Here is a 72,089-nt window from a genome sequence, read left to right as displayed (position 1 = left end):
CATCCAATAGCTTGGTTGTCAATTCAGTTTCATATAATCCCAAGGATTAACAGCCATGTCTTCGGGACGGGATATCGATCCAAACAGCGAACAACGCGTCCTTCCAAACAGATCCCACGATCCTACCGCTTACGTAAATAATTGCCGTTCCAGTTTGCGTTTATTTGCACCGTCGCATTTGCGCACTTAAGCCTGATTGCGTCGCGGTTGACGCGGCCTGTTACAGCATCCAGACGTTCTCCATGTTAAGGGGGCCGTCCCCTGGATGTTTTAAGAAACGACACTGGTAACCTTGTTGCGAAACAATGTTGCAGATGCACCGTGCATTGTGCGTGACGTGATCGTGATAACGACTGTCACCAGTTTTGGGATCCCGGATAATACATACATAGGCGCAGAGGGTCACCAGGGTTCTCAAAAGTCCTCTACAATATGTATACCGTTTTCTTACTGGATAGTTGTTTGTCTTATGATCATTGTATAATACCATACGACGGAAATGCCTTGATAGATCAGTACTTGTTGCAAAGACATTTCCAATATGTGTTTACAACACTTTTCACTTTCGAAACACATTCGTTTGTCACATTCAAACATCCTAACCTCACATTTCACGATATTCCTTGCACATCAACAGATTAACCAACAATATCTGTGAAATCCGTCGTTTCAAACGCGGCCGGTACACCAAGCAGTACTCCTTGCGATTTCAGTGGCGAGCAAACAACGTTATAAATATTTACAACAACCTTGTCGATCACGATCTTGTCCCCCGTTGAACAGGTCCGTTCGTTCTCTGCGTGCAGCAACGCGCGTCGACTTTCAATCACCGGAGGGAGGATAGAGAATCGATTCCGGCGAGCATTAATCGGCCGTTAATTAATCATGAGACCGTTTAAAGAAAAGCGTACTAATGAAAACGTCAATAACGTCCGATGGAACGATCCGCCGCGAATTCGCGGGAAGCGACACTGTTCGATATTCGAGTGACGTTTCGATCGATCGATCCGCCGGGCATCGCTTCTTGCCCCGGAACCCCGTGCTCTTTTTCATGGCGTTTGATTTGCGCTCTGGGCATTATTCGTCATTGCGGACACCTCGCTCGATCACGCCCCGACGCAAAGAAACATGCTTTTCTGCGTTTCATGAGCCGTACCACCGCTGCGTGCCATGCATTCTCGTATCGAATCACGCGGTTTCGATACTCATTTCCGCTCGTCCATGCGACCATTCTGTCCGCCGCGCGCACTTCTTCTGCCGCGATACTCCGTTTACCGTTCCCCCTCCCTCCTCCACACCTCGTTCCCAACGTCGTTCGACCCGTATAAATGAATTGAAAGCGTGGATCTCGTTGCTGTTTCCGTCGTTGCAACATTCGCATTCTTCTCCGAATCTCTCTCTCTCTCTCTCTCTGCGACTGTACGCTTTTTGTGCGATCCCAGTTGCATATCTATGTCTATCGCTGAACGATCACTGCGATGACTATGAATTCATTCAAAGGTAGAACGTTCGTTGAGAATTGAGATCGGAGAAGACACGATACAAACGAATGGTGATCAAGCAATAATAATTATTCAGAAGAACTATTTAAGTTTCACGAAAAGTAATACTGTTGGTTCAATATTGCATGAAAATAAACAATTCCATCGGATATATACTTTATTGACAATGAATATTAACCACCTATGGCGGAAGCAAAATGTCGTAATCGGGACTGCACTTACCGATTCAATGTAGCACAATTTTCATAGAAATTTGCCGCCTATATACCACTGAAATTGTTTGAAAAACACGGAGGCACAAACTTCTTGTGCAGCACAATCACTCACGATTCGAACGTTACTACCAACATCGATATATCGATACGCTTTCGATTCTCGCTATTTCGTTGCGATACTAGAATACGCGTCCAACGATTTAATTCAAATATCATGATTTTAAGGAAAATGAATTTGAATGTTTTGATCGATATAATTATATATAACAATAATTATAGTCATATCATAATAGCACAAGACGTGACACTTATTTTGAAACTTTAAGGAACTTTACAATTGTAAAGACACAATTGTACAAGTGGGCGATATATTGTGAATATTAAAATCATAATTATTAATTAACGCTTGAATAAAATAAAAATTTGTCATATACGACACTACAGTCACAATGTTGAACCACTAAGAATTGATAATTGCACAGAAAGTACGTTGTATTTGTAAGAAATACTGAACATAGACAAAATTGAAGAATGAAATACGAACATTAAAATCATACCATTTGGCTCTCGTTTCGTATGGCTCTACTGTACATACAATGGGACGTAAGAAACTAGATCACTTGGATATCCTCTGTTATTTGAAGACACTTCCCACATTTTAACATACTGTGTAATCGCGAAGAATGTGATGCAGAGTTGCCTTGCTCCTCTTAACCATTCATACATATTAAACTTTCAATTTCTCTTTCAGCCGTGTTCACGCCATCTTGGGCTCCAAGAACCGCGGTAAATTGTGCAACGACGCGATGATGCATCGAGCGCGCGTCTGACCATGCATGTCCATACGCACGGGCCTCGATCTTCGATCGTTTCGTTTGCTGATCGAAGACTGCACAACTTTCGCAAGCTGGTTCATTACGGCCCGGAGAAAGAATTTACTTATAGGACCTCGCTCGATTTATCAGAGATAATAAATTTTTGCTACCCTGTTGGGCCAGAATTAGTGATGATCATAGTGACAGCAAAGAGAGAGAAGGAATAAAAAGTAAATTTGTATGGTTTCACTGCCTTCCAATAGGGATCACGATATTGTAAGAGAATTATACAGTAATACAGTTCTTTTCGAATACCTTACTCTATTCTATCATTTTGAACGCCTCTGTCTGTACTTCAGGATCAAGAATATATTTAAATGAAGGAACAGATACTATTTTATCAACTTTCCCCGTAACCTTGATGGAACGATGCTATGGCAGAGGAGGCAGGCGGTGTGAATTGCAGCTGCAGCTGCAGTACGAGCGTACTCAGCCTTGGATTAACTCACGCGCGGCTACGGCTACGCTTATTTCTGCGTTACAAAGTGAAGTGCAACGATAAGATGCGAGCGAAACTCGCGGATAACTACACGACATTCGGGTCACGGATCACGATAAATGTTTCACGCGGATAGAATACAAAAAAAAAAAGGAAAATCAAAGAGAATCTTCAAAATTGCGTTACATTGAAATCATATTATCGCTCGAAAAGTCTCGGTGCTTTCGAACATATCGATAAACGTAATCTGAATGAAATCTTATATGAAAAGCCACTACATTTTACCAAATCTATTTGTTTCCAACAAACTCAAAAACAAACACTTTCTTACCGATCATCGCCCTCGAACATCCTCCGCCATTTTCGTTAAGCATACCAAGAAGTACTTGCATATTAACGTATTATTATTTTAAACAAAACAATATATTATTCACTAACATACCCAGTACCAGACGTAAGTTTCGCCACGTTTCGTGCCACGATCCAGTGCGAGCAACCAGTTTCCCGCCTATTACCACACGGGATAGAAGTCACGAAACTACAAATTGAGAAGCTTTCGAAGTAATAGTCCTCCGCCGCCATACCACCAATCACCGCGATCACCGGGTAAAGAAACCGAGAACCAGCACCGGTAAGATGTGAACTGTCACGTTAAAACGACCGTCGAGCCTACAAATTCCCCGTTCCTACCCAGAGGCGAGGGCTCAGCGCGCGCATCCACGTACATACGAAAGAAACGGAACGAACATACGTACAACCAACGAGAGGACGGTCGAAAGCAACTTATCACGTGGCGTCGAAACCGAAACGATAAACCCGTGGCGGTATACACTGTGTTTCTTTTTTTTTTCTCAATAACCAGACGCATTACAGCTCGGCGAAACAAAGTAGCCGCGCCGTGAAATGACTCACGGTGCCTCGGGTATGCAACAAGCCTTGGGTATAGGTATGTGTATCTGTAAAAATGCGATGGAATGTATAAATCTGTCTTGGAACGTTTATTCGTCGCGAAGCGTTAATTTCTACGGGTTAACCGCGACCGTCTGCCCTTAAACGGCGAACCGGCCCGTTTCCACTGTCGGTGGTTGCATTCTTAAATGTTACGAATAATCGGGTCTGGGGAGGGGTGTTGCGCAATTTACGAGGCTAGGAATGGAATACATCGCATTGCCTACAGGCCGTGGACTAACGAAGTCTCGGAGCTTGGTGCCTCGTGAATCAGTAATCGTAAAAACGAAGACTACCGAGATGTGGGTGAGGGTTACAGCTTCTTGCATTGGTTTACATCGATTTCCGACTGGGAAACGAACTGGTCAACCTCAGGCGATACTTTGGATCTATGGATGGAAATTCGATAGAATCGACACTAAAGAGATCAATGGTTTAATTGATCGATTACTTCGTTACCGTAAACACGTGTCTGGATTGAAACGAAGCGTTTGTTGCAGACTCGAGGACCAACCAGTGTCGGATTAAGGGGGGCGAAGGGGTAGTCCCAGGTCCCAGTTTCAAGGGAGGCCCCGATCTAAACCTTCCGTTTGTGTTGAAAAATAATTGAATGAAATTTTGTTTACTGTTTCCCTATTTAAGTAATTAACAATTGTACTAAATGTAAAAATAAATCGGATCAATGTTGTTAAAATATAACAAAGCATTATTCGTTAAATTTTTTAAGATTTATGAATTTTATTGTATGTTGCATCACAAAAATGTTGTGCCCCCCACCCCCCTCCACCCTTTGTAATAAAGGGGGCCCTCAAAGGTTTAATAGCCCTGGGCCATAAGAAATCTTAATTCAGGCCTGGGACCCACACGCATACACACAAGTACTTGATGTGGTACCTAATGAAATCTGGGTTAAATATCGCTCCTCTTTTTTCGATCATCCACTTTGCCGATTCCCCAACACAGAATCTCTATTTCTTCGTACCGCTGAGTGTATTACACGATCGAAGATGCAATCTGCGGGTCCGTGAAGTATATCCAAAGCCCTTTCGATACCACCGCTCGAGACAGCAATGTAAACAATAAGAATCTGACAAATTGCTCACTAATACTCGTAAAGGATCGCCAAGCTGGTAATAAATTACCCAGCAATATTTATCCACGGCTATTGAATTATTCGTTAATAATTCATTACCCTGTTAACAAAGTGTCAGGGGCGTAAGGATGGATTGACGCCGTGCCCCCCCCCCAAGAGGGTTCTCTCGCGAAGAGGAAAAATCGCTTACGAGTGAAATGGCCCCGGCTTCCAATGCCCCGTTCAGCCTTCAAGTTAGCGATGCCTGGCGGTTGCCGGTTGGGATACGATTTTTCTCCCCGGATTCATTGATTGGCAGCCGCGTACCAAGAATCTTAATTACCTTTTCTTCGAGCGCCGCGCGGCAAATGTTTCATTAGCGGGTCGACTCGACGTCGTGTAACTCGTTCCGTCGGTGTGCACATTTTTCGTGAAAACACGCGATGCCCCGCGAAACGGCGAGATGAGAATTTCCGCGCGTACAGTTACCCTTTCGTTTCCGTATGTTGGACGTACGGAGGGGAGGGGGGCCCCGTTCTCGTGTCCAGGCGACGGTTTACGAGCGGTCAACAGGCCCCGAGGCTTTTCTCCCGTGAACTCGAAGTGGGTCACTCGGATCGTTCAGGGTGACTGGAGACAGCTGGGAACGAAGAGCCTGGAGAAAGGGGGTGGTAGTGTGCTCCGCCAGGAATCTCTGTTGTTTCAACGGAACCGATAGCTAATCATTTTTAATTCAACGTTATTGGTCATTTCAATCGAAGTGCAGTGATCCCTCGATGAATACGACCCAACCAACGGCGTTATTCCCACCACTGGGATGCTCCGAAATTGACTCGAATATGTCGTACTCATTGTGACATTACTGTAGCCTCATGTCGTTGATGGACCAGTTTTAAAAAATCTAATTTTGTTGTGTATGTCTAACTTTATATGCTGAAACTTCAAAACCAGCGTCACTTTATCTTAATAATGTTTTCTTTATCCGTAAGAATCGTATTTGTGTCGTGTAGAACGTCATTTCTTATGGTTTTGGGGGTTCGCGAAAATTAACACGTCTTAATGGCTGCTAATCATAATAACATGTTTCGATAAGTGCGACGAACTCGGTTCCGCTTTGGAGCATTCGTAGCAAGGAGGAAGGATCTCAGCCCTTCATCAATTAGTTTTTTGCACAAAGCCTTTCTGCTTAGCTTCTGTTTACTCTGTTTTAATTGGTTCCAGAAGGGAACTCCCCTAGTGTTGGGAATAACGCCGTGGTTCGTGTCGCATTCGTCGAGGTATCACTGTAATTCTACCTGCCTTTACATATACAGCAGGAGCATAAAATCAGGAACAGATTGAAAATTACGAAAGAAAGGAGAAATACGAATCAGGGAAGAGATAAGTACCGGGAACACGTTAATTTCGTGTAATTCGTGGAGCGTTTCCTGAACGATAAAAGTTGCACGCGCACGTGTAGCGATCCGCCGATAATACCAACGGCCATTGTTCGATCCCCGTGTTTCATTTCTTTTTTTCTTCTTTCTTTCGTTTTTTTTTTCTGCCCCCTTTCCTTCCGCTGAACGGAGATAATTCGAGGCATGCCGGGTTTATGAGTGTATCGCGAGACAAGCGAGGAATGCCTCTAAATACCGGTTATAGGCCGGGCCCAATGGTTACACGCGGGGAACTATTATTTCTCGCGCGCCGGTAGATGCTGGATTTGCTTGCCGGTTTTAGCCGTTCATTTGTATCTGTTGCAACGCGCCGCGGCACACCGGCGCAAGGGGTGTTGGGAATATACAGGGTGTAAGAAAAATGATGGAGGACCCGGAAATGGGAGACTCGTGAGGTGATTTGAAACAAGTTTTTCCTTAGCAAAAATGTTATCCGAGGCTTTGTTAAGGAGATATTAACGAAAAACCCCGACCAATCAGAGCGCGAGTCTGCCGGCCGAGCTCCCGCAGTAGCATTGGTTACGCGCTGCGATTGGTTGTCAACGCTACCGCAGTAGCTCGGCTAGCAGAGTCGCGGTCTGATTGGTCAGGGTTTTTCGTTAATATCTCCTTAACAAAGCCTCAAATAACATTTTTGCTAAGGAAAAACTTGTTTCAAATCACCTCACGAGTCTCCCATTTCCGGGTCCTCCAACATTTTCGTTACACCCTGTATACCTACAAGATCTTTCTGGGATCGAGAGCCGTGCTTCCAGCATCGGCGGGATCGCACGCGAGCCGCGTATTACACGCGTTCCCGCGGATCGTTCGATTTAGCACGCGTGATCAACGTGGATCGCGTGGCTCGACCCTTTTGGCCCTGTAATTGCTTTTGGAAGGAAGCACGACCAGGCTTTTCTCTTGGTAAACCGACTACGTTCCGGCCTCGCTTGATTATTCCCCTCCCCAACTCGATGTTTCCTGTCAAATTTCTTGCCCCTTGACTTATGGTGTCGGAGACTAAATAGTATACGGGGTGTTAATAAAAATGTGGCACATTTTCAAAGGGCGGATTCTTCACGCCAAAGTAACAAGGAAAGGCACGGACTTGCACCCCGGGGGGGCACAGCAATTGACATACTTATCCTACGTCAATAATTCAATTGTAACGTTCCTAGATCACTCGACGCTCTGTTCTTTCACATAAAACAGACATTTGACGAAACTTCCACATCGAACACTTGATCCCTTGGTTGACAGATATGTATATCCGTGATAGTCAACGACAAAACGGATCGGGACACGACAGATCTGTCGTAGAACGGCGATCTGTTGACCATCGACACATTCGCAATGTGTTTCCGCGTGCCCGGCGTGTCTAGTGGCCAGAACACCGTGCAATCGCCCGCCGATCGACGAACTATATACAGTTCGTATGTGTCCGGTCAGGTTGTAGCGCAAGATCCTGGTTTCGCGAGTAAGAGATCGCGAAACTCCGCGTGCGTACACACGGGCGCGCGCGCATTAAATCACGCGTATCCGTGTCAAACGCGTCGTTAAGGATTATAATCCCCGCCGTGTTGCCATGAAACACGGAAAAGTGGTCGGCGGAACAGAACGGACGATTGTACCGTTTTTCAAGTAGCGTAAAAATAAGGTCCCATTAGTGGACGCCATTCCTAACCTATAACTTGGATCGACGCATTCAGCCATTTTTGAGGGGTGCCTCTCTGGAACTAATCAAAACAGAGTAAATAGAAGCTAAGCACAGACTTGGCTTCGGGTAAAGAAGAAATTTATAAGTTGAAAACCTTTCTGCCTTGCCATGAATGCTCCGAAGCGGACACGAGCACGTCGCTCTCATGGAGACATTACTGTACTGTGCAAGATAATAATTCGAATAGGAAATGTTCAAATTACACGCGTTGGACCACATTGGAAAATTCTATCGATATTTCTTAAAGCATCGATACGTTTACTGATAATTCTTTGGGGGTGGGGAATCTCAACCCTTAAGACACGCGATCCTCCAGCCAATCATGCAAGGATCCCGTGGAAAAACTATTCATCTTCCCTACCCGCAGCTCGATAGGTACAAACCATGCCAGACCCGTGGTCCCGAGAGTCCTCTACAGCGTTCCAGGCGAATTCCTGAAAACATCCAGTCGCCGACTTCGGGGGTAATGATACATTCCGCACTGAAACGGAATTATGCAAATGACGGACCAGGTAGTGCTGACACATCCGGGTGGTGTTCCATACCGGGCTGATACAGCACGGGTTCGGACCCGCGAGCAGCAGACTTTCAGCCATGCGTTAGCACCTCTTATCGGCCGTATCCTGCACGCTTATGATAGATAACTCGCGTAATAGTTGTAATGAGGCATCTTTATTCTGTTAGCGAGCAGCGGTAATAAACGTTCGGGAAGCATGGCTCGACAATTACGGGCCACCCCGAGGAACGTTTCCCTCACGCCACGGACCACTGCCAGCAATGCGTAATTGTACAGTGGGCGATCAAATTATTACAAACAGATGGTGAAATTACAAATTTTATGTTTTCGGTGTTATTATGACTTCAATAATAATGACGTATCCCCTGTTGTTTTTTTAACATATAGATACACAATCGATTATGTGTTACTTCTGTTGATTGTTGGTTTCCTTGATTATTATTTATTCTGACACTGTGAAATTATATTGCGTCAAGAAAAATATTAAATGTATGACGAGAAGAATTCAAGCAGTTATAGATACGAAGAGAAGCGTTACGAAATATTGATATATGTAGGTATATAGTCGATAAGAAAGTATGTAAGTTTGTAGGTATACGAAATATTGATATATGTAGGTATATCTAAAATAACTCATTACCTATTAGTTATATCAAAAAACGTTTGAATAAATCATATAGCATTTTAAGGGATAAATATTTTTACGTCTTATCTTTTTTTATATATCAAGGTAACCTTCGGTTCTTCAATTGGTAAAATAACTCTTGTCGACTTTTGCTTTTTTCTGTTCCATGGAGAGCATAATTAAATATTCTGTTGTCCTTAAAAATCTTAACAATCGATCAATTTTCGGTCAGTACAGGTTCCACCAAGTTTCGAGTCTCGCTTCCGACTACCACAATATGTTATTATCGTAAACATTGAAAATAAAACATTTGACAAAGGTCGTTTTTGTTAGGCACAATTTTTGTTGTCTTTTTTCATTCGATCTTCAAACACGTTTCATTCGGCGAGAAACGATCCGGAATTCCGATCTTTGGCGAACGAAACGCTCAGGGAGTGTGCTTTTTAATATTGTTATCATAACTTCCAATTCCACGATCGAAATACACGATTCCATCCAGGCGGCACATTAAATACGGCCGTTCTGTCTCGATCACCACCGTTGAACTAATATCCATAAAATTACGTATCAACGTCGTTAATAGAGCGCTGAGCAAATCCGCAATTAATTCTCAAACGTTTCCGATGACGGCCTCGAATTCACCAGACGGTGCCGGGTTTCAGTTTACGTAGCGTGGACTTGTATTGTAAGTCGTCCGTGATACTTAATTGACAATAATTCCCGTATCATTAAGAGATCGCGTTATCTGCACACGAGTTTCGCGAGGCAGTTAACGCTCGCCATTAAGGATCTAACCTTCCGAGGGTCTATTAGGGTTTGGGGCCCAGCCCAAGCGTCCTCACTGCGCCACGGTTGGCGCGGCGTGAGGCGTTTGTCGCAGTTATTCGAGCCCGTGGCGCAATAACGGGGCGCACGATAGTAAATCCTGATTACTATTACTGATACGACCGCAAAAAGCCGGCCGCCGCCGCCTGACACGCACACACACGGCTAGCGCGTTACCCTACACACCTACACACACACATACAGATGCCAGCCAGCGTCGCCGTGTGTGCTTTAAACGCCGCGGCGCGATAGGGAAGCCTTTTAACGAATGTTGGAAAGTTCACTGAACCCATTATCGCCCGCACCGTGCCTTTATGGATGCCGAGAATCCGAACAATTGCGGTCTGACAATCAGTCGGCCGGGTTAACCTATTCAGGGGCAAATTATTAAGACTCTTTTTCGGCTGCATGTATTTAAAATATATTTATAAATGTTAATGACAATCAATCGGTAGCCGTTCCGTTTGTTACGAAATTGCCGAGTATATTAAGTTCAGGTTTGTACTAGCGGTCACGGTACGGTCAGATCACCTCAAATCAGACAGCGGTCTTTATCGGTCAAATCCTGATCCTGATCTGACTGTGCTTTTGACCGCTGTAATGTGTTTATTCGCAATAATATTTATTGTATCTTTGGAATCATGCTTGAATGAAAGATAAACTACACGTACACATACATACATATTACATCTATATTACTATGTACAGTGGGATGCAATAGATCATCAGCAAAACCCGCGAATAACGCCCCCTCTCCCCCTCAGCAGACGCTCGTAGATCTGTCGCGGCGGTTGATCTTATTACGTTTTCGTGGCCACATCTAAGAAATCCAGCCGGTCATAAAGCAATAACACACCTTCCATCCACACACAGACGTCGGCCAGTTTTGCGTACTCGCCAAGACGATGCGTTTCCGCGTGAACAATCGTATTCTCGCTTTGAATGAACCACTCGATCGTAAATAATCGACGCATCGAGTGTCTGGACAACAGAAACACACGTGATCTTTCGAATACTTTCATCTCGAGGATCTGGGAAAGGGGGTATTCCGAGTTTCGAGTACTACTATTCGAACGTCTCTGCTATTCTCTGGCAGAAATATTATTCCTCGGTGGAAGAGTGGAGGGGGTAGTGGGGGAATGCGTTATTACTAACGTTGGTAGATCCGTGAAATACAAGCGGGCAATAATATAATGTCGTAAAAGGATTTTCAATCACCGTGTTTTAACTCTACCCGTCATTTTGCAAGCGTCAGCCAAGGTAAACGGCGAACAGATCGTAAATGACGGGGAGACCAGATAAGGTCTCCGATCGTGAATCGTTCGAGCGTCAGTTCCACAGAAAACTTAATCACGAACGGAAGAACTGGTTGCCACGAGATTTCGATGAGCGAACCGTGTTCGGAATGATTTTTCACCTGTCGGGAGGGGTGGGGGGACGTATATACGAATAATAAAAAATCATTTGCGCCGCGCATACGGTACTAATTGTACGGTGGCGTTTGCAAGCCTTATAATTATAAAACGAAATATACATATGTAATCAACCAGCCCGTCAAGAGTAATAATTTTGCACAAGAGTGGCCTGCGTGTTTATACGGTCCACCTTGCAAAGTAACCATTCACCGAATCATTATACGCTTGATAAATCAGCGTGAATAATTACAAGCGTAAGGGAATATCCCCTTTAACGTCTTCATTAAGTCGAGAGGGTACGGAATCGCTGTTAATTATGTTATTCGTTCGGCGTGTGTTCAAGAGCCAGGTTTCAGATCCCTACATATTATAGGTAATTTCACACGTTTTTGTTTCGCTTGAATTAAAACACGTCATTGCCCGTGTAAAAATATGGGTAGGTTCAAGTCATAATTTGACTGATTTCGAAATTCTTTGGAAGAATCAGACCCTCAAAGTGGGCAATTTTCACCAATTGGTGTAACACGAAAATTAACCTTCGCAAAAGAACTTTTATCTTTGCAATTATTAAAGACACGAAGGTTCATGTTTCTTTCACTTTACACGTAAAAGGATCGTTCATTTTAACTAATTTTCTGTTTTATATGTAAACTTATTTTCTGCAATACAAAAATATTAAATATATGGGGGAGCAAAATCCAATTTTCTTCTAGAACAGTTCAAAACCCACTTTTTTTCCGTCCAGAGGGGGGGTTCAAGGCCTCCTGCCCCTCCCCTGGCTACTCCCATAGGTGATACCTTTACAAAATTAATAGTTCTACGAGGACACAATGCATCTAGAAACGGGACAACCCCGGCTCACCCGGAACGGTTGGCGAACTCTGTCCACACAGTGGCCAGACGAAAGGAGAACCCGGAGCGAGACCAATTACAGCCTCCAAGTGTTTCGAACCGATGAAAAATCGCGACGGTTCAGCCGATAGGCCGCGATCCCGACCAGGTTCCGCGGTGAACAGGGAAATCAATTCTCCAGATCAGCGGCGCGAGATAACACAGCGCTCGAAGACCGCCATTAAGTCTTAATTAAGAGGGCCGCTGTGTTCCAACTCGGGGGATGAGAATAATGCCCACGGGCGCCGCCGTCACGTTCGAACCCCAAGGACGCATATATGTACCTATATATATGTACGTTTCAATTACTATTAACGCGGATGGGATTCGAGAAAGGATCACCGACCGAAGGGACAAGAGAGATCATCCAGCGGGGACCATCCATCCCTGAACTGGATCCCTTGCTGGGCGGAGCCGATTATCCTGGACCGATCCTGAGACGTCGTCGTCGATTTCCCAGCGTGGAACCACGGCCGTTGTGTGTCCACTGCTCGCCTCGGGGTACCTTGGGAGGGGGCGGGAGGTCCGTGGTTGATTCGAAACAGCCCGGAGATAACCGAGACGATGCGCCAATGCAAATTGATCGGGTTGCGATTGGGTCCATTCAAGGGGTCGACGATCGCGGCACGCTTTGATGTCGTCGATCGGCCGAGGCGTTGGAGGACGACTATTGTCGTTCGTTGTATCGTCGGGATTTCGAGGATGTTGTCTACCAAGGTAGAAAATCGAGGGAACAGGTGGAATTTTAGCAGTTTCATTATCCACGATAAATGTGAAAACCATCCAGACATTTTTTTAGTTTTATTGAAAGTTGTGGTTATTGGTGATTTTATTTTTGAACGGGAATATGTGAAGAATCAATTTTCGTCACATATTCCCCTTTAATGTTAAAAAACACATAATGTTCGTCCTAATAATGTTATTACGACCTTTAATTACCTACACGAATTTAATCCAATAAATATAGCTAAATGTCATATTTTGTCCCGTCCATAAAGATAGTTCATTCGTGTACACGAGTAATGTTACAAAAATGACATATAAAATTAATTTGATTAAATTCTATTTGTCTCAAAATTTCATAATCATAAAAAAAGTTTTGATTATTATTCTTACTGCGTGAGTGGCCAGACGTTCTGTAAACCAGGGGCGTATCGACTAGGCTTTACCCTATGGGAAAGACGAGGATACTGTGGTACCAGGTGTGGTTCCAGGTCTGTTCGTTTATGTAAGTCGCCGAAGAAAACTGCAAAATCGTACACGAGTCCCGTGTATGTTGGCGAGCGCGCGCACGTCTCTCCTCCATTAATTCAATGTCTATGTCCCGCGGTACGGCACCGGGTCGGTATAATTACCGTAAAAATCGCCGAACATAACGTTAAAAGGTCATAACGGACGGGTTGTCTCTCTGCTTTCACCGATTCCCCAACCCCTCGAACAGGCATCATTGGAGATTCTTACATAATACTGGAGAATCTCATTGGTAGCTCGACACGTTGTACATACAATGAGCGTGTACCGGTATTTCATAAATTTGTCTCATCCCGCGGACCATTCGAGCACTCGATACTTTCACGTGAGAACGTTGTGTAAAAAACACGAGGATAATCGGGTAAAACGCGTCAGCGATGGAACCAAAAAATACCATGTTCATATGTCAGAAAATATACTGTAATTGCAGCATCGTATAATAAACAATTTAAAGAAAGAGAAATATTTTAGTCAATCTTAATAGTGTAACAATTTATTAGACCGCAATAATTTTACAATCCATTCAGAGAAATTAACACGTTGACTGCCACAGTGAAAAAAGTCGTACGTAGCCAGACGCACTTTATTTTGGTTTTTAAGTCATAAATTGGCGAAAATATATGCGTTTATTTAATACAGGCTGTTTGTCGGTTTTTTAATAATACTGCGATATCAATTTTACGTGAAAATTTCGTAACGGTGTTTAAATAATCTAGCCTCTTTGCAATGTTTTAACCACGAGTTATCTCGTAGTTGGCAGTCAACCTGTTAAGTCGCAAAATTCTGTAACTACGTGAATATTTACTAGAAGTATCTAATTACGATGCATTTATGTAACTGATAAGATACTCTCTAAAATACACTGTTTGAAATACGACAATATCTAGTGAAAAAGGTCTTACAGTTTTTGAGAAAATGTAACTTCATCGGTTTTTACGAGTACAAATGGTGCAATCAATTTTCCCGCAGCCAACCCCTTCTCTTTTATCCACCGGAAGCCCTTGCGCAGATCTACTTTCGACCGCAGAATTATCGAAACCACGGGAAAACGAAGTGACGAGTGAAAAACGGCACCATTCTCTCCGCCTCACGTTTCCATGGTTTTTACGAACTAACACGTCTCGCGGTGATCGTGAAACGCGATAAAATTTGTACAATCTGTCCAGTAAGAGTGGGATCGAGAAAATTTTTTACTTCGATGCGGCTATCATAAAAATTCCTGTGAATTCTGGATAGACGAAGGATCAAGCTACTTAAATTCACTAGAATTTTTATAACAGCTGCGTCCAGGTAAACAGTTACACTATCCGATATTTCTATAAAGTCACCATACTATTTTATGAATTCTTTCCGTTGAATTATATATTTTTTTTTAAATAAATGTTATATATATTTTTATGAAATCGATGTGTACGCTTTCTTTAATTAATCCCAACATGCCATCAAACTTAAATTTTTCTTTCATTGATATCGAATAATTATAAAAATTCAGTGTAGGACAGAAACGCGTAAGAAATCGATGAATTTCGCTCTGACACGAAATCCGAGGGCAACGTGAAGATTCGCGTGGACAAACCGAACAAAAGACCGTGGCTTCCTCATACTAACAGGATTCCACTAACGGTGCTTGGCGACGTTTAATGAAAGTCCCTGAAAACGTCCACCGATAATTATCGCCGCGTCTCGGAAGACATTTAACGGCCGGGTCACGATTATTATGCAATCTGTGCCGTAAGAGACTGTACACACGTACAAGGCCCAATAAAAGCTTAAAGAAGGTTTAACAAGGTCCTTATTTTATGGTGAACTTCGAACGAGTCAGTGACGGAAGGAATAATTTCTTGCTTAATTTCCGTGGCTATAAAATTTGTAAAAAAAAAAGAATAATCGCGAATTTCCATAAACATCCGCCGGTTTATTCGTGAGTTAAGGTAGTCGTGCCAAATTTGAAAGGCTCGATAACTAAATAAAACTCATCCAACTCAATAAGCGCCAGGGGGACTACAAAACGCACACAAGATTTTTCATTTACCAGTATAACAGTAGAAATCGTTCCCTTGTTAACAACTACGCGGGCTTCAGTCCCAATTTTCGAGCACTAATCCAGATTTTATTGTATATCGGTCTCGAGGGCTCCGGCGATCGAGATTCGGATCGAGAATAGATAGATAAATACCGTCGCAACACGCAGAAACTCTCCGAGTCATTACACACAGAGACGAAGCGGGAAAAGTGGCGGGCAGGGGGTGTTTCGCGGCGATCCAACCGGTACTGGACGCTTCTCCTCCGTGCAAATCTGCATTTTGATCCGGGCGATACTATCGTGGCTAACATTACTGGAAACTGGTGCCTCATTAATTCTAGCCAACGGGGGCCCTATCCCCTCTTGTCGTTGAAACGCTCGCAGGCGGCCAGTCTACGCAGCCCTGGATCGTCCGGTATCTATTAACCGGTCTTCCTGACGTATATCGCAAGGGGCTCTCTCTCTCTCTTTCTCTGTGTTCCGCAAACGCACGGGCTCGTCCTGCCACGGGGTCGAACAGGAGAACACGTACCTCCGCGTTCCACGATGGAACCGAGTCAACCTTCTATCGGTGAATGGGGAAGGGGAGAGGGAAGTGGGCCCTACCGGCCCACCTCTATCGGCCACGTTCGCTCAGATTGTTACGTGCCAATTACTTTTCGTATCTCGTCCGGCCTATCTGCTCTTTCCAATTCGATCTTTCCTGGACGGTTTAATCCACACGCTCGATATCCGCATTTTCTGCTCGCGAACTCACGAGGACCCCAACTGTACTGTACTTCGATTTTATCGGTATTTTGTAGGATAATAGAGAATACATATTTCTAATGATATGCGTAAAATATTAACCGTGGTTAACCAGTTTTGAAAGTGTAATTAATTAAAGTTAGATAACTTGTTATAGAGGGTATGTCAATGAGAACTAGTGGGTGAAATGAGATTAGTAAGAAGATGGTAACGAGCATTGCGTCGAATTATTCGTGACTTAAACGAAGCAGTGACGATTATATATGCAAAAACAAGTGAATAATAAGGGATTAAATTTCACGAGGAAAGCGAGTTTGAAGATCCATTTGACGCGCGTGCATTCCTGGTTACTGTAAGTAGAAACAGTCAGCGGAGATCAGACAACACAGAGAAGTCCTGTTTAATTGCACATGTATATACAACGATGTTAACATTACATTCTCATACAAACGAAATTGCATAAATATACGAACATATAATTCTTCGATTATTATGAAACAATGAGTGCTTTTTTACCGTAGTCTATTATAATTTCCACAAACATTCGGCTTGATTCAGGCTTTTCCTGAAAAAATTTTATTCCACGTTCAATCCACGTGGAACATACACGTAACAGCAAATCAATGAAATACACATTCGGCCAACCGAAACGATAAAAAAAAAACACCGCAGTGACACACAAAATTTCCAGACGATACTTTTCAATTAATATTCCCATCACTGTTCAAGAAGTCAAGCATAGCCGTTCTTGCAAATGGCTCCCAAAACGGTCGGTGTTTCTTACGTACCGCCCTGTGTATCTCTTTTACGAGCAATTAACGGTTTCGAGCACGTCGCTCGTCGCTTCCTGAATATTCGGGCTTTTTGTCACTTCAACCTTTACATTCATTTCTCATTAATCGTCTCCCTCTGTACATTTGCTCCTTTTGCGATTCGCGACGTGTTTGCATTTCCGTTAGCTTCCTCGATTCCACGGCCTCCCGTACGATACAAGGAACGAAGCATTTTAAATCACGATCTTTCGTTGTTTCAATGCAGATCGATCGACCATTTGGTTCTATAAAACAGAAAGACTTCCCTCCCTTCCCACCCCCACCCCTCCACTAAACCGTTCACATGCGTTGATCCACCATGATCGAAACCTTCGAATTCTCCACACACTTTCGTCCTCGGCACTTATCATATGGGCACACCCTTTAAAACGAAACAACTTTTTTAAAATTGATCCAAATGACTTGAGTTCTTTTGTGAAGTTGGGGACATTAGGTTAAAATTGAACGAGTTGCAATTGGTCGAAATTGCGAAGAAACTAGTAAAGGTCGTTTTTTACTATAATGAAAATTTAATAAATACATATCGAAGATTTATGTCAGTTATATACATACGGGAACCTTTCATTAAAATCGGTTGGAACAGAAACGAGCGACAGCCATCAAAAGATTAAGAATTGTTAGATGTTGTAGGTCGAAAGTCAGGAAAAACTGATTTTCATTTTTAATCGTTTATATCTCATAACAACGTTAACCGATTTTTATGAAATTTTCAACATCTGTACAACTAACCTAAATCTTCGACATGTATTCATTAAATTTTCATTACAGCCTCAGATTAAAAACGTGTAAAAAACGACCTTTACTATTTTCTTCGCAATTCCGACCAATTGCAACTCGTGCAATTTTTTTCTGATTACACATCACTTAGTAAACTAATGTCCCCAACTTCACAAAAGAACTCAAGTAATTTGGACCAATTTTAAAAAACTTGTACCGTTTTAAAGGGTGTACCCATACTTTTGTCCGGTAGTATACATATACACAGAGAGGCAAGCGGTGGATTTGCTCGCTCGCACGGTCTTAAACGGCACCAGTGTTCTCCACAAAACAAGTGGTCTAGCCAGTCGAGCAAATTACCCACACTTATTCCCCCCCTCCCTCCCACTCCTCTGGCACATACGCAGAGGAACAGTCGGGGACGTCTTCATTCGACATCGACAGTAGATTGCGGTTGCAGTTGCCCGGCGTACTGCAACCGACACGGCCGTACCTGTCCCGTTGCTCAAGCCAGCCAAGGATTTTTCCGGCCTCACGCACGATCGGGCCCCGTTGATAATTATCGACACACCGACATCCATTCCCTCTCGGACTCACCGTACCTGTCCTTCCATGGAGATCCTGGTCCCGACGTCGAAGCCCCCTTTCTGTCGGACGGTGAACCCCTCCCCGTATTTTCCGCCAGTCGATCGTTGACCAAGAACGGAATAAATTTATGCGCGCGCGCGCGCGCGCGATTGAACATGTGAATAAGAATTTTTTTAAGAAAGAATAGGGCAACCTTTATGCAACAGGAATGACAGTTTGAACATTAGTGTTGTGAATAATTTAACAGCAGAACTTTAAACGCGTTTCTTTTTTTGATACAATAAATCCTCGATGAGTGCTCGAAGGCTCCTCGACACTGACATAAAAAAGTCCCCAGGTGGTAACGCTGACTTTTTAAGGGGGATGTTATTTTTAGGGGACTGCCTATTAAGGGAAATCCTATTTTTCCAGTGAAATTAATCGATTTTTTGTTCGACAGAATTTTTTAGCGTAATGTTTTAAGAAGATCTCCACAAATTTCATGTCGAAATGGGGAAACTTTCGGAATTGTGAACTCTGAACCGACTCGATCGCTAGTATGAAGTTTGTTACGGGCTAAAACTTAAGATTCATTAAAATACTCCTCTTTCTTTAACTGTTGATCATATGACGTTGCAATTATAGTACGTCTTTCTGTATATGGTTAGGTACATTTTCAGTCCATGGCCGATAGTGCCAGCTTTGCGGGATATAACGAGTGGCGATATTAGAAACATGGATGGTATTAGGTATTTGCAATTTTGTTGAAATACATTTTTTTCATTTTGTACCAGTTTGATTTTCTTCGATTTTCTGCAGGTTGCGTATCCATTTGTTGCTTATACTCGTATAACATGTCACCGTGTCGTATCATTGTATCGTAAGCACCATATTGTATCACCATACAATACATTTTCATACGGAACGATGCAACGCTTGCCCGTCTACATTGATACACAATACTGATACGACACACGAAGATACGCAACAAGTGGACACGCACCTTTCGCTTTTTCTTTTGACATTTGACTTAAAATGAATACAGCAACGTGGTATGTGGCAGCCATTCAGAGTGATACACTGCAAAAAAAAACGCATGCAATAACTTTTGTTAATATTGTTACGAGCACTGTGGGACCACGGAGTAGAATGTATTAAGGCCTATTCGTCTCACAGTGTAACAACGAAGACGGCTTGCCGACCGCTGACAGTTATCGATTGAATGAATCAATTGTCTAGCGAGCTGACAGGTGAGGGGGCGTTGCCCGGCAGATTTAATTATATATAGAGTTCTATTTAATTATAGTCCATTTGTCCTTGCATAAAGTTGTACGTTAATATAGTTCTGTACAAACTGAAAAGAAAAATCAACCCAGAGACAAGCCAAGGACATAATATGAAAGACAACTGCATGAAAATTTTACTGTGTTTGGAATGTGAACTGTGTCCATTAATTCGTAGTTCTAAAAATCACTGAAAAACGACGTCTTCAAAATATTTTCATGGAGAATGTTTCTAGTCGCTAGGATAGACGAAGGATATTTTTCAGAAATAAATTGCATAATTGAGTCTTCGCGCGGAAATGTAGAAACGAAGTGAATTCAATTAACGTTTGTGTATTCCATTTCCTGAAAAGATTCAGTTCCCAAGTCTTCGACAACCAACACCGAAATGTGGTTGATTTGTGTGAAACTTAATTAGGAGAAATCCGTGTTATCTAGAATCGGGCGAATTGTAAGTTCCAATTATTCTCACGTCGGTTGATGATTTAATTTGTACGCTTCGATTTCTTCCTGCATTCTTGTGTCACACGTGAACGCCGACGAAACGTAACTGAAGAAAATGTAGGTATCTCGCTTTATTAATAAGCGAGGTGTTCATAAAATCCCCATTATGGGATCAGAGAAATACAAATGATGATAACAGATTTATTTTACATAAATTATGTAATGAAATAGCCCTTAAATTAAATAGGACACGTGAGCATAAATATTTACTTATTGCATTACTTATAATTATACATAACACATGATTTTAATTGTAGTAGATTTTAATGGCTATTGCATCTATCTTTCAATCTTCTATTTTATTCATGAATTTATTTTTTATGCGTGCGTAAATGTTAAGCAAAGGATTATATTTTTACGAAGATTTACCAAAAATGGTAGACATAGGAAAATATCTCACCAGGTTCTTCTTCCTGTTGGTTCGAACAATCGATACCCTCAGCCGCAGTTAACACTCGCGATCCCAACAATATCAAACGGTCCCCGTGAATACGAAAGTGTTTCGCTTCTGCGTGGAAAAATCACAGAGAAGAAACAGTGGCAGCGGCGTTTTGTCTTCGGGAACTTCAAAGGGAAATGGCGAAACAAGGTGAAAGCTATTGTCGGGATCGTTAAACGCAGCCTGGTATTGTAACGCGTCATCGAGCAGTTGAAGGGAACAAGGATCGGTCCTGGGAAATGATGTAGTGCCTCTGAGAAACTGTATAGTTCAGCCTATTGTACTACTGGCACCAAGGAAGACGGGCCCAGAAGTTCAGATGCGCTTTCTTAACACGCCATGTCTTGAAATTGGTACAATCCGATGAATTGTATAAGAAATCCACTTTATGTAACTGCACATCCCTCGTTACTAAATCTCACAATTATTGTGAAACGTGCGAATTGTTATTGCTACCGTTTGTGTCTTTTTAAAATTTTTACTCGTTACTTAATCATTTACGGGGACAGCCTGGTGTAAACAGCGAAAAATGAATGAATTTTTGGAAATTTATTGCGAAGAAAGTATTAAACCAATCTCTTTGAAAGTTTGGGAATACTTTATTGTATAATAAAATTAAACTTCTATCCTAGAAGAGACGACAAGAAAGTACTGACTAAATGCAACAAACGTAAAAAGTTTGTTTGTAACAATTACTTCGCTATTTATTGCACAAAGTGCAAAGATAGTGACATCTTGTTCATCCGATTAGTTCCTTTTTTAACAATTAATCTCGTCAGATACCAAAATACCTACAATTACTTTAGAGGACTTTTATTATATTTCATTATCTTTTATGTTTAAATCTTTTGTCAAGTTGTTCTCTTATGAATTTTACTAACGACAAAAGTAAGTGAACAAAACCTTAATACTAAATTGGGGTATCTTGAAATCCCATGCGACCATTTGTGTGATTTTCTGCGTGAAACTACTTAAGGGTTAATGCAAGATGGATGCAGATCCGGATCTGCATTCCTATTGCACGAAACACTAATGGATGCAAGTCCAAAATTTCCAATAAATCTCTCATTTATTATTAAATCTGCATCAAACATGTTTCTTACGAATATTCCTCCCCAAATAGCATATGCCACCTCAAAGACGCCCATTTTAGGTCTAAGGCGCCTTTAAACCATCTTTAAGGCGTCAGGTGCTACCTAGGACCAGTCATGCCTAAAAAAAGCAAGGTCCTCAATTACCCTCGTTCTAGGAAAATCGGAAAAATCCGAAAACCCAGGAAATCATTCGTCCGTTCTTAAACCGCGCGTATGAATTATTCCGTGAACGTCGACGCTGCCGCACGATACGCAATTAAGCCGCCGCCGCCTCCATCCCCGATGAATTGCAGATCCGGTCGTTGGCTCGCCAATTACATTCGAATGCTTTCAACAGGCAACAGCGGCTGGATCCACGCGGGTGTACAGGACGGATCCAGTCGCAAAACCGTCGAATCACCGTCCCCTGGCGATCCGAGCCACGAACGGAATTTCAATCTCCCGGCAAATGGAACACATCGCGGTCCCCGTGGCGTAAAGGTCGCCAACCGTGGCATGCACGCCCCGCCGAAGAAGAGGGGGGACGACGGCTTGACGATGCCCATGGATCGGTCGTTACCCAGACTAAGTGGTCCGCCGTTACGGTGATCAGGGTAAGTGCTCCATATTCCACCGGTGCAGTTTCTCCGAAACGGTCAGATAACACGCGAACGAGAAACCAGGGGACACCACCGCGATTTACGGCCCCCGTGGACCCCGACGTTGCCTCTGTCCCCTCGTGTGTCCGTATTTTAGGTGTCGCGGCACGGACAGGATTTATTTTCGAACCAGGCATGGACGATCATTCAAGTATACATTGGGTTTCTATCCGGTCTTGTCCTCATTTTACAGCTAGGCAGTTATTCCGTTCAGATAATTCTGGTAAGTAGTACCATTAGGAAAGCGTTGGGAAGATAAAGAGACATTTTCAGTATCCCTGACGAAACTGCTTTAATCGATGAACTATAGGGGAAGGTTGTCGAATTTGAGATACTATGATATTTGCTGTTCGAGGCTGATAATATTTGTAATGTGTCAGAGGTAGCAGAGAAATATGTCACTGCTTTTGTCTTTACGATAATGTAATTCATTTTGATCTCCTCGAATAATGACTTAATTGTGCGCTTTATGAAAATTTTGAGGCGTGGTACTGAAATGGCATCGAGGGGCAGTTCTTATAAGGTACGTGCTTTTTTGTGGGTGGAAGCATTTCTGAAATTTCAAGGTCACCTTGACCCAAAATAATTTTTAATACGTACTTACTATCTGGAAGCTATAAGTGCTCGAACTGCTGCCCCTCAACTTTAATACAGCGATTATTTTCTAAATATCTTGTTAACTACTAGGTTCACGACGTATTAAGCTCAACACATTTTTACTCCGAAGTTGATACTCTATCAATCTATGGTACAAAAAATATGTAATTCCGTTGAAAAAAATCAAGGTGACCTTGAAATCTCTGAAATGCCTCCACCCACAAAAAAAGCACGTACCTTATAAGATGTGCCCCTCGATGCCATTTAAGTTCCACGCCTCAAAATTTTCATAAATCGCACAATTAAGTCATTATTCGAGGTGATCAAGTTAATTGAGACACTCTGTATAATATCCAGGGCAAAATGAATTACATTAAACCGATTAGCCGACCAGGATGTTCCCCTTGTTAGCAATCACCTGAGCTCCAGTCTCAATTTTCGGGTACTAATCCAAGTTTCACTGTAAACTAACAGTGTATCAACTTCTCCCTCTCCCTCCATCTCTCTCTTCCTCTTCACCAATTACGCAAGGACAGACAAAGCACTCGCGACTCCTCTAGCGTTTCACCAAACTGTTCCACGCGGAATCCTCTATGCGCTGGGAAATTTTCGAAACTTCTCTTCACGCGGAAGCTCGGTGAACAATGAATCTGTTCGCATAATTGGTAAGCGCAAGTGGTTTCGCAACAGATCAATTCCATCCCCTCCCCAACCTTCCCCTTCCCCCAACCTAACCACCCGTTCGTTCCTGGCCGAGTCAGTAAGTCAGTCAGTCAGTCGAGCTCTCTCTCTTTCGCCTCGGCATAGGAATAGAGCCGCGACGTGCTAATGAGCCGCCGTCGTTACGCAACACGCTCGTTAGATCCTGTGTGCACCCGAGGATCCGCCCCGATGATCGTTGCGGCCGCAGCTCGTCCTCGTGTGTGCGTCGCCGAGAATCCCAGGCGAGGGCGTGACCGGCGAACGCTTACGACATTCCACAGGAGGATTTCTCTGCGCACGCAATTGCCCTGTGACGACGCTCGTTCGTTTAGAAATTGGCATTATCAACGACAAAATTAAACTCCGTTCTATGTAAGAATAACCTCATGCTTGGACGAATTTTCGACCGATCTACGCAACCCCCATTATTGCCGAACGATTCGGACGCATGCGATTACTTTTAAGCTTATTAACCTTTTTAAGCGTCCTATGTGCGAAATGAGGTTATTCTTACGTGGAACAGAATTTAGTCTGTCCCTTTATCTCTGTCCTTGCTGGGACTCGTTTGGGGGTGGACTTATCCTAGAAGTATTATTTTGTTATAAAAATAGGAATTTCCACGTTTTAATCGATTAAAAATTACGAAGTACTTTTCTATCCTTTATTCGTTATTCGAAACTCTGTATCTAGATAATGCGGGTTCATCTCCGATTTTAAGGAAGATATATTTTATTAATGAATATTTATTAACGAACGTTTATTGACAAAGTAATATAACTGGACAACTACTTTCACATTCATTAGTTTTTATACCGATTACTCGTTCCATTTGATATGAGTATATACTCGAGTATGTGTCGATACTAAAAATACTCGGTATCGAAACGGAAGTATCGATTATTTACTTCTACTTACTTGGATCGGTTCATCCCTATCTACGAAACTCTGTACAATGTTCTCCAGTTGCATGTGAAAAACGTGGTCCCACTCCAAGCAGCATTCGAAATACAGATTTACAATCTTCAACAGTTTATATTTCGATTATAATAGACGGTGGCCGGTCTACGAATATTATTTCGAGCACGTCCCGCTCGGTGGTCACGAGATATCGGAAACGTGACTCTCGATACCGATCGGTTCCCCTGCTTCTCTTTGCCACGACCCTCGTCGCCTTCTCGAGACGATCGTCTCGGAAGTAATCAAGAGGGGCCCCTTATTACATTCTGGTTGATTAACCCGACACTTGATTATCCCCACGACGATGGGTTAATTAAGTTGTCCGTTTCATCGGGGTTTTCAAGTGCCATGGAACAGGTGTCGAACGAACGCAATCGATTTCTCATCCCGACCGGTGGTACGTACCTCTGCCACGTTCTATTGTTTCGAGACATTTCAACGCCTAGCTTTCAGCAAACATTTGTCACCTTTCGATAAATCATACTCTAAAGGAAGCCTGCAAATGACTAACGCCGTTGTTCGTCCCGTCACGTTTCTTTCGGGCTGTTGTTAATTAAACAGATACTTCTCGCGGATAGTAAATGACTCTCCCTCCCTCCATCTCTTGCAATCAATGTTCTGTTGCTCTAAGAACCGTCTGACCACCATATTTGAGCTATTTTCGTACATATTTATACTGTCGGTACAATATTACAGATTACATTGACTCGAGAATAAAGAAACGCCGTGCAAGATGACAGTTTCGTATGCACGATTTTAAAAATTATCGCTTTAACGATAAACCAACAAGCTATCGCGATGTGAGATTCGAAAGGTGAAAATCTACGAATTTTTATGCCTTAAAATGTCAATAGCAAAACGTGGTTTTCAGAATTACCACCATCCTCCTCAAAAAAAAGTTTTAAGTTTGCTCTAGTATAAAAATCTCCGCGTTTATCGCTGTTTACTGAATACTTTCAATCTACGCTATATCACAAATTTATCCTAAATTAATACAAATGATTAATCAAATTACTTTAAATAATACAACGTACCTTCATCGGACGTTTCCATCATGAATCTCAAATTTGAGGCTGATAGTAGTAAATTCAGAATTTTAATTAATAGTACTTATCAGTAGTATTTTAAATAAGATCTCTTAAGAGGTGCTCGCGTAATCTATTACAAGGTATTGTTTAGGACACCAATTGCTACTTGTCGATCAAACAGAATTGTTAGGTAATACCAACAGTAAAAATTCAGTTGTTCCTTATTATCTAAATATTATAGAAATATATTAAATACTTCTTTTTTATAAAATTAAATTGTGTGTTTAGCTAATAAAAAAAAAGTTACTACAAAAATTAATATAAAAATTAATAACACTAAACCTATTCGGTTAATTAGCATTAATCGAAACACTGTGTGGCGGTCGGAAAATCCTTCGACCCCGTTCTCACGGCGTCCGACACGGCGGGCGGCTCGTTACGGATTCCAGTACGCGCCGCCGCGTTTTCCAGCTCGCGCTGGAGACCGGTCGATCCGGTCACCGGCCTTGCGGTGTTCTGTCAGGCAATTAATTCGCTGCGATTTTTTTCGAGACGGGGTGTCCGGAACTTGTTCGACATTTTCATACGCGCCGCGGCGAGAATACAGGATATTAAAGAAAAAATTTTCGTGACACTTTCATCTATTCTAGATGGGAAACTACGATGAAGAAGTCCAAGAACGACGAAATTTCGTTCGAGACTTTGTTTCCGTGTTGCTAGGGTAGATGTCCCAATTATTGTCACCTTATAATCCGGTAGCACACACATGGGGATCTTTTATCATTTGATATATTTCTTGTCAAAGAGTTCCAAATTATTAGAAAATTACTACTTATATAGAACATTATTATTTAAGATAACTAAACTGGCTCTTGTTATATGCAATTTTTAAATCTTGACTAAGCTTTACTGTATATACTTGATTAGAATATTTACTATGTATGTTTACTTTTGTAACTACATAGATCCATAGGCTTGAGTCAAGCCTAGGGTCCTTCCAAAAAGTACAATACACATAAGGGTACACTGAGCTTCAAAGAGTTAATATACTCTTGCTCTAGGCTCCAAAAAACTAATACAGTGATTCCTCGACGAACTGGAGGAATCCCCGTTTGGAATCAATCAAAACAGAATAAACAGAAGTTAAATAGACGCTCGACTTCGGGTAAAAAACAAGTTTACGAATGGCTGAAAACCTTTTCCGCCTTGCCATGAATGCTCCAAAGCGAACCCAAGTACGTCGCACTCATCGAGACATTACTGTAACTCGTAAACAAACCCTCGAACGCAATTCTACTTCTTGATTCCTCCTTTTGGTTCGTCATGGTAGAATTCACCCTAGGGAAAGTGTCCCGTATTTTCATCGACATCCTTCTAGATAACACATGACGCCTTGGAGACGGCTTAAAGACGCCTCAGACCTAAAATAGCCGTAATATGGGCGTCCTCAAGGCGTCGTGTGCTATCTGGGCTGTGTATGCCCGGCAGGCGGCACGTTTCTCTCGTTATACAGATCGACACACACCTCGAAATCCTAACTGTACAACCCGTGATCATCACCGCCCATGGGGATCGACGGCATATCAGCCGCTCCCGTGTGGAACGCAGGGACGTGCTCGATTATTTCCCCCGGGACCGTGCGAGAAGGTCGCGGTCACGCCGTTCGCGAGGTCCACCTCGAATCGGTCGCTTTGATTCACGACGTTCCTGAGAACATTGCTGGGGACTGCTTCGCAGGTGTCCACAGTTGTTACGAGGAATCCATGAAGGTACTGAAAATCTAGGAATGGTTTCGTATCACCGAGAGTCTGGGATTGTGGCATAAATTGTTCCATAATTTGATAAATATTCACAATAAAAGAGCCACCTCCGATTTCGACGATTTTTTAATATGTTGTAAACGTCGTCACTCTGAGTAGTATTGTGAAAGTTTTAGTTAGGGGTCACCGTTTGTAAAAAAGTTATTATAAACAAAAAAAGTTTAGTTCCCCTAACGGAAGCCGAGTAGTACATCGTCGAAAGGCGAACGAACCTATTACTCTAACCCGCCACGCCAGCCCGTGCATACAAAGTCACGATATCCGTAATTAATCCTCAATCATCCAACATCACGGACCGTCTGGAAAATCCATTAAAAAGAGGGACCTTTAAATCAGTCCGGTCGCGGATCACGGGGTGCAATCGCATGCGGCGGCGAGCTTTGAAAAATCAACAATACCGAGCAAAGTGGCGTTGCATCCTGTCTTAGTTGCGGTTCAGACGATTTTACCGGGAGCGCCCGTAAACAGGAAGGACGCAAAAAAAATGCTTAATTATCGATCGAGCGGCAAACCCCTGGCGGGCATGTGACGCTTTTTTGTAGCCATCCCGGCGATATCAGGGCATGATGTAAGGATACAAGGTGACCTTTTACGACCCTCTAAATTGCATCGTCAACCAATAGGATAGTTTCATTAAGAAAACCTAAATTTAAAATATAAAGTAGCGCGCACGACAGAAGATTAAGTACGTTCTGTTAATATAAGGGTGTCGCAAAATAGGTGTAAGTGCTTGAAAGGGCTGATTCCTGGGGTGATTTGAAACAACTTTTTCCTTAACGAAAAAGTTCTCCGAGGCTTTGTTAACGAGATATTAACGAAAAACTCGGACCAATCAGAGCGCGAGTCGGCTGACTGAGCTCCCGCGGTAGTGTTGGCTACGCGTTGCGCTTGTACTAGGAACAAGTAAATCGGCATACATCGAAGGAAACTGAGTAGAATAGCAAATGAAAAAGACATGACAAATGAAATCAAACTTTTCATTTTCATTCGATAATTTTTCTTTTCCTAATCTACGCAATTTGCTTCGATGCATGCCGATTTGCTTGTTCCTAGTACAAGCGCAATCTCAGCCGGCAGACTGACGCTCTGATTGGTCGGGGGTTTTCGTTAATATCTCGTTAACAAAACCTCGGAGAACTTTTTCGCTAAGGAAAAACTTTTTTCAAATCACCCCGGTTCAAGGACTTACATCTATTTTGGGACACCCTGTACACTACAACTTCACTGGCACAATGACAGTAACTGCGAAACACTGTCATAGCTCTTTGACTGCTTATCAGGTAAGCCTAAATTCTGGATAAAATAATAGACCAATAAACATACTATCTTAACGCATAATTATCTTCTTTATATCTTTAAAGGGTAATTGGCAACGCCAAATGTAAAAAATGTTCATTTGTCTCCGCTCTTATCTAAATAAGTTAGTTAAGACAATCACCACTATCATACACATCTTGTCTATTATTTGGCACAAATTGCTCGCATATAAGAAGTTACAGTAGTGATCAAAATTCGGCAATCTTCCTCTACGATGTGCACTAGGAAGACGCAAGAACCAAGTCCTGACAAATAAGATTAATCGGCATCAAATACGGAGCGGGCCGGTTGTTGCACTCTAGCAATTAAAGCCCGTTAATAAAACACCAAGGCAAATCGTTTCGCGCTCGCCGGAATGTGAAAGTAGATAAGTCTCGGCGCGGTTCTCGCTGGTTGTGGCGGAAAGTACCGCCGTTCGATCTCATTATCGAATTCAGTCTTAATTGAGATTAGTTTCGTTAACGTGTTTCGCGGCCGGGGACTAGTTCCGCGAACCGATACCGAGGCGGGGGCCCCCCACGTAAATGTCATTATCACGATCCCAGAGCCATGCTAGAACGGTGGTCCAATTAGGTTGGTCGAAACCGGAAACCGGCTATTCGGTCCAGCAGGAGCTCCATGTCGTGAGCATTGTGAATATCTGAAACGGTGCGTTGCATTTTAGTGTTCGATCCGCTTATTATCCGAATCAGCTACGTGGTTGCGCGAATAGTCCACTTACGATCGGTGTTAATTGTGCAAAATGATCCGTTAACGGTGCAACCGGCAAGAGTGGGATGATTTAACAACGATGAATAGGTTGAGTCTAGAGCGAATGTTATTCGTATAATAATGGTTTTTTACCATTTCACTGTGAACGACACGTCACGAAGATGAATAATAATCCGATAACTATCGTCGTTGCAACGATTTCAATAACAAAAGGAACTTGTTATTTTGTCGTTGGATTAGTCCATTCTGACCACCTAAAAATCATAGGTATTGTTGTATAGTCTCATTTTCTTTAGTTTCAGATACAAGTAAACAAAAACTAGGATTTCTGATTTTCTAGATCAAAATTTGTTGGCAAAGTGAGTACGATATTTTAAAAACGTTTGTTTTTGAATAAAGGGTCAACACTTAGAATAAAAGAAATCGATTCCAGCTAAGAAGTTTTATACAAAAACGTCTGCAAAAAAGAAAGCTTTTTGGATATCAAAAAAATTTCTATGTATACGTTGGTAGCATATTTTATCTAGAAAATGAGAAATTCAGGATGGACTAACCCTATAATGTCGATTGAATGTACCCTCACGAGCAAACTCGGCTTCCGCTAGGGGAAAAAGTGACGTAAGAAAGAGGCTTCCCAGCACTTGGGAAAATTTATTTCAAGTACTGAAATGTTAATTTGGCATAAATTTCAATAATTCGGAACCCTGGAGAGTTTCCGAAATTTTGCACTAGACGGTGACAGTGAAATAAAAATTCAGACACTTCTCCATTACGAGTCGTCTGCGGATAAGGGTTAAAAAACATCGGCTTAGAAAGGAGTCGTAAACACAATGAAAAGAAGAAAGAAAAAAAAAAGAAACGAAGTATCATCGTAGCCACGGGCGTTTCCACGAGCGGAGTCAGACTCGCGACTGTGTAATTTCAATTCGTTTAAATACACCGTAAAAAGCCTCGATTTATTTCTACGGTGCAGGCGTGACTCCTGTGAAAGGGATATATTCCTCGGTGAAGGTGAAAGTTCGAGGATCGTCCGCCGTGTCGTATAAATCATTCGACCGGGCCACGGAAATAAAACTACAGAAACCCTTCGTCTTACTTGCAACCCCCCCTTCCCCTACGTGCACCATACACCGCGTTCGAGATTTATCGACAATGACCCCCCGATGCCTTTCTCCCAACAGCCTCGAGAACAACTCGAAGATCCCTCTTTCGTAATTTCCCGACCTGCTGACTAAAATTAGCACAGCTCTGAACCACTGACACGAATGTAGAATAAATTGTTTTGATTTGAGGCTTTCTTTTCGAAATAATCAAATTTGAAAATCTGCTGGACACGCGTGCAATTGGACTTGGCCTAGCGTGGCTGTCCATTGCATTCCGTTTCTACTTAATACATACCATGCCTAAAGCACGTTTCAGATTAATTTTCAAAGTCGATATTCTCGAAAATAAAGCCTCGAATGAAACAAATTTATTCCATATTTTCGACTTATTTTCTCATGTAGAATCACCCCCTCACCGGTTGTACCAGAAATACTAGGACACCCTGTATATGTATACTAGACTGCTAACTTCCTTGTATAAAGTGTCCTTAAAAAGCATCTACAAAAATTTTAATCTTCGTTGCTTAACCTTTATTAACTAATCTTTTGTGAAATGCCATTTTAACGATATTTACACATTGCTTCTGGGCATCTGCAAAATAAGATACTTTTGTACATGCTTTTTGGGTACATTTTATATAAACGATATATATAGAGAACTTAGCAGTCTAGTTTATACATAGAAATCTGTCGTCGAAAAATAATGTTTCTCCAGAAACCGATAGACTCTATTCTCTAGAAAAAAAAGTTCATTGTTATTTTAACCACAATGCACAAGGATTAAAAATTTTGGGGTATCTATAATTATGTCCACGCAATGTAGGCATCCATGTCTCTCGTACACTAAATTCTGACGTAATTGTTCCGCACAATTATTCCTTTAATGCTTCCAGAATACGGACACGTGCACCGACAACCGAGCTAGACGCTAACTTGTTCTCTCAGATGTACAAGATGTGTTACAAAACGAGCGCAACAAACCTAATTATCTTTTTCCAATTCGAGAACATATTACAAGCGTGGCCGTCTCTGGAGAATTTACCCTGTTCATCGGAAAACTTAGGGCCCCCGCGGGGGCAGCCCCAGAGGCCGCCGAGCTAAATCGCGCCCTGTAATCTGGTCGGTTGTTGGAACGCCGGTGACCTTGAAGTGACCTTCCATTGAATCGAATGACCCCGGGCAACCTCGCCGGGCCCAGCGGGGGACCTGGAACGTTCCCCCGTTTCGCGGGCTGAGAGGCCCGCGGACGAGTCCACACCATTACCCCGCCAGCGGTGGCGGGGAGGGGTGGGAGGTGGAGGGAGGCATTGAAAGACGACGGATTTAATGAGCAGTTTCGTGTTTCGGTTGGGCGCGATACGCGGATCGATTCGTCCACGGTAATTGGTAGGTATAATTGGCACCGGTCGATGGGCTGGCCAAGTTTCCAAGGGTCGTCTTAGTCGCATTTAGTCTTAGTGAAAAATCAACCGGTTACAGGGATTATCGGCTTATCAAGATCATTCCGATCGGTATCGATTTCCTTCTTTGTGGAAATCACTACGGGGTCCCATGTTAGGCGCACGTCTTATATTCAGTGTCGTTACCCCCACCTATCGAGTACACGTTTATATCAACTGGGACCTGACATAGAGGGCGAAGCCTATAGGTACCTCATCAATATGGCGTCGACAAGCCACCGGTTTAGTTTCCTTTAAGGGGGGCAATATCAGTTTTGTATCGATTATATCAATAAATATGTTAACTTCAATACAGAGCATGTGCGATTGGACAGGTGACAATCCTATTAACTATAATTGCCATGCGTACTGCGGTGGCGTTCACAGCTTACGCTTTTCCCCGCTAGGTATCGCATGGCGAATATCAGATCTAAATACAGCAACGAAAGTTAACGTGAAATATAAAAAACAAAATTAAGACAAACCTTTGATCCGCATGAATCGAGGCGTAGGTGGTGCACAATTCGTCCAGTCCCAGAAACCCTTTCGTGACCTTCTTCTAGTGACGTGCGCCGTTCAACGTTCGTAAATACGCACCACGCCCAACCACCAACCGCTGGAGGAGACAGGAAGGGCGTAAAATTCACTTTCGAGTCACGTACCCGACGTACATCATTCGAGGGTGTACACCTTGACTGGGACAGGAAATCGGCCGTGTAAACGAAGCCTTAACCTAGGCGAAGCAGGCGGAACAAGGCGGGGCACGGGGAAGGGAAAGGGGGGGGGGCAAGGTAACGCTGCCCGGGGGCCGAAATGAAAGAGAACGCGCGCGAACGCAAATACGGCGTAAATCACGGGCACGCACGGGGAAATCACTCGAACCGCTGCGCCTCGACGGCCGATAAGGATATCTCGGCCGGGGGCGGTGTATTCAATAATCCCAATCACCGGGCTCGTTAGAGACCAAGGAGACCGGATATTCATCCCCTCCCCCTCCCTTAACGACGCAATTAGAACAGGTGGGTGTGCTCGAATTAGTTCCGATAAACGCTCTGTAGAAACGCCCCCGCGCCTTTTGTGTGTTTTCTGTCTTTTTTTTTCTTTTTTCTTGAACAGGAGGGCAAAAACGAATTTATTCAGATCGTTGCCGCGATAAACGCGCGCTGCCGACCGTATCATTAATTCTCTGTCACGGTCGTAATAAGCCCTTAATCTTCCGCGGCGAAGCCGGCTACCAAGTCGACGGCGAAACCGACCGTGTATATGTACACGCGCGCGCGCATGCGTGGTGTACCCCTGGTATTCCGCAAATTTCTCTGCTCTCACGCGGTCATACCCCCGCCGCACACGGTATTTACGATGGAAAAGACACTTTCCGCCGTGGCCGCCGATTAATAAAGGTAATTAATGCCGGTTAATAAATAATCACGTGGACCGCGTTAAATCACACGACCGAAGGACGACCGGCGCGTCGTGGAACCGACCGCGGCGTGATGCCTCCTTTAAGATCCACGGATACCACCGGTGGTGTCTGCCCACGGCGCACGGATACAGATGGAATTCCTTCGTTGCTTCGCTATTCCGTTCCCAGAGACGATTTTTATATCTTACTGCCCGTTTCGGATGCGGAGTTTTTGTCGAAGATGATTTACGCCCGGTAATTTATTAAAAGGATGTGTCGGAGGGTGGTACAATCTTAGACAGAAGTGCATGAAATTTAACGTACTTGCTCATGGTACGTCTTATCGTATAGGAAATCTAGATTGTAAGGTACACAAATAATAGTTGGAATATTATTTTTACTCTTAGAAAAATATTTTTGCACATTACGAATGTTTTCTTTTTTTTAACTTTTGGCAATGAGAATGCGCTGAATTCAATTTTATAGCGTGAAATTCTAATTGTAGAAAGAAATTCTCTTTACAGATGTTACACGCTACTCTAATAATAAGAATAGAACATGAGTTCGAAATGATTCACCGTTCGAAATGTGTGGTACTCGTTTGGCTTGCACATGTCGAATAATTTAAAGCCAGGTCTGGCTCGGTTGCAAATAAAAGATCGGGTCCGATGTTACTTTCGTTTGTTGCTCGGAACCACGCTCGTGGGCAGCTCTTATTTCACAATCGAACTAAGATCGTGATCTCGCGCGGGGTCTCATTCCGACTTTCCATTTCGTTCGATGCCATGTGTACGTAATACATTATCCGGCCGGTTGTTCGTCGCTTTTAAGGCGCTGATTATGCGTACGATCGGATATAGAGGGTGCCCCGGGAATAAACGCGGATAGTATTCAAATACAGATTCTAGAAAGAGATTCGAACCCACGAGCTTACATTTGCGAAAGCATTCTGGTTAAAAAAAAAAAACAAAATTCTTAGTATTTATTACTTGAAACAATAATCATGAAGTTCCATGTACCGCGGTGACAAATATTCCGGTAATTATGCAGATGAATTAAGGGATGATTGAACTGATTAAAGAAGTTTATCAAGCGTATCAAAAAGAACACATAGAAAAATTGATCACGTGCTCATTGTTGCATTGATTTATATTGTGATCGGACCCAAATATTCATATGCGAATGCTCACGTTTTCCTTCTATTATAAATTTTATCATATTGGAAAAGTTAAATTTTAAATTACGATATTTCACTTCTTGACATGTGCTACAAATATCCTGGACCATAAATTAAACACGCAAAAGTGTTTAATGTCTGTTGTGTAATGGAGTCATACTGTAGAGAAGGAAGAATAATGTCTTTGCAAACGAAAAAATATATTGTATGTATACATATTGTAACGATGTTCAGCTGTAAATCCAAAATCATCTAAACGAATTATAATTTCTTAATTTTCTTCGATTTAAAATTTGACAAATTGTTATTATTTTGCAAGATCTTCTTACATTTACAACGTTAAACGAACAACTTCTTTCTTTGCCAAACACTAGATTCGAAGTTTGAACAATATAGATTAATGACCTTTAGATTATAAGTAAATGACCTTTTTACACAAATATTAAAAAATTGCTCCTGATCTGTTTTATAATAATCAATAGTCAGATATCTCAATAACTTTGCTCGTGAGAGTACATCTCACCACACGGGGTCTCTGGCGCCTCCTGCGGGGGTGCTATGACCCCACTCTCTCACCTCACGGGGGTCTCTGGCGCCATCTGTGGGGGGTTTTGTGACCCCACGATCTCACCACACTGGGTCCCTGGCGCCTCCGCCAGGGGTTCTATGACCCCACACTCTCACCACACAGGGTCTCTGGCGCCATCTGTGGGGGTTCTGTGGCCCCACGATCTCACTACACGGGGTCTCTGGCGCCTCCACCAGGGGTTCTATGACCCCACTCTCTCACCACACGGGGTCTATGGCGCCTCCTGCGGAGGTTCTATGACCTTCCCTTATGCCATTTTTTCCCCTAGCAAAAGCCGGGGAACCAAAGAAATGTCATGTATGACGTCATAGTACGTAACATGTATGCAAAATTATTTCATTGTTATTAAGATATCTGACCATTGAATATTATAAAACACATCAGGAGCAATTTGTTGGTACCGTGATCATCACAGCACTAGCGCCATCTATGACGATTTTATCTGTTATGGGAACTAAACCAAAACCTTAAAATTAGTTTGGAGGGTAGAAGGTGGGAAAATCTGACCCCTGTACCCTCTTTGGCTGATTTGTAGAAAACCATAGAAAACGCATGTGGCTGATCGTGTGTCGTGTGAGGTGCAGTTGATGTTTAAAGAAATATACAATTTTATGATTTAGAATTATGAAATAGTGCCTGTAATTATACATTCTTAATAGGACTAACGTAAACAATGTGTCTATAATCGAATACAAAACGTAATATGAATAGTCTGAAAAATATTCATATATAGATGGCACCTAACCTATTTGCAAATTTTATTGTTGGAAAACTACCTAATCTTTCAAATTTACTGAAATTACATTATTGTGATATACATAAATAAAGGTACTGTTATGAAATTAATGCTAATATCGATATGTATTAGTTATAAAATTTATATCACAAATGTAAAAATCGTTACTTTATAATCGTAATCATATTTTTTATTTTACTTATACATTTGATGTAATAATTTCCTAAAAATAATTTAATATAATAATTTTTGCTAACATAGTACATGACAAATTTAGTTAACAAATTCCAGACCGATGACCCAACGTATGAGTCATGAAATATTTAATTCGTTTAATTTAGCCATAGTCTTGTACTAACGCGTCAGTTTCGAATGTGTTAAGCAATTGACGGGTGTTAGTAAATTATTTTATCTTAACACAAAAGTTATGAAAGATTTTCTTATAGTTAAGCTGTGAATCTTCATGCAAATTTATATTTTTATAGACTAACTTGCAGAGACAGGAGATAAATAGAAACTTAAGTCTTCTTAGAGGAATATTATTGATTTAAGAGTAACATAAAATATTATTAAGCGTAACCAGAGTTTTTATTTCTAATAATAATTTTCTCAATGATATATATTTTAACCCTTCAGTGTTCGGGTGAAGAGTATTCAAATGGAAAAACAATATCCTCATGGGTCCCATGGACCTAACACGTGCACTGGAGGGTTAAGTAATCAAACCTTAGGTAACTGAAATTTTATTGTATTTTAGACATTCAATGTGATTAATTTCAAAGCTTTTATAGTATATCATTCTTATGTACTTTCTAAGCATTTAATTTAATTAATATATGATTAATATGTATTGAAATTACATACAATTTGTGTTGTCTTTTCATCAGATATACTATGGACATTGTTTTAACAAGATATTTTTAATTGTCAAAGTGTAACTTGAGCTAGTCACAGGTTCAATTTCTCAATGTTGTTCCTGTCTAGCTGACCATCTAAATAAAACAGGGAATTGTGTCGGCTAACCTTCGCAATATTCAGACAATACAATGTATCAGTTATGCGATATGTACTCATGGATATATAATAGGCCCCAAACTGCTAACACTAATGCAAATGTCCAATTTTCGTTGCCATTTTCAAAGTGGTTTCAAATCGATTGGACTTTGGCCTCATTGGTGAAAGTGGTGTGGCCATACAACGCGCATAATATTATTTAATCCATGGGTCGTTATGTATGGAGTTTAAGCTTAACATTATATATCTGTTTCCTGAGCAATATTTAAACATTTGTCAACTGTAGATAAAAACATACTTTATCAAATATAACAAGTTAGACATCTGTTGTAATATTCAGCTTACACATCACTGGTTGTTAGACCGTATAGTATTTTAGCAGATACCTTGTTGTACAGTAATGGACACGGAGAAGGAAGAAGTCCTTGAAGGAACGCCTGCATTGTGTATGAATTCGCAGAGCGAGATGGATTTGGAGAACCATCAAGATGTTATTTTAACGGATGAAAGTGTATTGGAAGTTAAGGATATGTCGGAAGCAAACATTGATATTCATAATAGAATGTCCGACACGAGTCAATGCAGCCAAATAATGGAAGAGGAAACTGCGTCCGTCGATGACACAAATGCATATAATAGTTCCACCATGGAAGATTATATTATGGAGTCCAATACAGACAGCATTGCAGCTACGGACGATTTGAGACAGTTTGATGTTTTAGACGATTTAGAACGTCATACAGATCAGAACTGTTCAGATATGGACTCTGATACAAATGAAAGTATGGACTCCGATGTACCCGACGAAGAAATCGAAGCTATGTTAGAAGAAGGTAATCTTTAATAGTGGAATGATGTCAATCATCCAAATACAGGGTGTTTGGCTACTTGTGTCGGAAACTTTACGAAGTGATTCTACATACTAAAGTAAGATGATAATCAAGAATAACAAAATTGCGTTAAAGGTTTTGTTTCCGAGTAATTAATTGTCGAAAAAACGTTTGATAAGTACGACGATCGATGATCATCATGTTTTCCATCCGTATTTTCGATAATTATTAACTCGAAAACGTAGCCTTTAACGGAATTTAGTTATTTTTTATTTTTATTCTAGTTTGGCATGTAGAATCCGTGCTTTAATTGCTGAGACCCGTAATAGAACACCCTGTATATTTTATACATGTTCATATTAAAAACTTATGGGATAAAAGTTCTTAAAGACATACTGAAAGTACAATACATGGAAGTATGGAATATTTGGGTGGAAGAGTTAAATTACTTAGAAAAAGAACAGATGATTTGTTCTTCTGTTTTTTTTTACTTCTTACATAAATTGTACAGCAGCAGAAAACATGTTTTAGTTGAGTATTATATGCTACTGTTAGGTTTACCAGAGGAATTTAAAGGCAAGAGAAAAGACAGGAGGGATAGTGTGCCGTATGAAGAAAAAGAGAAGCTTGTCTTGGATGGTAGGTATTTATATGTTTTTAAATATCTTCATATATAACAAAAATGAATAAGATCGTAATTACAGTATCGAAATAACGGAGAAATGAAATATTACATTTTTATAGTACAATGCGTTTTACAGAAATCGGCCACAATCATTTTGATGTACTTCCCGAGGGTTGGGTACAAGTGACGCATAACAGTGGGATGCCTTTGTATCTTCACAAACAAAGTAGGGTTTGTACCCTTGCAAAGCCATATTTCCTTGGACCTGGTAGTGTCAGAAAGCACGAAGTACCTGTGAGTGCTATACCTTGCCTTCAATATAAACGAGCTCTTCAAGAGGAAGAAGAAGAAAGAAAAAAAGAGAAGGATCGCGATCCGAATGCAGAAGTATGTAGTCTTCCCAGCGCAAAAATCGAAACAATTCAAGAAAACCGGGCAGCTCATTCTTTAGACAGTCAACAGTTGAGAAATTATTGTCACTCGCTGTTTCGTTTCAAAGCTATTAAAGTAATGAGATTTCAGTAAGTACACTTCCTGTAATTCTCTTGTAATCATATCAGACTGGCTACCATTATTGTTGAACGTTTAGGTCATGGTCGGCAAGAAGAAAGTTCACAAAAAATAAAAAACATCGTAAGCAACTGGAACGACCAACTTTACCTGACGGAACGAAACTGATAACGTTTCCAGTTAGTAGCTCCGGTTTGACAGGAAGCAATAGCGGTGCTACAGGAGACGACAGTGGCGGACAAAGGCCGCCGAAACATTGGATAATGAACCCTTCGGGGAAAAGTTATGTTTGCATACTTCATGAATATGTGCAACACGCTCTCAAAAAACAGCCGACTTATAAATTTAAAGAATTAGGTATGTTCAAGAAAAGAATAAGTCTCGTATAAAGAATTGAATTCACATTTGTAACAGAGGTTCGAGGCTTTTACAATTCAGCATCGTACAGTTTATTACTGATAAGGCGTTCAAACGTAAGTCGTGTTCTTTTCATTCGCGGGTAAGCCTACAGATTAGTGTTTCTATGTCTTTCCTAAAGGGACGGAGCTTACACCGAGAAGCCTTAGCAGTAGTAAAATTCTGTATCGTCGTCGGGTGAACATTTACAAAACCAAAGAATTGATTTTCAGAAAACGCCGCGACACCGTACTCTGCCGTTGTTTGCATCAATGATATGGAGTACGGAAGTGGTTTCGGTAGCAGTAAAAAGCAAGCGAAGGCTAATGCTGCTCGTAAAACCCTTGAAATCTTAATCCCCCAAATGAGGGATAAGATTTCGGGCGATAACGGTGGTGATACAGCTTTCGGTAACAATAGTCGGATGATCAAGGCGTCCAGAACAAATTCTGACGCGGACCTGTCGTTCTTCGATGAAATCTCGATAACCGATCCGCGAGTTGCAGAGTTTTGTGCCAAGACAACTGAGCCATCGCCGCATGCCATTTTAATTACATGTCTTCAACGAAATTATGGACTGGGGGACATGCACATTAATTATTCTGTAAACACTTTAAAACATCAGCGCAACGAATTCACAATGCGTGTTGGAAAACACGAGGCCACCGTTGTAAGTAATGTATTAATTAGAAATAAGTACAACCAATATCGCCAATTTGTGATTCTCTCTATATCAGAGACTATAAGTAATAGGTAGTTACCACACTTTATATTCAAGCAATTAGATTGACCGGAAATAAAGTGCGGATTTCCGTAACACTTTTTCCATAAGGCTATCTTAAAAAAATAGTAGACTGCAGTTGTGAGTCGACTGAAAATTAATTTACACGTTATATAATTACAATAGTACATTGAAATGTCCATATATCGATTTTGAAGTACTACCAAATCTCGTTTCAATTGGCCATCTGTTACTAAGTTGGTTGACTCAGAAAATTTTACAATCTATTTGACCTCCTAAACATGATTAGTGGATAAAAAAAATACGTATCTGATATGTTTGAATGTTGATGTTCTTTGCTAGACAATGTCGTTCGTGAAAAACAATTCAAATTCCAGCAATATGTAAGACAGTGAAAGAAAGGGTGTTGAATGAAAGTAAATCTTGCATCTTCATTCTTACTAGGATTTCAATACACATTGTAATTTAGATCTAGGTGATCTAATAAAAAATATTACGATACAAATTTTGAAAAGTTATTATTTCAGGTATGTCGTAACAAGAAAGACGGTAAGCAACGTGCAGCGCAAGCTATTCTACAGCTTATGCATCCTCATATCCAGTCTTGGGGTTCTTTACTAAGGCTGTATGGATCTCGTAGTGTAAAGTCTTTTAAAGAAAAGAAACAACTGGAACAAGAAATTACATTGTTACAAGGTAAAGCCGCCGTGAATCAACCGAATCACGCTATTTTGAGTAAACTTAGGCAAGAAATGCGCAAATTAGCTGAGCAAAGACAGGCTGTACAACCCATTGGTAAGTTTGTACCGCCAGATTTGCCGACGGGATCTGCAGCCAACTTGAACAATGTAGATTTATAGCATCCTAGTCAACTGTGTGAATCTTCTGAGTCTTAATTTATTTTGTAAGTTTTGACAAGACGAAAATACTTTGAATTTGTTTTCTCATTTCTTGTCTTGTATGTGAGCACAAAGTATTTTGTATATCTAATTTTACAATGTGAAGGAACGTGGTTCTGTCAGAATGGTGCTGATCATTATGTTGTTATTCGTGTGTACCCCCCTTTTACCGTTTTTATTTTTTACACACCTTACAAACTGTATGTAATAGGCTTAAGGATGGTGTACGAGAATACTGGTTGAGAATAAATGAAGTATAAAGCTGATTGAATATCAAGAATCGAAATACATTACAGAATAGGTACTACCTCATTTACTGTGTTCTTGTTACACCATTTTAAATATGCACGGCATATCTCGCACCTTTTTTTAATTAGAATTACCTGTACATGAGGAGGCTAATATTATATTTCAGTTTTAAAATATGTATAGAAGATGTTTTATAGATGTGATTATTGAAAGGACAGCAACTCGAAGAACATGATCATTTATTTTTAAAGAACTGATTACAATAAAGTATATTTCAGTTCCATATGTATTAAGGCATCAAAATTTTTGTATTAATAACAGTGATGATATATCCAAAAGTATTACAACTACTCTAACAAAATCCCTAAGAGAATCGATAATATAAATAAATTGTCAGATTACAAATAAAACATTTAATTACTTCCACGGATATGTACAATATTTTATTAATTGTACCTATCATTTTCTTTGGCACTTTCACATAATTTGTTTCTACATTATTTTCATTTTAAACCTATACTTTACGTAATATTACCGTAATCAATAATACTTAATAATAGTAAAGCAAAATGAATAACGCAATAATTAGTGATTTCTACTTACATGCTGTTTTTACTCTGTTGATCATTGTATCGTCACAATTATTACATTGTATATATGTATTTCTACAATGATTTAAACGGTTCTTTTTATTTTGACTATTATCTTATTTGTATAGAAAATACAAACATTAACGATCATTATTTCTATACTTTAAATTGCAGATATACCATTTGTGTTTGGTGTTACATGTTATACATATTAGTTGTGTGTAAATGAAATTGTTTTTTATTTAATTACTATGTAGTATAATACATATATAAATGTCTATATACCTACACAATTAAGTATATGTATGTATTATCAGCAATTATTATTTAACTATTTTGTTACACTATAAATGATGGTCAATAGTATGACTAATATAATACTCTAATTTGTCAATACTTCTTTATTATGAATGAGATACTGAATTTTTATTTGGTTTGATTCTCTTTTTGTTTCTAATGATTAGTACAACTATGAAATTATTTGCTCCGCAAAATTCTAACCTAATGGTTTTTTCAGTACTTCAAACATGTTTAATTTTCATGAAAAACACAACGGATTGTATTCTTCAGGTATATTTGATAAATATTTTGGTATGAATTTTCGTTCGGGAATCCTTTAACGCAGTATATCGAAGACGAACATGTTTATTTAATAGGCACATTTTAATAGGATCAGAATTATGATGATTTCAACAGATTATAGTTGGAAAAAATAACTTCATTGTAAAATAAACATGTATTATTCATTTTTTAAATATAACTTAAGTTACAGATATGTTTTCAGTGTACATGTAACTTAAGTTACAATATGATCTTTTAGAATATTAACATTTTAATATTACCTTACATACCCTATAAAATTTGAATCTGTTAATCAACTATACTTGTGTTCACTATTTGAAAAATAATTTTTCTTTTCCCGTGTGTTGAATGATACGACATTCAAAAAGTGTAAAGCTTTTACAAAATTTTATAAACTCTATATCATATGAGTTTCAATGTTAAATTAATAATTGCATCATTGTACATTAATACATTGATCCTTTAGTTACACGTATAATATGTCTAAGTAATGTTCATAAATCTGTGTTATTTTTCAGTTAGGTAAAAAACTAATGCTGATGGAAAAACTACTTTGATTCCTTTCCTGATTTGAATTTATGAAGTAATTAAACAAATTACTATAATAGTGTGTTTTATATGTCATGCGTGCATATTGTTCAAAGCGATTAGATATTTCTCACATTAATAATTCTACTATTATAATTTGTTGTATTGGTATATATTGGTATTTTTTTTAAATGCATGTTATTGTATTTAAATTCGAGATTTTCAATTATTTACAAACTGCATACGAATACGATGACTACGTTCGTTTTCTCATTATAAATTATAGAAAAAATCAACGCATTTGAATACTAATTTTAATATAAAATACATTTAAAGTAAATGTATCTGAATTGAAATGCAATTCTTTCAATACTTCAAATTATGTTCAGCCATAATTTACTGATTTGACTAAATAAGCCAGATCATCTAAAATTGGAACATACTAGAACCTTTAATAGGATAAATAAATTCTTTCTCGATTTAAATTTTTGTAAATTAATAGTTAGAGTTTTATATTTGCATAATCATCGTTGCTTACGTACTCTACCATAACACTAATTAATTCGTAGTACTAAATGTATTCCTGTATTCCATATACTGTCGTTAATACATTTTACAACTTCAATATTCTTCTAATTAGTATATGATAAATGCAAAGAAGAAATTGCACAATTTCAAATATTAACGAGTTAAACTTCAATTTCTTCGATTTTATCTACAATCACCTATTTCGTGTTATATATTATCTAACAAAAATATCACTGAGTTCCAAAACTAAAAATGCTGCAAATGCCTCATCTAATTTTATTCTGTATTTTATGGCTTATATTTGGTATATAGCGACCGAGATATAAGAGATCCTAACTTTTGCGTTAGTATCAACGTTTATAGCTTTGTTGGCATGCCAATTCATTCTTTAACGTAAGGTATGTATGTATATAAAGATAATATTCGTTTCTGATCACTGTCGACGCATGCATGTCATGTATTTGAATGCTTAGCTTCCATATAAATGCCTCCATTCGTATCAGTCAATCATTTAATTACGATAGCTAATGCTATCTACTTTTAAAAAGTGCTACGAACGTTTAAAAGAAACCCTTCAAATACGTGATCTGTCGAGAAATAAAATACTGTATGTCAATCCAAGAACCGTATGTTCAATCAATTTGTATAAAATGTTTAAAGTCACTGAGTCGCTTGTAAAGAAAACATTATACAGACTCATCACGCGTACTAGTTCCAGAGAGGGCCATCTTTGACAGACTAGAAAGACTTCTGCGTGGACTGCTACCAACTAAAAAGCTACTGCTAGGCTCTGAGAATATTTTCCGGAAACTGGAAATTAAATTTTATTACAAAGTGTTCCTTGCAATTGAAATTATGGTGTTTGTAAATACTTACAATTTACGAATTCCAGATTCAGATGTTTTCTTCCAGGGTGCATCATCTGGTTCGTAAGGAAGTGGTCCTTGGACTGGAGCGTCTTTATCTTCTTCAATTCTGCGGCAGAAAATATGGTTAATGAATATAATTTTTATATGAAACTGTATATAAAAATGACGTACGTTTCAGGTTTCGGTCGATATAGTTCTAGTTCATCTTCCAAGTCTGAAACCCTGGCTTTCAGTTCGTTTCGTTCGTGTAAAATTTCTTTTAATTCAGCGGTCGTAAACCTTGGTCTATCGGGATCATCCAGATCGTACACAGCCTTATTCGTCAGGTCTGGACACCCCTGCGATTTACTTAAATCTTCGTTTTCCTTCTTTGCTAATCCAAGACGGGCTCGTAGGTTTATCAGTTCACGGTTTTGGTCTTGTAACTGAGCCAAGAAATCTGCTCTTTCTTCCACCAAACCGCGAGCTTGCATTTGCGCTTGACGCTGTTTACGTTTTAATTCCCAACCAACGACTCCGAGCTTCTCGACCTGCGCCGTTAGCTGCAAAAACAACCAAAACGCGTTAGAATAAAGTGTACGTTAATTAATTGGATAAGCAAATACTAAAGAAAAACTACTTGTTCTACATTTAAGAATAGCATATTCTACTAATTATATTCTACCACTATTTATATCAAATTACAATACGAACATAAGTACCAATTTACATTTTCTATTTCCAAATTCTTCTGCAACATCTCTTTATCCCTAGCTCGAATATGATCTCTTTGCTTGTCTATCATTGATCTTAAATGTTGTAAGACTGCCACATCAACTTCTTGACTAGCGGTAAAAGCTGAAAATATATTTTCATAATTAATACTACATATGTATATATATACACATGCATAAACAAATATATACAAGGCGAGATATTTGAAATTGTCAGTTTAATTTACGTTAATATTGTTGTTTTTAAAAAAAAATTAGTTCAGTCTGTTTCAAAACACTAGAGGACAAATGGAATGAAGTTCTTTGAAACAAAGATTCTTCTATATTTCAAGACAATCCTTCTTCCATTATTTGTAACACGAATTTTAAATTCCTCACCCTACGTAATATATTTTTAACATAGTGTTAGTAAATAGAAGGTTGGTTGTTAGTACTTTGTTTACTGCTGTACTGACTATCGTTACGTGACTCTTGAAGTGCCTCTGCTAATCGCCTATTTTCTTCCTGTAATCTTGTAACTATTCCTATTAGATCACGGGATTCTTGCCTCCAATGTTCCTCAATTTGTTCTAGTTCCTATAAAATCATTGAATGGTTTTAAACAGACAAGAGAGTTGAAAAAAAACTTGTTTTTGGAGAATACCTTTTCAAACCTCTGTCTATCCTCAGCTTTTTCTATCTTATCATTTTCCAGCTGTGAAATCTTTGCGTGTAGCTCTTGGACTATTGTATTCTCACGTTCATTTTTAGTCGCCAGATTTTCTAACACTTCCAATGCTTGTATCACTTTTGGCATAAGCTTGGTCACGGATTGTACTCCAAAAGAATCTATTAGTTTTTCGCATTCTGCCCCTATTTCCGCAGCAATATCGTAAACATCTACGACTGTTACGTCCGATAATACAGCATATTCCTCCATATTGTTGATTGTATGATTTTTCAAACAAAAAGGCATGAATACTTCTTATATCAGAGGATGATACATGTAAACCTATTAACAATGAAAAGTATACAACAGTTTAGCAATTTAGTTAATATTAAATAGCTTTTAAGGTGTTTGATTGAATAATCTCAAGTTTGATTTAAAATTAAACCTGGGATTATTCAATTATATCCCTTAAGTTGAGCAATATGTTAGTACTAATAATATGAAGGTATGCAATGGGTACAAAAAGCATTTGCACATATAATTCTCTTATACTGATGACATTGAAAATAATAAAAAAGTACATTATTGGAAGAATTACTACATTAAAACCATCAGGTCAGAGGCAGTTTGATAATGTTGTCTAATAATATATGAAGTGATTGAAAAGAAGTAAGTGTATGAAAATACTTTTTATATTTTCTGATTTCACAGCTGATGTTTTATTGTACCTGTAGCACTTTAAAATAAATTAGGACTAGCTATAACAAAACAACATGGAATATAGCAAAGTGTATTTAGTAACATTGAACTGATCTTACTATATATAGAATGTTGCAATTAATGAATAGCTTTAAAATCGAATATTCTGTATGCACTTAAATAATTGTTATAATATCTATATTAAATATATTCGAGTAGAAATAACATAGTTAATATTAAATGTTTCAATGTCTGTTTAATGCAGTACGCTTTGTGTTAATTTAGGCGTGGCATTAATTATCAAGATAATATTCGATGTACAGGACTGTTAACAATGTAAATATAGAAAACTGACTAACGACGTTAAGTGCTTAGACTATCAGATCATGATGATTAATCGCACTTGCAATGCTTATGTCAAATTCTACTCGGCACTGTACATTATTGAAGTTAGAAGACATTATGTACATTTGTTATACATACACGTACATATAAACAGTTAATTTTATCGCGTACACCATGTGAAATAAGTAGACCGATATAAAATCGAAATATTTATAAAAAAAAATTAAAGATGTCAAGAACAGACGATCTAGTGATTCTTGAGTACGACTAGCCTGTTTTTTCTGGTTCCGCGACTTTTACGAACTGCATGCCCAGAATACTAGTCAAAGCGGTCAAAGCATTGCAACGATTGGATCTTTCCAATCGAACGGATCTATAATTTTTCGTAATTGTACGAAAATCGCGAATATTTACTTATAGTTGAAACCAATTTTTTGCGTAAAACTGCAAATTGATAATGTTCATTTAAAATTTTTTGTATCCATTTCACCATGACGTTAAATTAACGAATGCAAAAATTTCGAAACGATTATTCATATGTAATATAAAATGAAATCGAGTTTAATTATTTGCGGGAAAACTATTTAGTAATAAATAATAATAAGTCATCTGTTTCAAAGAATCTTTTTACCTATATTTTACAAAATGTAAATATTACATCGATACAATATCGATATATTAATCTTAAATTCATATGAGAATATTGATAATTGTGCAAATTCGTTTAATACACAAAATATATTAATAGGGTACTAGGATCCTTTAAATAAATAAGGTAAAATTTGTTGGGAGTAGTAAAATGTACAAATTTACTTATAAGTTATTATGGTTAAATTTTTGTATATTGATTTTTATTAAAACATCTTAAATATAACACAATAATATATGCTCTATTTTATATTATATTTACAATGTACAATTCAAATGAATAACATTATAGTTTCTCAAAATTTGTATGTACATTAATTTTAGTGTAACCCATATCTTATAATAATTACCTTATTAAGAAGAACTCAATATTTGAAGGACAAATATCTACTTCGTAATTATTACAAACTTGTAAATTATATAATTATTTTTTAACAAATTGATCATAGTAAATTGTTTTACAATAAAATTTAGTATACTTCCAAATTAAATAGAAATGCATGTATATAACTTCCATCAAAATATATTTTCTTATGAAATAATTTCAAACATTTATTAATTTGTTCTATTATTATTTGTAATACACTGTATATGTTTATATTACAGAATGATTTGTGTATTAAATTGATTTAAAAGACGAAATTTTCATTTAAATATTTTAAATTATATCGTTAGAAGTTATATACGTGTAATTCTGAATTTTCATATGAAGTAATCATAATAGACTCTTCTTTTGTTTTATCAATAATTTGAAACATAACAATAAAGCGATTGTTAAATTAAAAATAAATGTTAAATTATATTATTTTCAGTAAAACGCCAAGCATGTAGATTTGTTTGAAAATACTGCATGTCTTTGATGAAAAGCATGAAATGATAGAAGTTTATATGGAAGAAAAAACAAATTATGTGACAAATAATTCTCACAACAATCATAAAAAAGGTAATATTATTAAAATTCTTACAAATGTGAAGGAAGTATTACTGTAAAACGTTGTTAATATAATTTAAACAAACAATATCATCTAAACATGCATTATAATCAAACATTTTAAGCGATTATTAAATTAAATAAAATTGATAATAGCATTCAATCACACATAATTACTTTTAATATTATCAAAAAATATGAATTCTATATTTTTCGAACAAAAACATTTAAAATATTTGAATATGGAGAATTTACCGAGGGCCTAGTTTAATATCACATTACGGCAAGTATTTTATACTAAATATAAAGTTTAAAGTGATCAAAAAATATGTTGTTCTACAAAGTTCTAAACATAATATACAGTCATAATATTTTTTGATGTACACTTTACACATTTCACTGCCATTATTTGCCATTTAATTATCAGAATGCATTAATAATTCCACTCGCATTAATATTGATGCCGTGTTTATTAAAAAAAATTGAGCTGGATTATTTCATGCATTAACAATTAAGCTTTGATATGTTTTTCATATATAGGCAAGCTTTACATATTTGTGCAACAATATTGGCAAGTATTGACTTTCAGTTTGTTTATTACAATGCAGTAGTGGTTATGCTTCCTTTTTATGCCGTAAGAATTAATTATGCTTCATATTATTTATGATACGCGATGAAAAATTATTGCGTAATTAATACAATTGACTGAGAAAATATCAGTATCATTAAATATACTTTATGTTAATAAGATTCTTCAACTTAGGCTTATGCATTGAGTTTCAACCAGATAGATTTACAAATTCATAATTTTAGGTATAACTTTATATCTGCACGGTATATTATGCTATTAAATCTTTAAAACATAATTGTATACATATATTAATCAATAATTGCACAAATTTTATCATGTAATAAATTAAGTACAAATAATAAAAACAAGCTTTGTAATTGCTTTTGTATTATGCACCGTTTTTAAGTGTAAAATATGAAAATTTTGTACGCCCATGTATATTACCCGTTGTTTTTATAGAACTATGTTGTCATAAAAATTATTTGATCGTTAGTTCTGAAAAACATTTGGAACAATTTCCAAAACGCTAAATATATTTAGAGTATTAATGTATTAACTTGGCACTTTTTTAATTTATGTTCCTTCAACTATTTATGATTTTCAATTGTTACGTATAATAAAATACAACTGTAAATAAAATATTTCATTTGTGACATATTTAATAAAAAATCAATAAACCGCGTAACAATATCTGTATATTAAATAGGAAATTGCTCTAAATGTCAGTCTTCGCAATAAGATTCGGCCGACATTTTTCGGTTAGCACTTTAAAGAGTACACATCACAAAAAATTTGTTGTATTATGCACTTCCATTAACACAGAGTCAACGTAATTTAGTTCTACGTATGGTCGGCAACATTGACAGAAATACAATGGTATTTACAATTTCAGAGAACAATTATTTAATCTGTCATACCTACGTTTGTAAAATAAAATAGCGTAATTATTTTTGTCTTCGTATCTACAGCAACAGTATGTATACTATTTTTACACCTCGATTGGACAATAACTCCAGGTAAAATCGTTCTAAATCTATAGTATGAACTTATAGTTTATAAATCTAGCAATATATCACATATTTACTTATTAAAACCCTGTAAAAGGGAAAACTGTTTTGAATATACTATTACTATTGTCGACTGAATTTTAATTTATAAACGTGATCATCTTACATATTATACTTTTGACTCCAAGCTATCTGTGAAGGACATAATGGCATGTTCCTGTGTAATCGCGGCTAATTCTTTTAGCCATTCGTCTAATATAACTGCACATAAGACCACATTTTGTACTGGACTTACTTCGTTTGGAGACTCCCAGGACGTTTTCGTATAATACCTAACGAAATTAAAAATTATATTAATACAGTTTATCAGAATTGGTATATTTTCCATGAGAAACTTATTACACTGGAGTTCATGTACTTTTATGTAACTTTCATTTTATGGAGAATACGGATTAATCAAATTGTTGGGGTAAAAATTATCCAAATTTTTGCAATGTCAAATTACAGCTTGACAATGTAATCAATAATTTTCATTGAATACCTGTGATCAGGGACAAAAATATTTACCGGTATCTGGAACCATGTGCAATAGCTTCTAACTGATCCTCTGATACACCGGTCGGTTGATTATTCGTATTGACTAAACTACTTGTACCAGAGTTAACGCTTGATCTTCTAAGCATTTGTGTAAAAGACGATGTAAAACTCCATCTCTTGCTTTCACCTGGAAATATAATTCTTCAAGTATAGGTTTTATATCTAATATGTATGAGTTACCATTCGCTATAAATGTTTTGATATTATACCTACATCGTTTGAATACTTCCAGAGTGAAAAGCACATGTTAAAAGCAATTTAATATTAACTTATATAAATGTACACATATATCACTGAACTATCAGTATATGCAATGTAACAATAATGTTTCAAAAATAATTCATTTAAAAATTTTATTTTGAGAATTAAACATATACGTTCAATTTTTCAATACTGAAATGCGTGTATACAGCCTCATGAAACTACTTTGAATGCGATAACCTCACATCTGTTTGATTTTCAGAATACAATTTGTAAAGGAGTTATTCTCCAAAATTTATTGTCACACTTCGTAAAACAAAAAAATTCAGCCTATACTTTAAAAGTAATTGAAAAACAAATAATACCTCTTGAGAATGGTTCACCGGTTAAAGAATTTCTCTTAACAGGTGCAGTCTGGGCGGCAGCCTCCAATGCATTTTTTCTAGCATTCACTAATTTATCCTCACGACTAATCAGAAACAGTCGCGCTTGTTCTACTAATACATCCACGTTATTATGCTCAGAAAGAAACTGATCTATTTTATGTTTCAATGATGCAAGTACCTAAAACGCATAATCACATTTCCGAAATTATAATGATTCATGGGTTGTGTTTCTGCACAATATAATTATGTAACTACAAACCTGAAAAAGCGATCGAATACTGGGTTGAAAAACCAAGGAATGATTTAAAAGAAACGATTGTAACAATGGCTGAGGGTATATCGCCAATCTACTAATAAGACCAGTTAAATGTAAGTTGACATATAAATTATTACTTGTCATGCACTCGAGCTTCCTTAGCAGAACATCCAAAAATATACCGACATTAGGCTGTCCATTAAATACATCTTGACGATATACATCTTTACTGTGTTTAGTTGCTGTTAATTCTTCCGGTGTGATCGAACTCGGTTCCATGATACTGTGGAGTAGTATACCATGCTCTTTAGTCAATTCTGTTTCTACTTTATCCTGTTCACTCATTCGATCTTCGCTGGACTCATTGTCCGGAGTTGACTCCGATGAACCCTTAAATGCAAAACTTTCGTATCCACTACTTTCACCTAACGACAAAAGTGAGTTCATTGCTGTATTAGAATCATCAGTGCCGCTATCAGGTTCCTTTTTGTCTGTTAATAAAATTTCCTTGGTAGATTCTGATAGTCCTATGTCTTCGCTTAACAATTCAGCGATATCTGCGTCCAATTTCGCTTGTTCCTCTAATGATAACTCCAAGCCTGTGATTTCCGATTCCATTTTCTCAACTTTTTCCATGTTGTTCGACTCCTTTCCATCTAACAAAGACTGAATGTTAAATAAAATGTTGTCTATCGACGAATTTTCGTTAATCTCATTGTTCACTGCTGGCTGTTTCAACGTTTCTAACGACAGCCGTTTAGTTGTTTCAATTTTCTTTTGGGACTTATCTACTAACGCGTTGTCGTCTATCAGAGTTGTCGCACTGCTGGTCGTGCTGTCTTTTGGTAACTCTCCGTTGTATTGATATAACCAGTTCGAACACGCGATTCGGCAAGCTCTGATTTTCTGTCGCGCATCGCATAAATACGCATGATAATTCCCGTACAAACTATCTGTGATTCGTGTGCCGTAATTTATGGACGTAGACAACGACTTGAAAGACTCGGATGTAACATTCGAATTCTTTTCTTGTGTCGTGTTATTGGGTAAAGAATTGAATTGAGAATTTCCGGATGCAAGCGGCGAACAACAGCTTGGCGTCAAAGATAAAAATTTTTCGGCGGCACGTCCAAAGGGATCTATATCTCTTAATCTTCTACGCTGAGAAAGCATCACGTGGGAACAAGGACTCAGTGCAGCTAAGCATAATTCTAACATAACATCTTCGCAATTCAAGTTGACCAAAGTTTCAAACAGCGCCAGGGTTACTATGCATAACTGAAACAGAAAAATATTACCAGAAAATGAGTTGATGTATCGTCACACTATGTCGTGTTTAAAGATGTTTCACTGTTGAAAACAGTTTTCTAATATTACATATGTACCCTTGATCTGGAAGATATCCTTTGAATAAGACTGTCCAATATTCTGCACTCGTCGTAATTATCTTCAAGTAAAAATCGCACAAGTGAACGTAAAAGACCAGGTTCAGTTACGGATCGTAAAAACAGATCGAAGTATGCTGTTGCTGCAACTAATTCATCCACAGTTGTCTGTAATATTAAAAAGTTAGTTGTCCATAACTTCGTATGAATTCGCATTACATAGTCATTTTTATTAAATAAATACTAAACATTAAACAGGTTTAACACAGCAAATACTGGAATTATGATTTGGGATATATACATATAGGTGTTAATAAAATGTAATATAAAGGTTTCACTTTGTGGTAAAAGAAGGATATTAGTTTTCACAGAAAAACATGTAAGATGTTAATCGATTTAGCTAAAAACAAACGCACGCTTTATTTAGTTAAAATGAATTCATTTGTAAAGTAATATGTGATCTGAAGTTTTTTTTTATCATACATATACAAGTATGCAATTAATTTTATAAATAATTATAACATAAAAGCAATATATTTTCTTAATAGGCAAATATTTCAATACCTTAAAGCTTAGAGTAATTGTAAATTGATGATTAGTAATATTAATATAGTATATTAGAGAAAATAGTGTTTACCTAGTACCATATTTCAATTATATTACATACGTCTATGATTAAGCATGATGGAAATAGGAAATATAAGTATTTGTAATTTATAAAACAACACATAATTTATTGTACAACATGTAAAATATGAAAAGCAAGAAAGATGATGAAGATTGCAATTTTTGGTATTTGTGAATGAATGTGTAAAAAATGAACTTTAACTTATAAACCACATATTTTAAGAAAATTAATAATACATGGCAAATGAAAATGTGTAATTTTTTAACGAAAAGTAGATTATATAAACAATCATTTCAATCTCAAATATAGTTTTTAAAAACATTACTTGTGTATGTGCGGTTTATAAATTAATCTCTACATTATTTGTATCTAAAATGTGTAATGAGTATAAGTAGGGTATTTCAGTGAAAGCTTAAATCTTCATAAATTAATTCTCAATATTTGTCTTTAATATCATTTTTTACAAATAGCTATTACTTTAGATCAGAAGAAGTTAGTTAATTAAACTTAATACACTTACATTCTTATAAATACAATATTATATAATAATATATTTTTATACATAAGTGATTTTCGATTTATGCTTTACTGAAATTTCAATCATCAATGTATATTGTCACACTAATTAAACTGTTTTGTACTAACCCAATGTTCTTGTGCATCTAGCTGTTCTATGGTCAAACCAAGAGAATCCTGAGCAGCACAAAAGTGTCATTGGATAGCCACCACAACCATATTACAACATAAACGATTTGAATGTCATTAGCATTAGGCATGAAGATTTAGATTTACCATCACCACACTGACAATGTTATATGCGCTTGGCAACACGTATCTCAAATAAGAATATAGACAAATATGTGCCTATAAAGATCTACTAAGTATAAATTGTTTGAAAGGTCCATAATTTGTTAAACAACTCTTTTTATTTCATTTTACAGGAATGTAAAGAATTTCTGTAAACGTCATTTCTACAGAAAATATTTGTTAAAATGATTTAATATATTTAAAAGATTTCTAACGTATTGTAATTCACAAATAATTACTTTCAATTGAATATTAAAAATTTTAATACCGTTATTACGTGTTTTAACAAATATGGAAATACCTTCTTTCACCACATGCAAATACAAAATAAAAACTAAATGTAAATATAAACTATAATAGACATCATTTATAAATGTTACATAACAAGAAACATATGTATTTAATTGCATAAATCCATTTGTAAATCTATGGTAAGGTCATATATTCGTTCTTAATTAAAACGAATAATACAAAATATGTGTACACTCACCTGTAACAAAGCCGGTCCCATTACAGGTACCAAAAACCCATGGTATAAAAACTCTAATAATTGTTTTTGTACCAAAGGATGTGCAACTTGTGCAACAGCATTACAGAATTCCAAAGAATTCATTAAATGCATTAATGCTGGTAAATCATTAACATCATCTGGTGTCAATCGATGCCAATCATCTGTTTCGATATCTAATTTCCTAGGCAGTAGTGAATACAGTCCACTCAAACCTGTTGCTAATACCTGATTAAATACAATTTGTATTAAATTCTACACGAATAATAACTTCCATAATTTATTCTGCGTTGTACCAAATTCGCAAAGCTTCAGTTATATTCATTTTTAAATTGACTTAATATATAAATAGTACATACGGGACATATATTAGAATGATCGGCAATATATACTCCGACTTCATCATTTCGCTTGGAAAGAGACATACAGAGTAACATAGCATCACGCGCTTGCTGTCCTACACCACCTTCTCTATGTACGTGCGGTATTAATAATGTAAAAATAATAAACCTGAAAAAGCATGTTGGTATTAAAAATAACTAAAAAGTTCAGTGTATCTAAACACACATTTACTTTTTTTTTTTTAAATATACACATGTTCTACCAACTTGTTCTTCCCTATTGCTGTTGGTTGAAAAAATAGATCAAGTAATGCCATGTTCTGCATTAAAGTGACGCATAATTGATTTAATAACACTACCAGTTTCTTTACCACTTCTAATGGCATAATATCATTTGCACAGTCCTCGAGTAATCGTAACAATGGTCTAGCAACTGGTTCATGGGCAAGAAGAATACTACTATGTGATACCAAAAGTTCATAAAGTTTTAATTGTTCTAAACGTACAGCATTGTTAAATCTGTAATGATAATATACACCTTCAGATAAAGTATAATCATCGTTATGACACACATATTAACGCTTTACCTATCAGGCCCCTATTCAAAAGGGTGGTATCTACTTGTGACGTACTCTCGTATTGTGTCCTCATGCATATAATCCAGTGATACGATATGGTGTGAAACGCTGTGTGACTTTTCCCGTATTATCACTACGTATTCATATCTACACTGGCTCAGCCAAATACCGTGTTATTCTTTTGATGTCACGGCGCAACATACGCAACGGCGATACGATATGAAGATACGCAACAAGTGGATACCAGTCTTAACAAGTTTTCTTCTATCGGAATACGTGTAGTAAAAAACCGTTAATAGGCTCTTTAATGGTACTATTAAGTTACAAATATGCAAGAATAAATTGAACTAAACAATAAAATACTATACAACATTTTGGTAGACTAAAAAATATAAATTTGCGTGCACATTATTTAAAAAAATTTTACCTTCCAGTGTGTATGCTCCAGTCGTACAGTTTAACAAGAAGGTTTTCACTTAACAAATATTCCAAGCAAGGAGAATGCGTCGCTGTTGAAGATTGCCGATATTTATTGTAAGAGCGAGCATCCCGCAATTCTAATATTAAAAGTGTTACCATATGATCTATGTGATTGACAACTGCGAGAACATCATCCTGGTTAGGTATTCCCTTGAGTGGCTATATAACATTTAAAAAGACATTTAGTTCACGTTATACATAGTTCTAAAGGCTTTTATAAGTTTTTGCTAAAGCATCAACCTCCTTGCTATTTAATACAATTCGAAGTACATATAAGAAAAATGAGAGGCACATACAAGATATATCTTTTTAAATTTTCAACATGAATAAAAATACTTTGAAACATTAAAATATATACAGAGTGCATATGATATGTGTTGGAACATTTATAATGGTGGTAGGCGACATTAAATGGAATAAAAAGTATCCTATGATGTCATTTCTGATCTGATTCTATTTTATAACATCTTAAAATCAGTGGTATAACTTTAGGATGAAGAGCAGTTTGCACACATCAATAAGATAAACATATTTAAATTGGTTATTGTTAGTTTAGATGCTTTAACAGTTTAAGAAAATGGTATTTGACTTGGACTATCCTACGATTTGCACAGACTGTGTACAGTTACTATTACGTAAGAATTGTTTTTGCCACACAGTCATAAAAAATTGGCTAATGACAAGTAGCTTACCCTGCAAAACCCATTTTCTTATATATCTTGAGAACTATAGTAGATATAAAGAAATTATTACAATAAACATTTAATGGACTTTTATATTCTCTGAAACTGTGCAATGAAATTAGTTAAACAACAAAATTTTTAATAATTTCATGAGTTTTATACAACATAAAAATTCATTAAATTGCCATTCTAACAATTTTTTTATACCTGTTATAGTTGTCAAGATATAAAAAGAAAATAATATTCATCCTGAAGAATTAAAATCAGTTACCAAGTCATTTGAAATATTTGATTCTGATTTAATCCCTCTGATTATGATGTATTTGTGTGCATGAACTAAGCTTTTTTCTGTAAACTTTTTATTCCGGAACTATTTAAACTATTCAATAAACAGAATCCTGTGTCTATTACTGTATATAGTGTAAATAGATCGAAATATCTTAAAACTTGGGAAGCGTTATCACTGTAAAGCGAAGACAGATCGGAAATAATATCGTCGCACACTTTCGGTCCATTCGATCTCACCTACCGCTTGTTAAAATACTTCAACATACATCTGGACACCCTTATAATCTTTGTGTGTATTCGTATCATTTTCATTTCCTGTGGAAAGGACAAGGTAATACGAAACACAGTGTAGAACATCATTCAGAGAAACCTTCGATTAATTTGAAAAATTGAACTCACAAATGTGTGCAAGATAATTTCATAAGCTTGCTGCCAGTGTTTACAAAAGCTGTCATAGCACGCCGAAGGATCAGCGTCTTTCGGTGGTGAATCTCTCGATCGTTGCTTGCTGAAACTATTCCTCAGCGGGCTACTTCGTAGCCAGCTCATTTTGTTCGCTTATATTTTGGTCACTTTCACGTACGTCAAAGGCTTAATTTCATGCATCCTTTCTCTCCGAAGCCTCTCTTATTACTAGTGTCCATAAAAACAGGTGTACGCTTATGCTCTCTGTGATAGTTCGACTAACCAAGTTTCCCTGTCAAAATTGTCCTACTTATTGTGATAATCGCCCACCTACGCGGCAAGGACACGGTGATAACACAACTTGCATATTTATTAAGCGACTTGCGCATTACGAGTGGTCTAATCAACGTTTGCAATTTGTACACACTATGAGAAACATTTCGTATGTTTGGTAACCAAGATCACAGTCACTCGTAATAAGTTAACCCATTTTTATAAAATCGCCATATTCATTCAACATAGATGTAGATATAACCGTAGTACTTTTTTTTCATTTCTTGTGTATTTGCGATTCTATTCGTGCGCTCTTTTTACGTATACTTTGTGATTCGATACAGTTAGTGGACAATTCATCTTTAAAAAGGAAAAGTAAACTGAATTTTCTATTTATTACATTAAACATACAATTTGCATCGTGTGATTGCATAGAATAATATAATCAATATAATCGAATATAATCCTAATCGACGGGCAAAATACCAAGTTTTATTCATATTCAGTTTGACAACTTGAGAGTCATCAGTTGGAATGAGAGTTCTCTCTTACATCATGATGCATCATGATGAATGGTATAAAACAAAAATATAGAATAACCCACGATAATTACGATCATATATGTATTTCTAATAATGTCAGATTGCTCTTCACATCCTTCTGAATTGATGTTGTGAATAAAAAATTTTTAATTGGGCCGTTTTCAATTTACATATGTACTATGTACATTTGTAGTGGTGACAGAAATCATTCTCTCGATTATGAGGTTTTGTGGTATCGGTTCGATGCACGGGATCGTCAGGAGTAAATTGAGGCTAACGGCGTTCATTTTGAGCGCTTAATTACTGAGATATTCGCATTTTCCATCACTTGGAATTTTCACTCACCTGTCGGTATGATTTGGCTAGCAGTTTGAGCAAATTGCCACTGGCGACACCACCGGTCGAAAAAATAGTGGTATTCTACAATTAAATGCGATTTTAACAGTGTTCTGGTCGTTTATTGTTATTGTCAATAACAGGGGGTTAATCTACGTTCTTTCAGCTTCAAATTGAATGCTTGATCAAGACAAATGCTGTCAGTATAACGCTGGACGAGTTGTCCAAAGTGAACTAACCGAGGTACGCATGACAAGATTGAGTGTCAACCGTTACAAATAATTATGTTCTTGTAATTACTGGTTCCTAACCGTCAGTGGTGTAAATGCGATTGAAATCTGTTGCAATTAGGGTTGCCGCTCCATGAGGGTCTCCGTTAAGTAAGATTAGTGTAATTTATTAATTTAAAAATGAGCGGGCATAGCAATGGTTTGGCGAACCAATCAAAATTGGTTGGTTCAAGTTCAGTCTCTGATTATAGTGTCTCTAATTTTAACCATTGGCAACCTTTGATATACGCCACTTCGAGCGCACTATTTAATTCTCGTTTCCATGAAACCTTTCGTAATTTTTGCATACAGCCTTGTTTTTCGCAAATCAATGATCCGTTATTCCGTGGGTTCGTGTGATGCGCCATTCCTTCGATTCAAGTAAGCAGTAAGGTCACTGTTTTATCTGATCAAGTGCTTCTTATACGGTACGTCAACGTGTTTGTGCTAGTGATTCAGCAAAACGATAGTTACGTACTACAAGTCACCGGTAACTGTTTCAGGCGAGGTTCATTCTAGTTTTGGTCGTTGTTCTGTTCAGTCTTATAATTCTGAAAATGGTTAAAGCTGTGTGCGTTCTTCAGGGTGAAGCCAAAGGCACATTGTATTTCGATCAACCGGTAAGAGTTTTGTTCATGAACATTCGATGTATAATTCACCATGACATTGGTTTTTATTTGCGTCTTGTCATAATGTAATTATTACGTAGGATAATTCAAGTGCAGTGAAGGTCACCGGCCAAGTTAGCGGTTTACAAAAGGGTTTACACGGTTTTCATATCCATGAATTCGGTGATAACACTAATGGTATGCGTTTCTTTTAGAATATATATTTGTTTGTACAATTGTATCAAAGTGCCTTAAAATGGTCGGTAATTGCTATGTAATATTCAAATGACTTGAATAGATCGGTAATGTTGATGACATTCGGAGATATAAATTTAGAGGTCAACAGATACTGATACAGTCACAGATACTAATTAATCTGTGAGAAAGTAATATTTAAAAGATGAATAACTTTTTACTTTATTTGACCTCCTTTTGTATATAAAATTATTCAGTCTCATAGTTAATTAAATTATATTCCATTAAAATGTTTGATGTTAAAACTTAAAATCTCTAAAATTATTTGTTAGATATATATGCTAATGAATGAAATACACTACTTTAAACATTATCTTTTTAAACAAATTCAACAGGTTGCACAAGTGCAGGTGCTCATTTTAATCCATTAGGAAAAGAACATGGTGGACCAGACTCAGGTGTACGTCATGTTGGAGACTTGGGAAATGTTGAAGCAAATGCTAATGGTGTAGCTGATGTTAACATTACAGACAAGATGATTCAGCTTCAAGGGTCAAACAGCATAATTGGCAGAACTCTTGTAGTAAGATGAATGATTTTCCTTTTTGCTGATGTCTATAATTTAATTATACAGCCAAGTTCATCTCATAAACATATTGTCTTTTCTTTATAACAACAGGTTCATGCTGACCCAGATGATCTTGGCAAAGGTAGTCATGAATTATCAAAAACTACAGGAAATGCTGGTGCCCGCCTTGCTTGTGGTGTTGTTGGCATTGCAAAAGTTTAAATCTATATATTCTTTTACAATACAAAAAATTATAAAACAGAATTATAGCTTTATTTGTTACAGTTACGGTATGAGTTTTAATATCATTCCTAATTTCCTGTAATAGGAATATGTTATGTATCGTAAATTTTTGGTACACCAATGTTGACTGCAATAAAGTATCTGCTGGAATATCTTTGTAAATCAGCTACATGTCATTTCGAACATGCTTATTAATATATAGTGTGTATGTACTTTTGAATTTATATTAAAAACCAGTTTTTATGCAATGTAAGAGAAGTTGTATTGAAGAAATATATAATATATATCTTTCGTACAATTTTTTAAAAAAGTAATGTTTATTTTGTGATAATTTTATCAGATAAGGCTACCAATAATATTTCTATGACAAAGTCAACTAATAATATTTCTACTGATATGTATTCTCTATATTTATTACAATATCTATTTTAACGGTTACATAAGTACACGCGTATATAATTATGTATCTGTTATGTAATCAACAATCGGTTAACGAGTGTATACGGATCTGAATTTTTTTAATAACAGAAAAAAAGGAACTGAGCACTTGTACATTGGCGGTCAAAGTACAATACTAGCCGAACAAAATTCACATTTTTGATTGAGCCAATGATGATTCTTGGCGCGGATTACAATTGAAGAAACAATTACGATTTTAACAATGTTCTTGTGCCTATTGCTTCAAATCCAGTGCTTGGCGAAGAAAAAGGCTGTCTGAGATATTCGTATTTCTCTAATTTCATAGTTCACCCTCTCATTCCGAGATGGCGCAACCATCCTCTTCCTTGCGCGTTTTATGTAGCGCAAATTATTCTAGTCGTTATTTGGAGAAAATGTTCGATAACATTTATTTTAAATCTTTTGACTACACTCACAACGTTATGGGGAAAGTATTTTTGTTACCAAACTCTCCATTTAAAGCTTCGAAGCTTTGCAAACGGTAAAAGTGTATTCCTGATCAAGAATACAGATTGTCTCGTAATCGTTAAGAAAAAGGAAGCACAAGTGCATTGTTGAAATCGCAATCATTTACTACAGTTGTCACTGGGTTTTATTTAACAGGTCAAATACAATTTTAACAACGTTCGTAGTATTCTTCTTTGTTAATAATGGGAGAGGCTTAATTTACGTTTCTTAAACTTTAAATCCGGACATTGGCGAAGAAAAAGCTGTTCTAATAACGTTGTAAATGTATTCGATACATGTTCGAATAATATTTATCGCCATCTCCGTATCATTTTATGCACATAATTGTAAGAATTCTTTTGCCCCGTACAAACAGCTCGAATGTTCAAGACTGTTTAAAAAAAAGCGAAGAGAAACAATTTCTGAAATTTAAAATTCAAGGACAAATACATCGAATTGTATAGCGTTCCGGTAGTTTTCGAGGAATTCACTTCGATTTTTACGACACGGACCGAGTGGCTTGAAGCGAATGTAATCCAGTTTGCTGACTAATGTTGTGGAAGAGGAGGCGAACTCGCGAAATAAATAGCCTGTCCGAGAATCAGCAGCATTGTGCGATGAAATTGCAAGAAATCGTGCAGAGCTGCGCTTCGAAGCCCCCTAAAATGACGACAAAAAGAAGAATAGAAGGAAAAGAGAAACGGCAGTAGAATTGATATCGATGACATTGGATTGCGATGCCGGCTACGAGGACGTCTCTATCGAAGCCTTTAAAATTGTATTCTCTCTTTCTGGAACAAGCCTTAATAATTCGTTTCAATTGTGCTCGGTTTTTAATAGGAAAATACCTTCCAACTCTACTGGAAAGTGATACGGAAGCTGAAACAGTTCCGTATAATAAATTTTAACAGCAGATGGTAGAGATTCAAGACAAGGAACTCAGTAATTCAGATTGTACATACAGTGTTTCAAGTGATGTTTAAAACTCCGTTGTGTTGATTTACCACCTTTAAGATTGCTTTATTTTAACCTTCGTGCCGGCCGTCATTGTTGACACACAATCGATTTCAATATGAAAATTTGCATTTACGATAAATATTTATGAGCCAGAATGGAGTTTAAAATAATTAACACGCCAATCAATATCAAAGTTCTGTATCATTTTTAAATAGTATTTATTCGAATTGGAAATTTAACAAAATCTTTCTTATCAGACCAACATCACAGTAGATAAGAAAACTGAAAAAATAATAACAGTTATAAAATATATAAACCCCGCGTGGATCCGGGTCAGAATAGTCCTATGGTATTTCCAGCCTGTCGTAAGAGGCGACTAAAAGGAATCACCCACGAACACGGTAGGAAATAAAGCCTTTGAAAAAGGAACCACTGCCTAGAGGTAATCGCCATGGCACGTCTGGAGCTGACGGCAGACATGACAGCATGCGAAATGTCAATGGGCCGTTCGCTACAAAGGCGGGCGACGGTCGAGCAAAGAGCCACCGCTTACTTGATAGATCTAGGAACCAGCCAAAATTTCAATACACCTCAATTTCCGCAATTACAATTACACCGTCTAGATGTGTTTTATGAGAGATGTGACCCACGATCACCTTAACTGACAAAAGTAGACAGTGGATAAAATGGACAACTGCTACTACGTTACTGATAACGTAGCAAATCTCACAGTGCATCGGTCACAAATACACAAGAAATTCGCAATACATCGCAACAATCGAATGCCATTATTAGAACGAGTAAGTATAAAGAGAGAGCTAACAAAATTTTATTAGTAATAGTATACCGCAAACTGGCAATGATAATGACATCCAATACATAGAGTCAACAGACGTGGCTACAAAACACAGTTGAAGTATCCCAATTATTATTTCATCCACAGACGCCACTCGAAAGACACACCCCGTAGGACTAAAAGAATGAAACCTCCGTAAATCTGCACCCATTCTGAGGCGATTCTTAAATTCATCAATGGAACCACACGGGATAATAGCAGAGGAACCAGTGACTTGGCAAAAGACCGTGTTGCTTGTCAATAATAAAAAACATTCAACTATCTCTATGAGTTTAAAAAATAACGGGAATATATGCTCGTGTAACAATAGAAATGGTGAAAAGCATAAAATAACAGGAAGCGAAGTCGAGGTGCCATGTTCAACATGAAAATATAATTTGAATAATCGTTTATTTAACGATCATCGAACTTATGTCGTTAACGTGTGCAGCAACGATGGCAAGTGAACGTTTACACAACGGGGTGATCTGTTTTTCGTCGAACCCGATAAAAAGCGTCGGGTGTATATCGAACCATTACGTGAATTTATGGAAAGTTGCCTGGCAAACTTATTTCCCGCGTGGCGGATCGAGCACACACAGGGGCCGCGTAATATTCACTTTTGAGGGATGAAAACTCTCTCGAAATTCTCTTCCATCCCCTTGGGCGAACTCGACATCGTATCCGTAATAAGAGGACGCGTCTTGAATTTATCGTAAATCGGACTACCTTACGCGAAAACTCTGTAAAATCTCCCAACGATCTGGAAATCTTCCGAACGGATGTTAAACGTAATATCCTATACATATAAAACAAACGGTTCGGAAAACAAGATAGAAATTACATTTTCGCAAAAATGAACTTGAACAGAACGTTACTGACAGTAAATACTTAAACATTTGAAAAATTCGCGCCGGTTTTTTAACCGTTGGAAGGCGGACCTTTTTAATGTTCGCACAGCAGGGGTGCCTGGGTCCGTTTAGACCCCTAATAATTTCTACTCTTTAAACATTAATTTCGAGCAAAATCATTCATGAAAACCTGCGTTTTAATATCACTTAATATGAACAACTCTTAGCTTAAGACTCGTTTACACGTTCAAATAATTTGCGCGAACTGATTTGTGCAATATGTTCAGTCTACCTTGCAAAGTTGTTTTAATTTTGCTCTACCGTGTCGTTCTCAATGAACGTGGATTGAAAAGGAACATTTGAAAACTTCGAAATAATGTATGTCACTAAATGCTCGAGTATATTTAAGATGTATAGCTCGAGCATACTTATTGTCAGTTGGATTCCAAGGAACTTGTCGTTCTCAATGAACGTGGATTGAAAAGGAACATTTGAAAACTTCGAAATAATGTATGTCACACTAAATGCTCGAGTATATTTAAGATTTATAGCTCGAGCATACTTATTGTGAGAGTTTTACGATGTGTAAGGTTTAACGCGTTGGATTCCAAGGAATAATGTGAGCCACCGGGTTGCTGAGACATTTGTATTTTTTATTTTCTAGTTCGCGATTTCACCGCGAGATGACGCTACTCAATCTTTTTATTTCGGGAAAATTTCCTAAATAATGTATACGTTCCGTCAGGGATCGCGTTTCCAGGATTTAATGCTCGTACATCGTCGGAGATGCACCCTCGGATACGTGTGAACCGAAAAATAGAGAACAGATACATAGACGAACGGGCTGCGCCTGAAATGAACCTCGGTCCCTCGGACAGTCTTGAACCGCGAAATCTCGTTCGCCGAATACACTTTTCCTTTTTTTTTCTTCTTTTTCTTAATAAACGGCTGGGCAGAAACGGGAAACGGGGTGCACCGGCTGCGTGACCCGTATTCCAGGGAGGAAGCGGGGTCGTGGCCCGTTGGAAAATGGGTTGCACCGAGTGCAACGACCGACCCGCCGAAAAATGTCAACTCGCTCGTCCGCGATTTGCCGGGAATAGACTCTCCAGCGAGTATTCGCGGGATCATTCACGAAATGTGCTTGCTGTTCTTCTTTTTGCAAATCTTTTTTGCAGCTACATATTTACGATTAAATTAAAAAAAAACCTTACGTATAGGATCAAAGTGAGAAACGGAGATTCAAATGAACTGTTTGTCACGGTGTTACTGTCTTAATAATAAATTGTGTGATTCCTAGTGGCATATGTTAAATAGTGCAAAAGCTGTTACTTGGAAGAATACAGAAAGTCGTTTTCTCTGTAAAATTGGATCGAAACTTCGTCGACGAAATAAATAAGGAGTGTGTTCCTCGTATTCACATATACGTATGTATGACCCAGACCTACCCCAAGCTATCTATTAATAATAACAGATTCGATATTTCGCTTTACAGTTTCCAATAATTCATTTCCTGGCTCTGAAGTATCAGGTCTTTCCAGAAGTAATATCACCTCAGAATATAATCTCAAGAGCGAAATGTATCATAAATCAAATGTACATTGGAGAGTACTTTTTACAGTCATATTCTTTCTTACCACGATAACATTTCATGGTTTCGTTGTTTCGAACATCAGCTGTCGTATCGATTTTCTAAATTTTCCACGAAATAATAACTTGTAAAAATTATTATCACCGTTTCCTTTAATCATTAAAAATGGTTTAAATAACGGTGAAAAAATCTTCTTAAAAAGCGGTTTACGCATCAATTATCTTTCTTCGCTTTCCTTAGACCCAGTGTACATTGAAATGTACAATAATTTCCACGTTTGCTCTGAAACTATTTTATCATTTTCTCCTCAGATCTTATTTTTAGAAAATATAGCATATACGTTGTAGTGTACACGTGGACTAAAAAAAAAGAAGCGTAGAATAGCTTCAGAACAAATGTTAAAATTATTGTACATTGCAATGTGCACTGGGTCTGAGGAGATTAATGTATTTACAATATCTGCAGGAAATTCGCAAGCGTTGGAGATGTTATCGAGGAATTATTATATTTACAAATAATAGCACCTCCGGACGGTATTGCATTTTCCACTGTTTTTTTTAGTTCTCCTTGAGATGTTACCGCCGAGCATTTCGTCCATTGTCCTGTTCCCCCTCCCTCTTATACATTTTTATTACCTACTTGTCCCTTTCATGGGGATTCGTCAAACGTCTTCTATTCGTCAGTTCAGTGGCAGTAGTCAACGCGACATGTGTGGATCGGGTGAAGCAGTCCTTGTCGAAGAGTATTTCTATTATAATTTGTTTTAGTTCAATTCAAGTTGGTTTAATCACTGTGTATTCGTGTGTGTGCTGAGGTGTTTCTTTGCGGATTTCAAGTATTGAGTGAGTCGTGTATATTTTCTATGTGTATTCTCTACACAACGTACAATTGACACTTCCGCTACCAGCACGTTGTTTTGAAAACGTTGGTCACAGGTCACAGACCACGCTAGCTTTCTATCCTTTGATTCAATGTAATGTTTTGACCTTCTTGATTAAGTATTAAAAAGACATAAAACGGAAGTAATGAGTGACATAAAATATAAGTGAATATCATAAGACACATTCGGTTTATATCTAATAAGGTGTGCTAACCTAGAAATTGGAGTGTCATACGTATACAACGACATCATACAACGACTCACACATTCGATTACGTACTTCTGAAATGACAAGTAAGTGTACAAATTTCTACGCACTTTTATTTATTTATTCTCATTGTCTATACTTTTATCATCCTTTTGAACGATAGATTTTCATGAAATAAGACATCATTGTCCTTTGTTACATAGTCCTGTGTTATAATTTAATCGTTTTGTTGTTTTGTCGTCTTTCGTTATAGTTTTCTATTATTTTATTATTATTTGTTGCGTGTCAACCATTTAATCACACGCAATCGTATATAATCGCTACATACATCGCGTAATACAGACATAAAATACAAAAAAGATATTTTTTTTATAACTCTTAAACAATTTCGGAACGAAAGGGTTAAGTAAACTATTCGTCAATACATTTTCTAATCTCATCAGTTACCTTGATATATTCAATATCCATTATCAATTATTCAGTCAAACGATCGTGTATACCCACGCATTTCGTAGTCGCCTCGTTTGAAATTTTTTCAAAATGGCAGCCGTGTTTTCCCGCGCAAGCAAGACCAGTATTTTCATGGGGAGGGGGAGGGGGGTAGGTAATGACGCGTGTGTCCAAAACGAGATACATGTATGTACAAAACGCACGTTCTCTTTGGCGCTTCGAATGCGAATTCCGTGATAATGCCAAAGCAACTTAACATGCAGCGGTGAAGGCGAGCTGTCTCTGTCTGTGGTTGTGTACGGGGTCGTGGAACAATGGCCGAGAACCGTTCATTGTTCCCGGGCAAAGGGTGGGTCTCCTGGGGCTGACTAGACGCGAAATTGCGCTACTTTCTGGAACAATGTGTCACGTAGCCGCGTGTACATGCGTACAAAGCTAGGGTATTTATGGGTCCGGGCATGGTTGTGCGATTACGAGTCGATGGTTACGACGGCTGGACAAGGCGGTCGAGGAAAGTTGCAAACATGACATTTGGCTCGAACGTGTCACCCACTTCTCGTGAAATGGAAACGGAGACGTATTTATTTCCATAGGAATCTGGTACACACGGTGGAACTTCGATCGTACGAATTGGTCAGTCGATATTACGCTGATAAAATTGTGTATATGTTAATCATCATAGAGACTGATACATATGTTGTATCCCCAAATACACAGCACAAAAATATCATATGTACGTCCGGAGAACATCTGTTTCGGACGTTCTGTACATTTGGAGGATATCCCAAAAAGGTCCACATGTCCCCTCTATGTCCTCGTTAAGATCTTTAAATGTCGTACGAAGGTCCAATTTACAAAGTGGAATGTCCTGAGGACGTTCTGTGTCAACATTCTCAGAATATTCTCCGAACGTTTACAGAGTTTTTAGAAACGTTATGGTAATGCCTTAAAAGGCGTATAAGAAAAATTACTAAACGAAACTATCCGAAGTTTAAATCCTACGAGTACTCGTAAGACTTAAGAAATGGACATCCCAAGAACATGCGAAATTTAAGTCTTGAAAACATCCGTAGGACTTTTGGGACGGACGTTTCCAGAATATTCGAAATTTAAGTCTTACGAACATTTTAGGGATGTTCCAAATAGACGTAGGACATTTGGATATAAACTGAACATGAAACGCACGTCCTTTGGATGCACGGTGCTATCTGAGATCTTGTTGGGGTATACCAAACTTAGTATAAACAAAACAATATACATAATATGTTTTGAAGATTATTCGTAAAATTTTATCTTCGAATTAATAGTACTTACCTGATTCGTGCCTTATAAAAAGAACAACAATTATGTAAGAAATGGAACCACAAGAATTATTCAAGTAATTAACATCAATTCCCTATCAATGTACGTTACTTAATATCAAATTTTATGTTACACGTCTAGGGTAAGTAGGTGGGAAGGATGGTTTTCCGAGTGAGTGGATTCTTTCGTAAAGAAGACGCATAATTTTTCTTATTTTTTTGTAAATTTTATTATTAACACTCTACGCGAGTAGCTCGGCACATTTTCGAACGACCAATCGATATATTTATACATATGTGTATACATAGCTTCTTGTGTGTATATAACATCATCTGTCGCTACATAAAAACAGAATTCAGCGTCCTCGCAGTCGCGCTTCCATCACGAAAAAAAAAAAAAATCACGCTTGCATACATAAAGTCTTTTTAACACTATGACAACCGTTGTCGCGACACATATTACACAGTACATACTTTTCAGAGATATTCAAAGTTATTGAATTTTCTTTTTATTACATACAACAGCGAAAACCATATTTCGTTAAGCTCTCGACACAAACTAGCCGGCCACTGGTGAGTTACACGTGAAACCAGCCCGGTCGTCATAGTTTTAACGCGCACGACAGTCAATTACGTCTTAATGCATACTCTAAATAGTCTGACGAGCTTGTCTCGGTACACGAATGTTTAAAATAATCGCCTGTTCGCTGCGCTATTGTCGTTTGAACCTATTACACCATGCTCTCTCCTCTATTCTTTCGCCTAGTGACGACGATCGAAATGATAAAACCGAGTTTCGGCGTTGATTAGCGGGTTTTAATTGGAGATCGATCGATTACATCGTGGTTCCGATGGTATCGGTACTTTATCGTGGGCACCGATCTTCGCAGATGTTGCCACACTGTACTTTAGGTCGCTTTGAATCATTATTGATCTCTATCGATTCATTGTCACGCAGTCGTTAATCGAAAATAGTGCAAGACGAGAGACTTTCGGCGATCCGATAAACGAACACTTGTTGAACGTGTTCACGTTGTTCCTTTCGGAGGCTATAGTGATCTGGGATTATCGGGGACTGTTGACCCTTTCGACGCGGATTTTCGTTCATGTTAACGAAGGACTTAATAAAACAACAACGGGCTGGAATGCACTTAAATACGAAGAAAATGAAAAATCGGTTAGGCGTAATTTTCAAAATGGGATTATACTGTTTGTCGCCAGAAAATTTCAGACCTTTCCTTGAACTTTACAAAAGTTTATCTGTATTTGAGTGTGCGTAGTCTTTTGTAAGTCGGAGTTTTTTTATCTGCGTTTCTTTCGGGGACGGGGTATGTCACTTTCCACTTTTTCTAAAATGAGACTACATAGCAATTTGTAAATATTATTTATCGAAACGAATCATGAGAAATTCAATGACTATAAATATGTTACCAAAGAGACACAGATAACGTATAAAAGTCAATATAGTTTTGTTTGTCAAGGAACGGGTCGAGTGAAACGACGGTGAAGTTGCGAAAAAAGAAACAGAAAAAAAACGAAGACTTACACGTTAATGATTGTTCTGCATTCAAAATTCCAAAACAGTTTTCCGCACTGTTCGCGCCAGGTAAAAGTATGGTGCGTGTAAAGTTGGGATTTCCTATTCAGCGTCAGGCTGGCTATTAAACTTACGTTTAACCGAATCAATTGTTTCACAAGGCGTGTTCGAGGCTTAGAAATGATACGGTTTAATTTACCTGCAGTTTATTGAAACACAAACGGTGAACATATTCAGGATTCTCGTGGACGTGTAAGATTATGTTCGAGTATCGATTTAGGGGTTTTAAAGTATCTAGAGATAACGTTCTTGCGCTACGGGTTGTTTCATGGAAACGATTTCACTCGGATCGATCGACTGCACAGGAACTAATTCCGAGTAGAAGAGGTCCATAATCTCAACCAGGTATTGGCTCGAATACTTTACGAGGTTTGATCAGAAACTATGGTTCCCTGCATCGCTAACCTTTTTATTTATAATTTATGCGTACAAAATAAAACTGTCGTTTGTTGAACAGTTCATACCGATGACTACTTTTATGCACAGGGTGGACCACGAAAGGTGAACAGCTTAGATCATTCTATTGCTAGCTGTTTGATCGTAAATTTTGTTTGGCTAGTATAACATGGTTCAAGGAGAGCTTTGTATCAAATTTTTTGTCAACCCTTTTTTTACAGAAATGCAGGGCGATTTTTCATGGCGTTGTAACAATACCATATAACGTTTGTTTCAAAGATTTATTCATAACAACAAACGATTTACAAGTAATTTGAGTGACAGCGTTAGGCGAATCACTCTGTATTGCTGAGGGAATCTTACCTTTTGATCATTCCTCGTGATTTTTGCCAGTTTTCTCGAGCCTACCGATCCAAATCGAATTCCTTCCCATTTCGCACATGATAATTCCTTGCGAGAGGACGTTGGTGTTCGCATTCGAGACGGGGAAGCATTCACTCGCTGCGATATCGTATCGATTGAATCGCGTTGAAAAGCTGTTGATTGAAAAGGTAGGCGCTAACAATATTGTGAATGACCGTAATAAGAATAATTTAATTTGATTTCTCTATGGAACCCGCTGTGTTATTGCGAATAACGAATAATGTTACAGAAAAATGTAGTTGTGCTCGTTAATGTAGTACATTAAATCATTCTCGAATTAAAACTCACGCACATACGTATATTCAGATGAATTGCACGCTAATTTATCGCCGGAATTAATGTTCCTGTCGATCTCACGATGAACTTAATTGTTAGGAAACAATGCCCCATTAAACGAAAATTATATCGATCTCGATTTCGTTGATTCGAAATCTCTTCTTCTCGTGATCGAAATTTTTCATAATATTAATAATCTCCTGTTTCGATGTGTTCGAAACACTCGAAAACTATTAATGCCTTTGAATCTTGATCTCTTAACCCGTTTATAAATATCACAATACAAAAAGGCAAATTTTATCGTTCGATTAGGTGTACCAACAAATAGTCCACAATTTCTTCGATGCATTTTTGTTTAAAAGTATCTTTTCAATTGTTTCACTGCGTAAAAGTAGTGTAGGGTAAAAGACCCAATTACTGACACTTTAAGAAACAACACTAATATTATTGCATAATTTTTGTATTAATTGACCAAGAACATAAGTTTTTATTTCTATTTATTATTATTTAAAATGTTTAATTGAAGAAAAAATTTGTTGTAACTTTCTGAACCTCTACTTTTGTTTATAAATTCATCAGTTTCAAAAATATATATCGAAAGTTATTACTGTCACTCATAAAACGTGCTCGATTAAATTACATTGTTTTCCCTTTCGCTAGTAACGAAGTCGTTATTTTTACTCTTCCAATCAACTAACAATTTTTTATCATTTTACAAAAATTAATGGAAACAGGAAATGAAGTGCTGCTTTGCTAAGGTATGAATTGCAGTTCTAATTGCATGCA

General features: G+C 37.9%; 4 protein-coding genes across 8 annotated transcripts; 2 read left to right on the top strand and 2 right to left on the bottom strand.

Annotated features, from left to right (window-relative positions):
• The first annotated feature begins 36,146 nt into the window (after positions 1-36,146).
• LOC107185985 (microprocessor complex subunit DGCR8) lies at positions 36,147-41,108 on the top strand. Its single transcript, XM_015573769.1, has 7 exons — positions 36,147-36,222; positions 37,543-37,977; positions 38,530-38,613; positions 38,736-39,120; positions 39,189-39,466; positions 39,739-40,175; positions 40,775-41,108. The coding sequence occupies exons 2-7, from the start codon at positions 37,545-37,547 to the stop codon at positions 41,105-41,107; spliced, it is 1,950 nt and encodes a 649-aa protein (XP_015429255.1). The 5' UTR covers positions 36,147-36,222; positions 37,543-37,544; the 3' UTR covers position 41,108.
• Positions 41,109-44,179: 3,071 nt separating this feature from the next.
• Positions 44,180-47,109, bottom strand: LOC107185990 (RILP-like protein homolog). Of its 4 annotated transcripts, none has more exons than XM_015573774.1 (7): positions 47,043-47,109; positions 45,849-46,196; positions 45,640-45,781; positions 45,202-45,329; positions 44,664-45,034; positions 44,500-44,598; positions 44,180-44,433 (listed from the first exon to the last, which is right to left on the bottom strand). In XM_015573774.1, the coding sequence occupies exons 2-7, from the start codon at positions 46,158-46,160 to the stop codon at positions 44,310-44,312; spliced, it is 1,176 nt and encodes a 391-aa protein (XP_015429260.1). In that variant the 5' UTR covers positions 46,161-46,196; positions 47,043-47,109; the 3' UTR covers positions 44,180-44,309. The 4 variants fall into 4 exon arrangements, with proteins under 4 accessions (XP_015429260.1, XP_015429263.1, XP_015429262.1 ...); XM_015573777.1 differs by having other exon boundaries at positions 45,661-45,781; XM_015573776.1 differs by having other exon boundaries at positions 45,640-45,763.
• Positions 47,110-50,194: 3,085 nt separating this feature from the next.
• On the bottom strand, positions 50,195-58,073 carry LOC107186016 (UPF0518 protein AAEL005291). Its single transcript, XM_015573810.1, has 10 exons — positions 57,593-58,073; positions 56,170-56,381; positions 55,432-55,683; positions 55,183-55,333; positions 54,806-55,051; positions 52,881-53,048; positions 51,499-52,773; positions 51,219-51,417; positions 50,623-50,779; positions 50,195-50,387 (listed from the first exon to the last, which is right to left on the bottom strand). Exons 1-10 carry the CDS (start codon positions 57,740-57,742, stop codon positions 50,225-50,227), a joined length of 2,973 nt encoding a protein of 990 aa, XP_015429296.1. The 5' UTR covers positions 57,743-58,073; the 3' UTR covers positions 50,195-50,224.
• Positions 58,074-59,349: 1,276 nt separating this feature from the next.
• Positions 59,350-60,942, top strand: LOC107186015 (superoxide dismutase [Cu-Zn]). 2 transcript variants are annotated; one of them, XM_015573808.1, is made up of 5 exons: positions 59,350-59,446; positions 59,522-59,638; positions 59,728-59,824; positions 60,217-60,404; positions 60,501-60,942. In XM_015573808.1, exons 2-5 carry the CDS (start codon positions 59,576-59,578, stop codon positions 60,609-60,611), a joined length of 459 nt encoding a protein of 152 aa, XP_015429294.1. In that variant the 5' UTR covers positions 59,350-59,446; positions 59,522-59,575; the 3' UTR covers positions 60,612-60,942. The 2 variants fall into 2 exon arrangements, with proteins under 2 accessions (XP_015429294.1, XP_015429295.1); XM_015573809.1 differs by having other exon boundaries at positions 59,350-59,638.
• Positions 60,943-72,089: the final 11,147 nt, after the last annotated feature.

The sequence above is a fragment of the Dufourea novaeangliae genome, unplaced genomic scaffold (assembly GCF_001272555.1).
Source record: "Dufourea novaeangliae isolate 0120121106 unplaced genomic scaffold, ASM127255v1 scaffold54, whole genome shotgun sequence".
In the NCBI taxonomy this organism is placed as follows: domain Eukaryota; kingdom Metazoa; phylum Arthropoda; class Insecta; order Hymenoptera; family Halictidae; genus Dufourea; species Dufourea novaeangliae.
This window is presented reverse-complemented; position numbering and strand designations above follow the sequence as displayed.

What these genes read in the sequence shown, in the direction of transcription:
- LOC107186015 (XM_015573808.1), top strand. Translation starts at nt 59,576, where the DNA reads ATGGTTAAAGCTGTGTGCGTTCTTCAGGGTGAAGCCAAAGGCACATTG. An exon ending in CATTGTATTTCGATCAACCG is followed by an intron (nt 59,639 to 59,727) that starts GTAAGAGTTTTG and finishes ATTATTACGTAG; the next exon opens with GATAATTCAAGTGCAGTGAA. An exon ending in TAATTGGCAGAACTCTTGTA is followed by an intron (nt 60,405 to 60,500) that starts GTAAGATGAATG and finishes TTATAACAACAG; the next exon opens with GTTCATGCTGACCCAGATGA.
- LOC107185990 (XM_015573774.1), bottom strand. Translation starts at nt 46,160, where the DNA reads ATGCCTTTTTGTTTGAAAAATCATACAATCAACAATATGGAGGAATAT. An exon ending in TCAGTACAGCAGTAAACAAA is followed by an intron (nt 45,330 to 45,639) that starts GTACTAACAACC and finishes ATATATTTTCAG; the next exon opens with CTTTTACCGCTAGTCAAGAA. An exon ending in TATCGACCGAAACCTGAAAC is followed by an intron (nt 44,599 to 44,663) that starts GTACGTCATTTT and finishes TTTCTGCCGCAG; the next exon opens with AATTGAAGAAGATAAAGACG.
- LOC107185985 (XM_015573769.1), top strand. Translation starts at nt 37,545, where the DNA reads ATGGACACGGAGAAGGAAGAAGTCCTTGAAGGAACGCCTGCATTGTGT. An exon ending in ATTAAAGTAATGAGATTTCA is followed by an intron (nt 39,121 to 39,188) that starts GTAAGTACACTT and finishes TTGAACGTTTAG; the next exon opens with GTCATGGTCGGCAAGAAGAA. An exon ending in GAAAACACGAGGCCACCGTT is followed by an intron (nt 40,176 to 40,774) that starts GTAAGTAATGTA and finishes TTATTATTTCAG; the next exon opens with GTATGTCGTAACAAGAAAGA.
- LOC107186016 (XM_015573810.1), bottom strand. Translation starts at nt 57,742, where the DNA reads ATGAGCTGGCTACGAAGTAGCCCGCTGAGGAATAGTTTCAGCAAGCAA. An exon ending in AAATTATCTTGCACACATTT is followed by an intron (nt 56,382 to 57,592) that starts GTGAGTTCAATT and finishes AATGTTATATAG; the next exon opens with CCACTCAAGGGAATACCTAA. An exon ending in CGGTGAACCATTCTCAAGAG is followed by an intron (nt 50,780 to 51,218) that starts GTATTATTTGTT and finishes TTATATTTCCAG; the next exon opens with GTGAAAGCAAGAGATGGAGT.